Genomic DNA, 60,948 nt, shown 5'->3' on the forward strand with positions numbered 1-60,948 from the left:
TTATTAAACAACATATAACGTATTTGATCACTTGATCTGTTTTCAACATATATTGATAAATTAATTTTTTTTGTTAAAATAATGATATTCTAATAAGTTCTAGAGCTTGGGTAATTCTAATGTAATATTAAATGGTGGTTTCTAAATTGTTGTTAAAAAGGTATATTTGCGGTTTGGTCTAGTTCAGTTAGAATACAACTTAAATCTGATCCAATCAGATAAAAAGCAGTTTGGAAACCATTGGATTGTTGTTGCTGTATAATCTTAGGTGTCTAGAAGCTGCTATTCTAGTTCATAATGTGTTGCATTCAATTTAGGCCTAAGAATTGTATTTTATATGGAAACTCTAGTTTTTAAGGCCATGCTATGTTGCACTAATTAATGATCTAAATTTTGCAGCCATTGGAGGAACTGTAACTTTTGCTGGTTCTTATGGACTTGTTGGTTCTAATGGTCACCAAATAAATGGAGGACAAACTAATTATTAGATTCTACCATGTGACCATATATATTTCCTTATATATATATGTCAATGGATCGAGAAGCTGTTATAAGAGTAAAATACTAGTATTTCAAACATGAAACATAGAATATTTTTTCATATACTTGACATTTGTCTCGATGTAAATTGTTGTAATGTATAATAGATTGTATAAATGTTTAAATTAATCATATGGTTTTGGTTTCCATCAATGTGCAGTTTCCATTTGTTGCTTAAAAGATACAAGACAACAGAAAAAAATAAATCCATCCAAAAAAATTATCTAAAAAAGTATAATAAAAAAAGCAGAAAAAACCAATCTAAGACGGTTATTTAAATAACAGTCTTAGATAACTACCATAATGTTTTGGCAATCATTCTACGACGGTTATATAATAAATGTCTTAGATTTACAAAATATTATGTGAGTAATCTAAGATGGTTATTATATAACCGTCTTAGTATCTGTAACTTTCTAAGTCAGTTGTGTTCATGATTGTCTTAGAAAGGAAAGTATATTACGGTGGGTTGAGCCCGAAAACCGCCTTGAAAAATGTCAAATTCTAAGACGGTTATAAAATAATCGTCTTTGTATAGTCATCTTCTAAGATGGTTAATCAACCGTCGTTGTAAAAACCACCCTCTTTTATGACGTGCTTATCTAAGACAGTTGAAAACTGACTTAGAAGGAACAAATCAATCGACTTAGAAAAACATTATTCTAGTAGTGTCCGTAATGTGATGCCATTTACAATTATCATCAAGTTCAATATAACATGAATCATAATTTTGATAATTATTTTAACTATTTTGCTCATTTCAAATTTTTTGAATTAAGTCAAACATAAAACTTACTCATTAGACAAAAGGATTTAATTCCTTTAAATGAGGTAATGCAAAATAACAATCACTATTCAAAATTATATTGTAATTAAGTATTATCCTGAACTTGAAAAATTAATAAGCTAGGCTAACTCTTCTTCACTTAAGGATGACAACTAATATTGTCACTATAATTACTAATAAAACTTTAGGCGAAGTTGATATTTTTAAATAAGAACTAGCAAAACTACGACATTACTAAAAAAATGTTTTAAAGTCATTGAATTTAAGTTGGTTTTCGAAAACCCGATGTAAAAAAATAAGTGGTGACATTTTTAAAATTAAGTTCAATTTTTTAAGATGCTTTTATAAAAAAAACATCTTTGAAAATAAGTTTTCAAAAACTGTCTTTGAAAGGAGGATTCAAGGACATTTTTCAAAAAGCAATCTTTAAAAATCCTTCCCATTTATGTTTTAAATTTCATTTCCCTTTTGCTTTCCCTCTTAGTCTCTTGCAGCGTAACTGCTCGATCTCTCACTTTTACTTTTTCGCGTGCTCTCTTAGTGTCTTGCGGCACAATTCTCTTACCCTTCCCTTTCTTTCTCAAAGTCGAGCCCTAAAGCTTTCCCAGCCTCAAGGAGGTCGCATGTGAACTCTAAGCCCAAGAGGAAGAAGGGAACTTACGTGCAAGGTGATGGTTGTGCGACCATGACAACAGTTTCAACCAATGCCTCACGTGTCATGAGATGCTAGTGCGACTATGACAGCGGCAATGACGAAGGTTTGTGGGGCGGAGGAGGCAAAAGATCCTATGACGATATTCGATAAGGTGGTCCGCTACGTGAGGTTGACCAAACTGAGCCACCAAGACTAGTGTTGGATCTGCCGCGAGACGATCTGAAGGGCACAACCCAAATTGTGATATGAAACCTGCCATCAACGGAAACTCAAAAAGAAACTCTTGTTCTTTCTACACTCTTCACTCCTTCCTAACCTCGTTTCGTTGGATGACAAAACTTTGTATATTAACTCATCTCTATACTGTACAAAAATAACATTTATAGACACAAAAGTGTGAGAGCTGTATCCTTTCTCCACCTTTTTTCTGTTTTTAAAGTTTAAACATGTTTGTGGATCTAAATTTCTGTCCCAGAGGTTTCAAATCATGTGGCATTACTATGGTATGCTTATATTGGTTGAAGGTTTTTTTTTTTTTTTTCAAATTCTGGATTGATTCTAGGGATGTACCACGGTGGATACAAATTATCGCTTACTAGCTATTTCTTCTCGCTATATAATAGATCCATGACAACTAACTTCGCGTGCACCCAGGGATGCATATTCATGTGTGAGAAACCTGCAGTTTGGGCCACCATTTAGCCCCAACAACAAAAAAAGCACATGATGGCATCTTTGTAGCTGCTTGCTTCTGCTCCGCAATGCGATGACATTGTAGAATTGCTATTACATGCTATTAATAACTGATAGGAAATAGAAAGAACTACAATTTTGCTTGTCTGATTCCTTTCCTTGGGTAGCTTCACGTCCTGTGGCTTATTCAACAATTACTTTTTCTTAATTTTGTTATCATATTCAATTTGTCTCTTTATGTTAAGAATTTCATGTACTTACCTTGCTTTTTTTTGTAATGATGTATTTGGAGGCCATTGAATCACATCACTTGCCTGGGGATATTCTTAATGATATACCTGCCAAGTATGTTGATAGAGCAGTTATATGTGAGGTGAGCCTTTTTTATTTTTGGAATGCTTTACTTTTGAGGTTAACATTTAGATTTCAATTTATTATACAAATTTATTAAATGGTACACAAATTTTCTTACGTGCTTTAGTTAGTTTAATTAATTGGTTTGAAATATTTACTGTTCATTGAGGAATACCTGTGATTGATATTCCTTGTTCCAGAGGAGTTCTTTGGTATTATATTGATATCTCCTCTTCTACTTTTCTTTGTATTGATTGTAGACAATGTAGAGAGTTTCTTATGGACCAATATGCACTCTTTCAATTTTTTTACTCTTTGCAAGTTGCTTCTTCTTAACACTTTTCAAATTTTATTGTTATTTAATATCGACTTTGCATACTGTTATAAGATTGAGCTTTATATTGATCCTGTAGTTCATGATTATCGAAGATGCTCTTCTCGAAAAGGGGATAGTGTGTCTGCAGAAAGTTCTCCTACTGTTAGCAAATTATGCCTCAAGATGTCATTGGAAAATATTGTAAAGGACATCCCACGATTACTGACAAGTCTTAGACATATGGTGATCTAATGGCGAATATGATCTATCATTCATGAATGACCAATTCCTATATTTATCATTTTTTGGGTATTGATCTCACTTGGCTATTTTCACATTGATAATAGGAAGTTGAATCGAAGATACTGAAAGCATTACAACCAAAACTTCAACTAGACCCTACTCCAAAGTTAGATCGGCTGTGTGAAAGTCTGCTTCCAACGAAGGAATAAACATGTTATTCCCCCCCTTTATAAACATTATATTTGAGAAATCTGATGGTACTGTTGCTATGCATTGCGGGGAGATTTAAGAAGTTGATTATGTAGCTGCAGAGGATCATCTTCTCACATTACCCAATACCGTACGTTTCATTGTAGACTTATATATATATATATATATATATATATATATATATATATATATATATATATATATATATATATATACTGATAGATACTAAGGATTTACATCTGAAGTTAGTTGAGTGCATTCTGCTTAAATTATTTAATATTTTAATCTATTTTTCACTTTTTGTCATATTATCATCTGTTAAGCCTTTCAAATATTCATTTCTTATCTATATCATTTATCATAGTTTGATTACGTAGATGCACATGATCATCTCCTCACATTACCCAATACTATAAGTTTTATTGTAGACTTTTGTTTTTGTTATAATATATACACAATTACTAAAGTAATACGGAGACATGGACTTCGGTTCTGCGAAAAACTTTTTGGATGAGAAAATATATATCTGGATATGGTTTATAATTATATACTTAAGACATTTAAATCAGAGCTAAGGGAATCAAACTAAGATAAATTTAATTTTAGTTTACAATACACGCTCAGTTAAATTTTATTTTAGTGATTCTAATTTAATTTTTATAAATTATTTAGATATATTATCTCATATGTCACTTAAATAGTTATTAAAGTAATGTATACGATTGGTTATACATTACATTATTTTATGAATAAATTTATTTTATTATGCAGAAAAAGTAATGGATTTTTTATTTTTTATTTTTAAAAAAATCATCTTAAAATGTTTACATTTTAAAATGGTTTTTGAAAAATCTAGAATTCTTAAATTTTTATTTTTTTCAAAGAAAATCGTCTAAGATGGGTATTTGAGAAAATATCAAAATCCATCTTATAATTTTCAATTTTTTTAATTTGTTTTTTTTTAAAATACATTTTAAGACGGTTGTTTGAAAAATGATTTTAGAATTCTTATTTTTTTTAATTTTTTTTAAAAAAATATTGTATTCGATTGTAGACATTCTTAGATGATTTTTTAGTTTTTGACAAAAATTATATTAGAATTTTCATTTTTTTTTATTTTTAAAAAATTTTAAAATGATTCTTTTGTAAAAATCTTAACTTTTTTTTATTTTTTATTAGAATATCAATAACTTTTTAAACGGTTTTATAACAACCATCATAAAATATCTTAACTTTTCACAATGTTGATTTTAAAGAGGGTTCAAAATTATCTTTAAACATGTGAAAAAATCATGGTGAAAAGTTGTTTTTCCAGCACTGTGAGCATCAATATGGTTGTGGCTATATGGAATGAAGGTAGATGAGAATTTAATACTGGAGAATACGCTTGAGGATTTAGTATAACAGGGACAAAGGTGCGGGATCCCGTGGCTCAACGTTTTGTTGATATTTTTGGTTTGGTTTCAGCTATTCTCAAAATTAAAGAACATCAGGGCTTCACGATGACCTGTGTTTACTTTTTTTTAAATTTTTTTTTAAATATAAATTAAGCTTACAGATGATTAAATAATTAAAAAAAAAACTAAATTTGTCTCCGTCAACGTTAAATGAAACGATGATCGATGATTGGAATAAGGGACCATGGCTAAATTCATGAATGTTTTTTTATTTTAAAAAAAGAGACTTAAATTATAAATTTTAAAAATTCTTGAATCAAAATTATATTTTAACCATTAAAAGTTATTTACTTTTTTGTTTTAATTAAAACTTGATGAGGGTTTTAACAACATTCTTTGACTTGACAAAAGAAATACATGCATGCATGGGATCAACTCCACCTTTAGGTAAATCCACTTTGTCAAAATAAATGTTAAACATACTAAACAAATAATTTAACGTTTAGTAAACAAGTTATAATGGTATAGTAGAATATAAATTAATTTAAATAAATATATATTAGTTTTATTCTTAATAACAAAATCTTTCACATAGCCTTTCAATCTTTTATTTTGATCTTCTAATTTAAATAAATATATATTAGCCTTTCATATCTCAATTTAAATATTTTATCTTCTATTTTAATCTTTCAATCTTTTATCTTTTTCTTTCAAATCTTTATCTTATCTCCTATATTTTCTTATCTTTATTTTAAATTATTTATCTATTGCTTTTAAATTGGATTTGCATGAAGTATAAACAAAGTCTATGTGGATTCGACACTCGAACTTTCGAGTACTTTACTACTTGTGACAATTTGGTACACTTGTCAACGAGTTAACAAAAATCAAAATGGTTTCACAGATAATCTCATTCATTCAATTTAATATCATAGCTTATGACTAGCGAACATGACAATCTTAAAAGATGAATAAGGATAGGGATATACAATCACCCTAATTTGTCAAAGATGATGATCTTCTACAAGAAGGAAGAGTTAATTTCTTTTTAAAATAAAGAAGTTTATAAAATTTTTTCTACAAAATAATGTTAATTAAGGAGAAAAATATATAATATTTTTTTTATCTCAAACAAAAAATCTTCAATATTTTAATATCTACTTTGATTGAAAATTTACCATCTTTTTTTTTCTAAAAATTATCATTGGGTCTTTTTATTCCTGATTTTGTATGGCAAACTTTAAACTATTTAATGTCAATATGTTATCACTAGGATTTTATTATTTAACTTTTATTCTTATATTGCTTTCATAGCAAACTTTTTTTTAAAAATTAACTAATTATTGTGAATGAATAAATAATTTTATATCACTCTAAAAACAAAAAATCGACATGTCTTTATTTTGATGAAGAAAGTAGGAGAAAAGGAATGAGATATTAAATTTTTATTTATAAATAAAATAAATTCTTTTCTGAAAGAGAATTAGGACTAATAGGAAAGTTATCTAATATCTTTTTTTTTATAAAAAAAAATCAAATAATAGAATATTTACTTTAGTTTAAAATTTCACAATTCCTTTTCATCCAAAATTTTCAGTGGAATATTTACTTTTTATTCTGATGATTTTTATACATAGCATCTTTTAAAACTATTTTTTAACCATTAATGTTAATAAATAAATAAATTCCTAACAAGCTACAAACAAAAGGTTGAGGTGTCTTTTCATGATGAAATTAAGAGTAAAATAAAGTGTTGTTAAATTTTTATTTATAAATAAAATATATTATTTTCTACAAAAAAGAAAAAAGGGAAAAGTTATATAATATTTTTTTGGAAAAAATCTCAAACAATAGAATATTTTTTGTAAGCTAAATTATACCTTCATTTCTTATCCAAACTTATTACTAGAATCTTATTATTTAACTTTTGTTCCTATTCTTTTATGGCAAACTTTTGAATTATTAATTTTCACTAATTAATGTGAACAAATAAATTATTTTTTAACAATCTAAAAACAAGTATTCGAGGTATTTGTTCATGAAAAAAATTAATAAGAAAAAGAAAAGATAAGTTTTTAAAAAATAAAAAATAGTTTTTTCAAAAAGAAAATATGAAATAATTAAGGTAAAGCTAAGTATTTTTGGAAAAAAAATTCAAATAAGAAAATATTTACCTTAAATGAGAATGCCCACTAATTTTTATATTCTAAAATCACTTTTTCCACAACAGTTGTTTACTACTAAGGTTTGTTTTTGAGGGCTCTCAATCAAGGGAGCGATGTTGAGATAGTTGGATCTCTTTTTTTAACAATATCGCTCTCTTCTCCCAACTTTTACCAATAAATAACATAATAATCCAATATTTTATCCGGCATATGTTTAGATAATTATATTATATATTATGTTTTATTTATTATTTTATTATTTTATTAATTCTATTTAATTACTAGACTTATTTATTTATTTATGCATGTGCATTGTTTATTATGTTTATATACAATTATATGTTATATAGTTTATCTCTATTATATAATACTTCTCATACATAACTATGCTTTTTTATTTGTATTATACTAATTCTATTTAATTATACAATTTTTACTTATATGGAGAATGGCCCAATTATAACTATAGGCCCAATACCCACTAACCTAAAAAACCCTAATATATTCTCTCTTTTTTCATCCATCAGCCGTCACCTTCCTCCTCCTTTAAAAAGATGGTGCCCCATCAAATGGATTTGCAATTTAGAGGAGGAAGCAAATCACAAATGGATTCATGAATCAGAGGAAAAAAATAAACTGCAGTGGAAATGGTAGATTAAAATCACAATTTCCAGTTAGAAGAAGGTAACCCTCTATCAAAGAGAAAATAAGTGATTCAGTGAGAAGGAGCACAAGTTCAAAAACAATGAACAGATTAAAAGAGGTTCAACCACAAACGTACAAAATATGAACCAAATGAGTCTGCCCATTAACGAGTTTCTCTCCAATTTAACTTGTGTCTCTCATGTAGACTCAAACTTGGATGAGTAAGCAAGTTCATTTGTGAGTTTGATAACCTTGGTTGCCTCAGTTATAGTGTTGATCTGGATCTGCCTCTCCTTCACTCATTCTCCCTCGCTCTCGTTAAGGTTTAATTTCCTTACATCAAATCTTGATTGAACAACAACAATTCTCCATTGAGGTAACATTGTTTTGAAAAGTCCATCATGTAATCTTAATTCCCCTCTTTCATTCAATGTCTTGTCTTTTTCATTTGGTTAATCTATGAGAGATTGTTTAATTTTTGTTGTGTTTTGGCTTCAATGGATTCATTGATGTTTATTAGATTTGAAATTTTTTAGAGTGTGTTTGTTTTTGCGTTGATCTGATGTCTGTTGCAACACAAGATGGAACAATAATTGCAGACAATGTTTGGTATCTCAATGGCGGTGTGGATTTGGATCTGTCTCTCCTTTGCTCCCTCTCCCCAGAACTCATTGAGGTTTGCTTTTGTCACATCTTGATTCTGCAACTTCATTGCATAATTCTCCATGGAGGTAACATCATTTTCGTAACTCAATTATGTAATATAAATCTTCCCCTATAATTTTATTCCATGTCTTTGTCTTTTTTGTATTGGTAACATGTTGCTACTAGATGATTGTTTATTTTTGTTGTGTTTCCACTTCAGCAAATCCTTTTTGTGTTGATTCGATTGGGTTTTTTTAGTGTTGTTTTTCTTTCATTAATCTAGTGCCCATTGCAATCGTACAAGATGGAACCACAATTTAGGGTGCCATTTGGTGTCTCAATGGCGACATGGATCTATACCACCTGTGTAAAATCGATGTAAAAATTTATTACATAGGTTCTAACAAAATTGATTTTAAAAAAATTGGCATTTTACATCAGTTGATTCTAAAATGGATGTAGAAAACACCAAATAAGAAACATAATAATGGGGTTTTGTAGTAGTGTATATAAATACTTTGAGAATATTTAATGAGAGGGTGTTTTAATGTGAGGATAAAATAAACATTGATTGGTCATCAATAATTTTTGTCTTTATCATGATATCTGTTAATATTTTTAATGGACTTAATTGCAATGTAATTTTAAACAATGATTTGTTGTATTGCATTGTCTCACTTAAAGCAATTAAATCCTCTTGTCTAATTAGTAAGTTTTATGTTTGACTTAATTTAAAACTTTCTAAAATGTTGAGAAAAATAATATTTGTTAAAATATTAGTCAAAATTTATGCTTCACGTTACATTGAACTGGTTGATAGTTGTATATGACATTAAAAAACTTCGTACCCCATTGCCCGGAGGCTCTTCGCTATGCGAAGGTATGGGGGAGGGATGTTGTACGCAGCCTTACCTTTGCATATGCAAAGAGGCTGTTTCCGGATTCGAACCCATGACCAACAAGTCACCAAGGCACAACTTTACCGCTGCACCAGGGCTCGCCCTCATAATTGTATATGACATTACAAATAAAAAAAGACATGACGTTTTAAATGCTAAGAATCACTCAAAATTAATTTCATCATGGAAGTTTTTAGGTTTAAAAAGAGGTAGATGCGTGTTGTACTTTGAGTAATGGACAAAAGATTTTAGTTTAAAAGTGAGGTTCATTTTAGGATTTTGTAGTGAAGGAATCATTATGTTGCTTACACTATAATTTTGTGGAAGGGAGTTAGAGTAAGGATGACTAACAACCTGAACATTAGATTCGAGTTGTTCATTAAGCAGTGGAAATTTTGTGTGTCTTACGTTCATCCAAAGAGATGACTTCAACTTTCATTATCTAGGTAGGTTGATCTAGATTTATTATCATGGGTACGTATGTCTTCATCATTATTGTTTTTTTTTCTACACATCTTTTTGTGAGTGATATTGCAACTTGCAATTGCTCAATCTTCTTTTAACTACAATATTTGATTGCAAGTTGCAGTATCATTGAAAAAAAATATGTATAGAAAAAAAATAATGATGAAGAAGACATACATACCCATGACAAGAAGTTAGACCTACCCAAATAATGAAATTTAAAGTTTCCTCTTTCGATGAATGCAAGACACACGAAATTTCCATTGCCTAATGAACAACTCCAATCTACCTCTCTGATTGTTAATCATTTTAGCCTTACTCCCATCCATGCTCAATAGTAGTGTGAGTAATAGAATGACATCTTCACTATTGCACAACCCTAAAGTGGACCTCCCTTTTAAGCTAAAATATTTTGTCCACTGCTCAAAGAACAACTCACATCTGCCTCTATTAAAATCTAAAATCTTCTATGATTAAAATAATTAGAATGATTCTCAACATTTAAAATGTGATGTCATTTTTTTTATCTATAATGTGATGCCATTTACGATTATCATCAAGTTGAATGTAGTGTGAAACGTAAATTTGACACATAGTTTAACTATTTTTCTCATTTCAATTTTTTTTGAATTAAGTACAACATAAAACTTACTCATTAGACAAAAGAATTTAATTCTTTTAGATGAGGCAATGCAACACAACAATCACTAATCAAAATTATATTGTAATTAAGTATTATCCTAAACTAGAAAAATTAATAAGGCTAACTCTTCTTCACTTAAGGATGACAAAATTTAATACAGGAGAATACCCTTGAGGCGTTAGTGTTTGACGTTGATCTTCTCAAAATGCTTCTTGGAGGCACGAAGGGTGGTTTGGAATTCATCTTCTGATGATGGTAAGTGAATGATCCTCGTTGGAGTAAGAAGCCTGTAACACACAATAACAATAGTTACAAATCAAGTAGAGAAGGCGATAAAATATAAATACAAGTGTTTGATTGAACTGAGATTTTATTTACGGTGTTAGTTAATTAAGGAGTAAATCCAGTGCCAGAGCATATCTAATTATTATATATAAATCAATGAAATTTGTTAGTTGGACTCTGATTTTACTTTGTGGTGTTAGATTGAATAACATAAAATTATATGCAATAATATTGAGATAATAGATGCTATTTGGGAAGTGTTCGTATTCTGTCCCCAAAATGTTAATGAACTTATTAGACTACTTACAATTATTGATTTGATATTAATATTAATTAGTTGAAAACATTAATTTAAGTATTTGCTATATATATATACAACCTCGAGAATAAAAAGTAAAAAAGTATGACCTCAATGATAATTTTGGAAAAGAGAGGAAGGTAAAATTTGCATTTAAAGTAAATATTATATTATTGGATTTTTTTTGTGTAATAAAAAATATTATATATATTTTCCATTAATTCATATTCTTTTAGTTTAGAAAATAATTCATAAACTTCTTTATTTAAAACAAAATTTCAATTCTCTTTGATTTTCCTTTTAATTAATTCCCCGGTGAAAAGATACCTCAAAATTTTTTTTAAACTACTTAAAAGTAAAATTAAGTATCACACTAATTAATGAAATGCAAATATATAATATAGTATAGATGTCGTTTAGATAATCTATCATGGGGATAAAACTTATCATGTCTACTTGTCAAGTTTTCTTATGAATGGTCTTTTTATTAAATTCTCAAAATCACTACCAACCAACTATATTATGTTTTAGGTTTAAATATTATTTCAATTCCTTCTCTCTATATAATATTATGATATATATATATATATATATATATATATATATATATATATATATATATATATATATATATATATATATATTATCAATAAGAAAATTAGTGGTTTTCCAAGATTTTAAGATATATGGAGGAATTAGTATTTAATGGTGTGCTTCAAACTCCCAATACCTTTATTTATTTTCCTAGTTCCATACACTTAATTGCAATATATTTTTAAATAGTGATTTATTGTATTACATTGTCTCACTTAAAGGAATTAAATCCTCTTGTCTAATTTGACTTATTTAGAACTTTCTGAAATGTTACAAAAAATATTTTTTTATCAAAATATTAGTCAAAATTTAGGTTCACATTACATTGAACCATTGATAATTGTATGACATTGTAAATAAAAAAAAAAGACATAACATTTTAAATGCTAAAATTTACTCTAATTAATTTCATCATGGAAGATTTTAGGTTTAAATAGAGATAGATGCAAGTTGTACTTTGAGTAGTGGACGAAAGATTTTAGTTTAAAAGCGAGGTCCACTTTAGGATTTTGTAGTGAAGGTATCATTTTGTTGCTTACACTATAATTGAGCAGGGAGTTAGACTAAGGATGACTAATAACCCGAGTAGTAGATTCGAGTTGTTCACTACGTAGTGGAAATTTTGTGTATCTTGTGTTCATCGGAAGACACGACTTCAACTTTCATTATCTATATAGGTTGATCTAGATTCACTATCATGGGTATGTATATCTTCATCATCATTGTTTTTTATCTTCTATACATCCGTTTGTGAGTGCTATTGCAACTTGCAATTACTCAATCTTCTTTTAACTGCAAGATTTGATTGCAAGTTGTGGTATCATTGAAAAAAAAATATGTATAGAAAAAAAAACAATGATGAAGAAGACATACATACCCATGACAAGAAGCTAGATCAACCCAAATAATGGAAGTTGAAGTTTCCTCAGCTCTTTCGATGAATGCAAGACACGAAATTTCCATTACCTAATGAACAACTCGAATCTACCTCTCTAATTGTTAATTGTTTTAGCCTAACTCCCATCCATGCTCAAAAGTAGTGTGAGTAACGAAATGACACCTTCACTACAAAACCCTAAAGTGGACCTCCTTTTTAAACTAAAATCTTTTGCCCACTACTCAAAGAACAACTCACATGTGCCTCTATTTAAACCTAAAATCTTCTATGATTAAAATGATTAGAGTGATTCTCAACATTTAAAATGTGATGTCATTTTTTATATCCCATTACTACAAAAGGTTATTTTTACGACGTTGTTTCTAAGATGGTTATGAAGGACCTTTTTAGAAAAGAACGCGGTGGCATTTTTATAATTCGGGGAACAAATATTCATATTTATGTCGCACATTCTAAGGCGGTTACAAATAACCGTCTTAGAATGTAAAGGTCAAACAAGACAACGACGGGTAGCGCCTAAGACCGTTTTTGTATTTTGCTTAATATTTCATCCCGCCCCTTGACCTATACGAACATTTTCAAAGCCCAAACAGTCTACCCTACAGTGCCCTAGGTGAAACCCCAAACACTCTACCTCACCCTAAAAAGCACTAACCCGTGAAGATTTTGGAGGTCGCGCCATGAAGATTGTTGGTGTGGAGCTCGTGCCGTGAGATTGTTTCCCTCATACTGAGCTGGTGCCGTTTGCTCGTGGAAAGCGCGACTGTGCAAGTTGTACAAGTAAGTCATTAAACAACGACATTCATCTATTGATATTTATTTATTTGCTTCATAATCATGGACAGAGGTTCTTTGTGTTCAGGATATAATGCCTTCCCTCATCTGAAAAAGTAATTTAGTTGTGAAAACGTGCACCTCAGACTTTACAAGTATTATTTTGTTATTTATGTTACGTTCCACATGGATATCGAGATTTGCTTTTTGCTTAGATGTCGAATATGTTTAGTTTGATGCTGAATATGTCTTTACTCTTTAGTATTTCAATTATACATGTATTCAAACATGAGTATGTAAAGAAATATTGGTAATTTTATATATAGACTTGAATGGCAATAAGTACATCTTTCCCTGTGTGTGCGAATTACTTTAGAGAATTTATCATTTGTGGCACTTTGTCGTGGCCAATATATGTAGCGTAAAAGACACACAAACAATATGTTGTCATCCTTAATTTTTAGCAGTATATGTTTGCTTAGTTTTCATTTATTTAATGGCATTTTCTGCGCATAGTGACTCTTCTTGTTCTATTCTTTACAGCTGTTGCTTTGGACTTGAAAGGTGCTAAGCTATTATGATTCTTCTCTTTTGCAAGTTTACATCTGTTCTGCAAATAATTTCATGGACCATGCATTTGAGAAATGTTGCTGGAGCTTCTTGATCCTGATTGCAAAATTCCTTTGATTACTGGATGTATTATCTGGTTGCTTGCATCACAAAGAAACTTTCAATGTCAATAGATTTTACTTTTCAAATTGGTTTAAGATGTCAGAAATTGACATGGCGGTTATTAAACCCGAGGTATGATACATTTTTGTATTACAAGTTGCTTAAAAGATACAAGACAGCAGGAAAAAATAAATCCATCCAAAAAAATTATCTAAAAAAGTATAATAAAAAAGCAGAAAAAAAACCAATCGAAGACGATTATTTAAATAATAGTCTTAGATAACTAACATAATATTTTGACAATCATAATAACCCTCTTAGTATCTGTAACTTTCTAAGTCGGTTGTGTTCATAATCGTCTTAGAAAGGGGAGTATACTATGACGGGTTGGGCCTAAAAACCGCATTGGAAAACGTCAAATTCTAAGACTGTTATAAATTAATCGTCTTTGTATAGTCATCTTCTAAGACGGTTCATCAACCGTCGTTGTAAAAACCACCCCCTTTTACGACGTGCTTATCTAAGACGGTTGAAAACCGACTTAGAAGGAACAAATCAACCGACTTAGAAAAGCATTATTCTAGTAGTGTCCGTAATTTGATGCCATTTACAATTATCATCAAGTTCAATATAGCATGAAACATAATTTTGATAATTATTTTAACTATTTTTCTCATTTCAAATTTTTTGAATTAAGTCAAACATAAAACTTACTCATTAGACAAAAGGATTTAATTCCTTTAAATGAGGTAATGCAAAACAACAGTCACTATTCAAAATTATATTGTAATTAAGTATTATCATGAATTGAAAAAATTAATAAGTTAGGCTAACTCTTCTTCACTTAAGGATGACAACTAATATTGTCACTATAATTACTAATAAAGCTTTAGGCGAGGTTGATATTTTTAAATAAGCACTAGCAAAACTATGACATTACTAAAAAAAAGCATGTTTTAAAGTCATTGAATTTAAGTTGGTTTTCGAAAAATCGATGTATAAAAATAAGTGGCGACATTTTTTAAATTAAGTTCAATTTTTTAAGATGCTTTTATAAAAAAAATCTTTGAAAGCAAGTTTTCAAAGACGGTTTTAAAAAATCGTCTTTGAAAGCAAGATTCAAGGACATTTTTCAAAAAATGGTCTTTTAAAACCCTTCCCATTTATGTTTTAAATTTCATTTCCCTTTCGCTTTCCCTCTCAGTCTCTTACAGTGTAACTACTCAATCTCTCACTGTTACTTTTCGCGTGCTCTCTTAGTGTCTTGCGACACAGTTCTCTTACCCTTTCCTTTCTTTCTCACAGTCGAGCCCTAAAACTTTCCTAGCCTCAAGGAAGTCGAACGTGAACTCCAAATCCAAGCCCACGTGAACTTACGTGCAAGGAGATGGTTGTGCGACTGTGACAACAGTATCAACCAAGGTCTCACGTGTGACGAGATGCTAGTGTGACTACGACGAAGGTTTGTGGGGCGGAGGAGGCAGAAGATCCTACGACGGATATTCGACAAGGCGGTCCGCTACATGAGGTTGACGGGACCGAGCCACCAAGACTAGTGTTGGATCTGCTGCGAGACGATCTGAAGGGCACAACCCAAATTGTGATATGAAACCCACCATCAACGAAACTCAAAAAGAAACCCTTGTTCTTTCTACACTCTGCACTCCTTCCTAACCTCATTTTGCTGGATGACAAAACTTTGTATATTAACTCATCTCTGTACTGTACAAAAATAACATTTACAGACACGAGAGTGTGAGAGTTGTATCCTTTCTCCACCTTTTTTCTGTTTTTAAAGTTTAAACATGTTTGTGGATCTAAATTTCTGTCCCAGAGGTTTCAAATCATGTGGCATTACTATGGAATGCTTATATTGGTTGAAGGATTTTTTTTTTTTCAAATTCTGGATTGATTCTAGGGATGTACGTAGCTGCACATGATCATCTCCTCACATTACCCAATACTATAAGTTTTATTGTAGACTTTTGTTTTTGTTATAATATATACACAATTACTAAAGTAATACGGAGACATGGACTTCGGTTCTGCGAAAAACTTTTTGGATGAGAAAATATATATCTGGATATGGTTTATAATTATATACTTAAGACATTTAAATCAGAGCTAAGGGAATCAAACTAAGAAATTTAATTTTAGTTTACAATACACGCTCAGTTAAATTTTATTTTAGTGATTCTAATTTAATTTTTATAAATAATTTAGATATATTATCTCATATGTCACTTAAATAGTTATTAAAGTAATGTATACGATTGGTTATATATTACATTATTTTATGAATAAATTTATTTTATTATGCAGAAAAAGTAATGGATTTTTATTTTTTATTTTTAAAAAAATCATCTTAGAATGTTTATATTTTCAAAATGATCTTAGAATTTTTAAATTTTTATTTTTTTTCAAAGAAAATCGTCTAAGATGGGTATTTGAGAAAATATCAAAATCCATCTTATAATTTTCAATTTTTTTTTAATTTTTGTTTTTTTTAAAATACATTTTAAGGGTTGTTTGAAAAATGATTTTAGAATTCTAATTTTTTTAATTTTTTTTTTAAAACTATTGTATTCGATTGTAGACATTCTTAGATGATTTTTTGGTTTTTGACAAAATCATATTAGAATTCTCATTTTTTTATTTTTAAAAAATTCTAAAATGATTTTTTTTGTAAAAATCTTAACTTTTTTTATTTTTTATTATAATATCAATAACTTTTTAAATGGTTTTATAAGAACCGTCATAAAATATCTTAACTTTTCACAATGTTGATTTTAAAGAGGGTTCAAAATTATCTTTAAACATGTGAAAAAATCATGGTGAAAAGTTGTTATTCCAGCACTGTGAGCATCAATATGGTTGTGGCTATGGAATGAAGGGAAATGAGAATTTAATACTGGAGAATACGCTCGAGGATTTAGTATAACAGGGACAAAGGTGGGGGATCCCGTGGCTCAACAACGTTTTGTTGATATTTTTGGTTTGGTTTCAGCTATTCTCAAAATTCAAGATGAAAGAACATCAGGGCTTCACGATTACCTGTGTTTACTTTTTTTTTTATAATTTTTTTAATATAAATTAAGCTTACAGATGATTAAATAATTAAAAAAAAAACTAAATTTGTCTCCGTCAACGTTAAATGAAACGATGATCGATGATTGGAATAAGGGACCATGGCTAAATTCATGAATGTTTTTTTTTTTAAAAAAAAGACTTAAATTATAAATTTTAAAAATTCTTGAATCAAAATTATATTTTAACCATTAAAAGTTATTTACTTTTTTGTTTTAATTAAAACTTGATGAGGGTTTTAACAACATTCTTTGACTTGACAAAAGAAATACATGCATGCATGGGATCAACTCCACCTTTAGGTAAATCCACTTTGTCAAAATAAATGTTGAACATACTAAACAAATAATTTAACGTTTAGTAAACAAGTTATAATGATATAGTAAAATATAAATTAATTTAAATAAATTTATATTAGTTTTATTCTTAATAAGAAAATCTTTCACATAGCCTTTTTATTAAATTTTTTCCCATAACCTAAAATTAACTTTTAATAAGTTAATATGAAAAAATTCTTTTATATTAGCTTCTCCAAAATCTTACTTTTAACCTATGTATACTTTAATTTTAACTTACGGGTAAATTATTTTTTTATATTTTCTTCTCTATATATATTTTTAGAGAAGTTTATCCAATAGATACAAATATATTACAGTTGTATATCATAGATACAAATATATTAAACACGATTTGGACTCCAAAAAAAAAAATTATCCTGAAAATAAGAGTTACCTAGCCTGACCAATTTAATGGCAAGATCGAACAATTACTAAATGGTTTTTTTTTTTTTCCTTTATATACAAACCATATAACTATCCATCCATTACAATAAAATCAGATAGAACTATTATGATAACGAAAAATTTTAATTTCCTCCAAATATTTAATACATGAATCGAAACACTATTCGAATCACATATCCACCTGCATGTATTATTCATGATCCGGATGACTATTAAGGTCTATTTGTCCTGTACCGAGTTCATCCATTCTGTTGAGGCTTCCCTCATTCTCCAAGTTACTTGCAATTGCACCCTCTCTTGATGCACCATGGGTATCTCCCTCATCACTGTGATGAATCTGATCATTTTGAGTAGCATCTGATTCGCGTTGCTTCTTACGCTTCATAAGGGTCTTGAATTGGCGCCTCACGGTCGTGCATGTTGGCTTATGTCTTCCTTTTCCACTTGGGGGCTGAATGCACAGAATGCAAGTGCATCCAGAACAGTGCCTTGGATGCTTGGTTGTGGCACCAGCTGATGAATCAAGTTTTTCCATAATTCTTCGCTTTTTAGAATCTGTGGAAGATCACATGCAGCCAGAGAATTCAAGAAATATTAATCTACTAATTAAGAAGGACAAATAGAATATAGAAATTGAGTTAAATCAACTGGACAAGGGAATGGATTAAAAGCATTGGAAGGACTCAATTCAGGAAGCAAATTTTCAGTCTGAACATCGCATTTCTACCACCAAAGGATTACATGGTATGATAAAAGAAGACTTGTTATTTCAATACCCACAAACATGTAGAAGCCATACAACTTTGAAATCTAAATATAAACACCAAACATAGAATTTAACTAAGATATCAATCCATCTACCCCAATAAACTTTAGGAATGTAAAAACTAGCATGTGCCTCCTACACTATGAGCATTGAATCGATTGTACTGCAGCAACAACCCCCAAACCCCGTTGCCAGAAACAAGACAATTTGTCAAATGCAGAGCATATATAAAAAATAGAGAGTAGGATCATCACCTTTGCTGGTTACTGGAATATTTTCTAAGTCCATTGAACTCATTTTCTCTGATGCAGAGCTCAAAGACCTGAAAAGCCATTGTTTGTAATAAGAACAGTAGACCATATATTTACTACCATCAAGGTCTAAAAACACAAAACAAAGTTCACCTGCTAGCACCCCAAACATTTGAGTTGCTTGATGAAAAATATCATCTACAATTGAATATACTAGCTTGATGCCTATTTGTTTCTAAACCCATATCCAAATACTAGTACCTCTCACAATAGCTTTAAAGTAAACATGGAAATTCATCAACCCCTAAATCCTCAACCTTAATTGCCTCAGAGGCCATTTTATTAATATAGATGGAAACCAGAAACATGTCCAACTATTACCTTGAAAAACTATCATATTAGCAACTAAGGAAGTTGCTGTATTTATCCTCTCAACTAACCTGGTTTGTGAACAAAGAAAATTCCAATTTTCTTTCAACAATAAAAATTCAGTTTGGTTCCTAATCACATTATGTAAAAGAGTAAACAAAATGAGTTACAAATAAAAGGTCAAATTTTATCAAAAAATTCTTCACCACAATAAAGAGCATTGTATGACTGCTCTTTTAAATTAATTTTCAATCCTTTTAAGTTGCAACAATGATAAAGTATCAATTACCTAAGAGTTCCAGGGAAAATTAATAAGAGCAAATAATTTAAGGATAATAGTTTATATGTCACATACAACTAAAGCAGTGATTCTTAAGGAGGTTTTCCAAGATTGCACTATGGTTTTACAGCTAAAGAAGAGGTTATGAATTTATTAAACAGAAGCTGGGACATCAATGGATAAAATAAATGGATCCAGAAAGGTACAAACACCATTATCATCTGTTTGGAAAAATTTGAAGGCAAGATCGAGCTACAAAGAACATATAGAACTGCTAATACCCAATCAAGATTTTCTACTGAATCAAATACGAATATGATGCTAAATATGCAATGTATTTAATCTTACCCAGATGGGGGGTCATTGATTGTAGTCCCCTTTCCAAAAACCGGGGGTTCCTAAATAAATTGAAATAAAAAAGATTAGGAAGCTAACAGAAATTTGAATATAACGCTCCAAAGTTCACACCATATCAGTCCATATTCCCCTTGAAATAGAAAACTAATACAATAGAAAGTGTCACACTACCTCAAATTCCTCAAATTCTTTGTCCTCAATTGTTTCAACACTTGGCATGGTACTAGGTGGTGGATGAAGCAAGTCTTGTGCTTCTTCCCATGTAATTCTCAACTCCACAGCATCTTCATTATGTGTCAGCAACCTCTTACTCTTTGGTGCAATATTTAGAGTCTTCTCAGAAACTGAAATTGTTTGCTGCAGCAAATCATTGTTTACCATCTCACAATTTTCAGTTTGTAGACAATCAGCAGTTCCAGTACCAAAACGCAAATGTTCTGAACATCCATTTAAGTAAGGTTCGCCATTTCCATTCCTTGTCTGGAGAAGATCAGGATAACTTTTTCCTGAGTGCAGATTTGCAGTTGCACCAGAAAAGGTTGCTTCCTTTGTTGCAAAACCATTGGAGTGAGCAAAAGTAGAGGCATCCTGTGTCAATAATGATCATTTATCGCATTCACCTAAAGAAGAGAATAATATAGATGTATTATCTAATGAAGAGGCAACATATAGTAAAATGGAAAATAATCTCACAACTTGTGTATCCATAGAATCTGATGCCCTTCTGTAACCCATGACAAATTTGCCTCCAGGATCTATCCGACTAAATGTTACTGTAGCAAAAAGATCATATAAATCCATGATAACTTCAAATGTGCAATATATTGGTTGCCCCATATATATATGCACTTAAACCAAATAGTGCACAACAAATAAGTACAAGGGAACAATTCTAAAATTCTATAACGATCTGCCTATGTATGACTATGAGTATAAAACTCAAGTAATTTAGATAACATTTTCAAGATGGATGTATACCAATATCACCAGCATTTAATTGCATGGCCTGTATGCAAGGGGTTACTCCCTCCAATACATACATCCTACTATTGTTATTAGGCCAAAATCTGAACTGAAATGTCCAGTCATTTCCCTTCACATCTTTGAACTGCAAAGGAAGACCTTCTGACTGTGAAATAGGAGGAAAGTAAGCCTGAAATTCAGGTACAAATTGTCATATTAAATGTGCTGCAATTACAGGGTGATGATATTTTTCTTTAATAAAAAGTTATTGAAAAGAACTGCATATACATGTGTACTAAAAGATTGAGATAAATATTTCATTAATAGAGGCATACCTCAGCACAAGATTTTGGGAGAACAAGTCGACCAATTCGACCTGCATCACTGGCACTCAATACCTTCTCAAACAATGGCACTATAGTAGACTTCAAACTGTAATGATAACATCAAGGGAAACTGGTGATGAATCAAATTTATATATAACATAGACGATGTGTAACAGGCAAAACCTATGCCTATATTATAAATTATAATACATAACTAATGAGACTCTCTTAATCAGACATTTTCAATATTCTTTCTCTTCTCTCCTTTGGAAGTGTATTTCACACACTACCCCTGCAACTAGTCAAAAAAATTATTCTCAACCATCTCCAGAACTCATCTGTATTTGTATACTGAATCTTCTTAACTATCTATCCATTACAATCAACTCTATTTTGTCTATATTTCTAAAAAATTATTATAGTTTTGTTTAAAAGAAATTCTCAATGGTTAAAAGTAACCTCCAATCACAATTTAAATTGTTAATTGTAAATTTAAAATATAATATATATATTAAAAAAAATTGTTTACTGATTGAGATGATATAAAAATAAACATTTACTCATGTACAAAGCATGGGATAAAGAACTAGTTAATAATTATAAAGGATACTCTCCCGACAATTTCTCCAGCTCTTGACCTGTAATCCTAGGCCAGTATCGAAAATGTAACAGATTCTTGGGTTTCCCATTAGCAGGTGGCCGGGCAACGCGTTCCTGAGAAATCACACCTTTGCTATCTTCCAGATTCATGGTTATCCCATCCATCAATGATTTAGATATGGAGAGAGATCTTTGCCCTTGAGGAAAGGGACAAAAGGATGCTTTATCCTCAAGTCTCCTTTCTGCAATGTCCAAAGCAGAAGGCTGGACAGAATTTCCTGATGAGGTTCCAAGAGACATATTCAGTGAACTTGATTTGTGCATAGTTTGTGTCTCCCATGTTGGTCTGTTATGATCCAATGTTGTAAAATTTAATGAATGACCAGACAGTTTCACCACATTTGAAAATCTTCTATCCTCTTGCCTGTTTGGACCAATACATGAATCTATGCCATCTCTCTCTGCTCGAGGCCAACGGATGGATTCACTAGCTTCAACATCTCTACGCAACAGCATAAGGTTTCCTTTGCCAGCACTGTCCACCAATAATCTACCATCGATATGTTCAGTATGACGATTGCGTGCATTGTTTTTTATTGATCTAACAGACCCAATAGTGTTTTTAGTATCCCGTATCTGCAGCAAAACATTAAATGATACGAGTCTTGAACTTTCCATGTCACAGCAGCAAGGAATCAAATAACATAATATGTCTAAGTGGAGCCTCTTGAAAAATATTGCTAACTACATCTCACGCAATGTCAAATAAATGATGAAATCATGGCAGTAACAGGAAATCAAGGAACATCACTAACAGAAACAATTTTCTAAACATAATTAGAAAAAATAACTATATGGCAGGTGCAGAGACAGAGACACAAATTAACTAGGAATGAAGCAAATTATAATAAATATGGATTTTAGTCTTGCAAATACATAATAGAAATTACAATTGTCTTCTTTTTATAGACAACATCGTGTATTCTACTTCACTAGTACTTGGCAAAAGTTATTAGTATTAACAGGCATTATGTTTTCTGTTTTATAACACATTACAATTATTTGAAGGCTATCAGTGGCATGCTTGCATTCTATCCTTATTATTTCAACAATAGTATTCTACTATTTTTCATCCCTCTTACAGTGAGTAACTTCAAAGAAAATTTAGACATCCATGCACAAAAATTGCGAATCTAGAAGTACAACTTTACTTCAACATGAGACAAACTAAAAGTAGCAAGCTACCATCAATTACAAAGGAAATACAGTTTAGGCTTGGAAATCATTCTTCAAAAATGAATATTCAGATTAGCCTTACCAAATTAAGTTGTGAAGTCTTCACACAGGTAGCACAACCTATTCCTCCATAATCAAGGTACTCAAACATAGAGCTTGATACTATACATCCACAGTGGACAGTCTGCAAACCAAGTCAAATACTACACTTCAAAGTCTAAAGAGAGAAAGACAAGGCTTGAATAGAATTCATATAGAAAAGAAAAACAAAAAGAAATTATGCTATCAATTTACCTTATTGCAAAAGGAACACTCTCTCCACCCTGTTTGATATAGGTGAAATTTCTGACAGAAAATTAAATTTTCATAGGCAGATCTGAAGCATACAAAGTGACACATTAAGGATTTCCAAGCAGAAATTAGAACCAATATAGGAATTATTACTAGAAAAAACGCATTGCAAGATTTAATATGTAAGAAAGAAGAGAAAGGCAAAGGTAGATCAATAATGCTTGTTTTAGAGACAACATGAGTACTTGACTACAAAAACCAAACATCTAGAATCGGTGCATCACATAAGCTGACAGTTTTTTTTTTCTCTAAATCCAGGATACTTATTTCATAATCCATATTCCATATATCATAAACTAACTACCCCAAAAGCTCAAGCTACTAGGTTAAGGTTCATAAATGGTTTTATATTTAACATGCCCCTTCATGCATCTTTGGACTTTGAGGCATGGAATTATGGACAATGCACAATGCCAACTGACCTTGTGTTGTACTGCTTCGCCTTAGAGGCTCAAACGTAATGTTAACTAACTGTCCCCGGAGCTTAAGTTATTAGGCAAAGGTTCATGAATGGTTTTACATCTAAGTAAACACAACATTCTTTTGTTTGTTTTATCTTTAGAAACAGGATTTTGTTGACATCAACACTTTAGGGATGATTTTAAGCAACTAAGAGTGTAATGTTTTTCTTAGAAAATAAAACACTTTTTATATCAGACACAAAAAACTATAATAAACATCTCCTTTTCCAATAAAAACTTTACAGTTTTAGTCACTTAAAATACACAAATCAGCTACATTCATCCCATTCCCGATGCATCCCCAGAAAAACTATTTCATTGTTACCGTATACCCTGGCATACATAATACACCACCAAACAAATTAAAAAATGTTTTGAATGTTCAGAATGTAACATATAAAGGCTGAAAAAGCGCTCCCATTAGACTTTTGAACATAGTATCTCACGCTATAATCAGTGAAGCGAGAATTGTTTTTAAAAGAAAATAAAAAAGAAAAAGAATCTGCTTTGACCCAACATTAGCAAGCAGTAGCTCACTAGCTCCCTTTCTTACATTAACGAAGAAGAACTACAATTGTTCATGAATTATGCAATTATTGTTATTAGAGGACAATGCAATCAGGCCAGTTTCTTTATATCAGTCACACCCACATAAAACCAGAAAATCTAGGAAAGAAAATGCCTTGAACCTTACTTATCCAATTTGAAGTCATAAGAAGACCTAAGTCAAAGCCCAAAATTATCCAAAAAAACAAGTCATGTCAAAACCCAAAGTTATGATATTGTAAAATCAGGATCTAGCTCCTCTAGAGTAAGAGGGTAAAATAACAAATCTCAAATGATGACAAAATCAATGTTTGATATTCCTTGCACATGCATAACAAATCATAAATTTGTTAAAATATCATCACTTGATTTTCTTATCGATGACCAAGATTTTAAATTGGGGTCACAATTTCATCGTGTGACTTAATATCATTAGAAGTTGTGAACAAATATAACCCATGCGGCCACAATTGTGATTATGTTACTTGATATCGTGGGATTATGAACAAATATGATCCATTCGGATCCATGCAAACCATGCGTCCACAATTATCATTATGTTACTTGATATCAAGGGAAATTGTGAACAAATGTGACCCATGCGGCCATAATAATTGTTATTGTGTTACTTAATACTGTGAGAAATTTTGAACAAATATGACACATGCAACTCCATGTTGCAGACACCCCAAAAAACATAGACATTTTGGCCAAAATCGCAGTCATAGACCATGTTTTAAAACCTTACCGAAAACTTTGCTTATATTCACTTTAGAGAAGTCAAATTCGCGAAATAACCCCAACAATGAAAAAAACTATGGAATTTCAGCAATAAAAAAAATTTTAAAAAAAAGAGGTAGACGAATCAAATTTACCCGCACTTGTGGCAGAGTCTAGCGAATCCACCCGATCGCAGAGGCCACCCCTTCTTCCATTCTCTCGCATAGCCATTCTTGCACGAAACGTTCATGCAAACCTCAACCTCCATCGCACACAAATCAACCCCTCACTCCCACTGCAAAGTCAAAACCCTAAAAACAAAAACACAGCAAATTGTTCGAGATTTTTTTTACGATAAAGGGATAGCAAAACCAATTACCTCAAAGAGAAAACAACTATATATGCAGTGCTTTCTGTGTGCTGCAACAGAACAACCATGCACACACAGTGACACAGAGAAAAAGAGATGTCAATTAATGTTGTGTTTTTGGGAAGAAAGAGAGAGAGAGAGTAGAGGGTGTGAGTTTATTTTAGAGAGAGAAAGTGCATGCAAAGCAAAGCACCGTTACATAAACGCTACAGAGAAGTGGGAAAAAATGCATGCACGAGACTGCTTATCTTAGTGACAAATCTTATATTATGACTCCCTTTTGTTGCCTTCGCTTCACAATAAGCCTACTGCTTTTCCAGGTTGACTTTCCACTCTAACGCCCCTTGTTTAAGGTATCATAAAAATCAATTTAATTTATTAAAACGTAAGAAATAAAATAAAATAAAAAGTTTGTCAAATTGAGAATTAGACCAAATTATAGATTTTTTAAAATAAAAGATAAAATATTTTTATTTTAAAATAAAAAGATGAAAATTATAACAGCAAAATAAGAGATAAAAATTATATTGAATTTATATATATATATATATATATATATATATATATATATATATATATATATATATAATCCCAGTAATTTACTTTTTTGAATACAATAATTCATACGTATTATCTAACCAATTAAGATATACCCCCTCGCGGTTCGTTTATTATTACAACTTAATGATGATAAAAAAATTGATTAATTAATAATTAAATATATGTATATATATATATATATATATATATATATATATATATATATATATATATATATATATATTATAAAATAAAATGCACAGCATTGAAACTGATATGTGGTAAGTGATGAAAGCAATAAATATAAAATTAATAATAATAATAATAATACTTTAAAAATGATAAATATTAAATACACATTAAATTATAATATTAAATGCATAATAAATTTTCCTTTACGTCATTCACGTTGTTCCTTTATGTTATTGAATTTATCAATGATAGAATTTATATGAAACTTTTCATTAGAATTAAATAATCACTCGTCAGTTATAAATTCATCATTTATCATATTTTTAACCTATATTTCATAATTCTGATAGTTAAAAATATCTTACAATTACTCCTTCTGATCCTTCATTTAAATAGGAAAAAAGAATTAATAATCCTTTTAGAAGGTATTTTATAATTCCTATGAAATATTTTTTTACTAAAGTTCCTTATCAATTAAATACTCTAACTATTTATACTTTTTATTAATTTAATAATTTATAATACTTTTAGTCTTTAATATTTTTACATCACACATAACAAATTAATAATTATTAAAAGAGATAAAATTGGTATATTAAATTTTAAAAAAAAATTAAGAAAATCAACTTAATTAACTATTTTTATTGGTCTGCCTGCTTATATTCAAAGTGTTTATATCAAGAACCGGAAAGAGTTAATACCAAATCAATTAAGTATAAATAGATAAGTCAAATATTTTCTTGATAAAATTATATATCGTATTATGATGAATTCCAAGGGAAAAAATAAAGTAAAACTCAAACAATTATATATATATATATATATATATATATATATATATATATATATATATATATATATATATATATATATTAGTGGTCATTTTTGTTTGAAACTAAAAGGAGACCCAATGTTGATATACATGGAATTACTATGGCACTCTCCATAGTTCTTTACTTGTCTCAGTTTTAGAGCACTTCCAGCTTTTGTAGTATGTATATTTATTTTTGAACTTTATGTATGGTTCAAGTATTAAATTTCATATGTTCATAATAAACCGATTGATGGGTTGGTGTGCATCGAATACCTTGGGTCAACATGTACTCTATCTCATTAAAATTGAGGACATGGTTACGACCCATCATTAAATATTAGCAAATGTTAACTATTCCTTTAAAGATATTGGTAAAAGAATTTAAAATATAAATATTTTTTACTGATTGACAAAAAATTATCTTATTTATGATCTTTTTTATATTCTTCTATTATTTACATAATAAATATTTTTTTTTCAGTTTCTTAATCAATATTCTAAAAATACTTACCACTAACATACTTAAATATTTTCTATCTTCAAGATCATGATGTAATTAAGTAGTCTCTAATTTTCATTTGTCACAGTGAAGTGAAAAATGTTAAATCTCAGAGCATGGTTTTGAATATAAGAATGTTCTATCCATAAAAATAAAAATAAAACAATTACGTTACGTGCTTCATAAGGAAATTAAAATATTTCAGTTGATGTATTTTATGTATTGATACTATGATGATTACTGTATTTTATTTATTGATATAATGAATTAGCACACATGATAAAGGATTAATTTACATCTAGAAAATAAAAAGGAATAATTTACTCATTTCACTTCATTTTTCAAACAAGTCTTCATTATTTTTTCGTTATTTAATGTTTTACTCTAATTATTTGGTCTTTGCATGCTGTCTCGGTTATTTTGATATATTCTTCACAATAAGTAATTGATTTATATGGATATTTTTCTTTACTGTAAATATTAGTGATCGATCAGGAAAGAATTGTTCGATGTAAGCTAGTATCTTTTTCATTCTTTTTTCAATTTGCTTACAGAAGTCAGGTATAGGAATCAAATCTTTTATCCTTGTTTATTGTATATATTTCTCACATGATAACGGGTGAGTGCCGGGCCCGAAGCACAAATGTAACAAAGTTGAAAAAGAATTCATTCTTATTCATGAACCCCCATAAAATTAAAGAATAACCTGGATCTTTATCAATTCCTTACTTGTGAACTATGGAAAGATAAACTTCGTCTTTAAGTTTTATTCTTTCATTTGGCGATACATATTTAAATACTTCTTCTCTCATCTAACTTTGATTTTTCCTATCTCTCATCAACATTTTCATTCTTTAAAATTGCAACTCCACATTATTCCATTAATATTGTGATTCGCAGCAATGAGGCTGTATCTAAATTCTGGACCTTCTTGACATCATATCTGCACATATCTTGAGGTATGCATCTCAATTCAAATCTTCAGTTTAATTAGTTTAGATTTTGTTTAACTTCTACAATTCATATATGTTTTGCATCCATGTTAATAATGTAAGTTGTTGATCTTATGAAGTTATAACAATAAAAATTTTCTTTTGACGACTATATAACAACAAAGTCACACCGTTAAATATAGGCCAAATAATTTATTTGGTCTCCTATCTTTTTTTTTTAATCTAATACTTTATTTTTAAGATTTTTTACTTTAATTATTTATCTTAATTAAAAATTTTAAATTAGTCATTCCATTAGATAAACTTAACACAATTAATAATATAAAATTATTAAATGGTAACTAAAAATTATCACAAAATACAATTTTTCTTCTTCTTTCAAAACATCTCCTTTCTATAAACACAAGAACAAAAAACATCAAGAAGCTAAGATAATTCAAGAACCACAAATCAAGAAACCAAATAACAAATAACAAATCACAAATCCATCTCATGTTATGATGGTTCCAAAAAGGGAGAGGCTCTTGCAGGCGCCAACTCTGTGAGATCGGAGTCGATGGTGGTGGAGGATAGACATGACAATGGAGCGGGGCACAGACGGGTATTGTCTCCCCCAATCTCCGATCCTGACTTCCTAACATGTCCTCGTACCCGTATCCGATACCCGACGGATTAAAATTTATTTTCTCATCCCCGTACCCATTGGGTATTGGGTATCCCCGAGCCCGTCCCGTACCCGATTCAAATTAGAAAAATATTTTTTTTATAAAAAAATATTAAAATTTTGATTTTAGAAAATATAAATTGATTGTTAAACATTTATTTTTAACTACATATATGTCAATAAATTTATTATAATGCACGTGTCTACAAAAATCGTTAAAACTAAGTAAATATTCTAAAATAAAATTAAGAAGTAATAAAAATTCTAGGTCTTTTGATTAAATTATGCAAAAATTTTAAGTGGCCGGGAGGGTCCAGGTTCAGGATCGGGACAAATGTAATAATCCTATACCCGTACCCGACTTTTGGTTATCGAGAAAAATCCAAACCCAAACCCGATCAACTTGGATATTACCCGTCAATATCAGAACGGATTCAGATGGATATCCACAGATACAGGTTTTATTGCCCTGTCTAGTGGAGGAAGGTCGAGCATCTCACCATGAACTTATCGGCGTTAGTGATGATGAGAAGGAGATCGCAGGCGCGATGGTCCTTCCCATGTTGCTGGCTTGGTCCCAAAATGAAGGTTGTCTTTGTTCACCAAAACACATGTTTGACACTATTTCATAGGCATGGCTTCGTCGAAAAGTAAATATGCTGGAAAACTCATTCTTCCTCATGGGTTTGGGTCTTGGATTAAAATTTGGGGGAAAAGACTTGGAATGTTTGATTTGAGAAAAAAAAAGTATATAATGGTAGGTACACAACAGACAAAATGAAGAAAAGAGTGGATGAGTGGATGGTAATAGTGTTAACCTTAAAGATAAAAGCTTAAACTGAACATTTTAGAAGATAAAATACCTTCCTTTTTTTGAAAAAAGAAACTATTAAATTAAATGAAAAAATAAGATAAGGAAACAAATAAATTATTACCTTAAATATATTATCAACTATTATGTAATGGAGATACTTTGTGAAAATATATTTAATTTTAAATTTAAATGGTTAATGTCATTTTTCAATTACATTAAATTGTATTATTTATTTTCATGAGTATAGTATTATCTTTAAATTCAAATTAAATAATATTTTATGTTAAGTTTTAACAAATCCTATTATCTTTAAAATATTACTGATATCATTTTTTAAATAAAAAATATTATTGATATCACTATAGTATTATCTTTAAGTCTAAGAACACGATTATATGTGAGAATATGAGAACAACTAATAACAATCATTAGATCAAGATTCAAAATAGTATATGGTTGAAATTAAAATATTATAAAATTCAAATTAAATTCTAATATAACTATCAAATATCTAAAATATTTATGAAGCAAAAAACTAAATCTATAAAAGATCTCAATTATCAATTTTTAAAATATCTCAATTAACCCATCATGATCACTATGACCATCACTACTACCATTACAACCACCACCATGATTGTCATTGTTGTTGTCGTCGCCTTGATCATTTACACATGCCACCACCAATATGACCAGCATCACCTTACCGTCATGATTATTGTCATTGTCACTACCATGATTGCTGCAACAATTATCGCTGCCGTCATAACCATTTTTGCACATTGGCGATGATGGCGGTGACAACAACCATGACGATCAAGATGGTGGAGGTGGTGACAATCATAGTGGTTATGGTGGTGATGAATTGTAATCTTGAAGAAGAGTGATATGATAATTGAGATATTTTAATACATGATAATTGATATTTTTTATAGATTTGATTTTTGTTTGGTGAATATTTTAAAGATTTGATAATTATACAAGATTTTAATTTGAATCTTTAAGTATTTTAATCTCAATCACCTATTTTCTTAAAAGACAAGTAGCATATTTATATTACTTGTCTATATTTTTTGTACATACAGTAAACAAATATTAAAATAATAAATGTTAGGCTAAGTAATACATTTGGTTATTTATCTTATTGTTTTATATTCAGTTTTGTCTTTTATCCTTTTAAAAAATTAATTTAATCCTTTATCTTTTAAGTTTGGTCCAATTAGGTCCATCTATTAGGTTAGAATTAAAACTGTTAACAATTTTAATATAATGATGGTTAAAAACTATCACAAAATAATACTTATGCCCCTCAACATTTTTATGCACACAAAATTGAAAAAGTGGCACTTATTAGTCACCACAATAATATTTGAAATGCTACTACATTGAATACTCGGAGGGAGAACTTTGTTGTTGATAGTAGTTGTATGTGGCTCATAGCTAGAAATTCCTTCATTGGAGGGTACCTATGGTCTAGACAAAAAATTATGCTAAATTACAATTTTTGATTCTCTTTTAATTCTTGATCCGTAATTTTGATCCTCCTATTTTTTTTCCACTATTTTATTAACCACATTTTAGAAAACCTATAATTTAGGTTCAATCCTAAATTTTGTATATGTTCAATTTCTTTTATTTTGTTTCTATTCAACCCGCCTAGATCTAACTATTTATTTAATATACCATAAAAATTAATTTCATTAATTAAAACATAAAAGAGAAATAAACATTTTTAAAAACTAAGATTAAATCAAAATTATAAATTTTTAAAAAATGTGAGGACTAAAATTGTGGATCAAAACTTAAATGGGACCTCAAATTCCAATGTACCCTTCAAATTATAAAATTAAACCCCTTTGTGAAGAACTTTAAAATTTTCATGCTCAATTTCTGTAATATAATTTCTTTAATCTTAAAATTGATTAAGATTTTTGTAGATCAACGTATTTTGATCTAAATACCTAAATTTTGTATAAAAAAAATGGATATCTAGATCGAAAAAGTTGAATAAATAATGTTAAACATGTGCATCAGAAAATAAGTTTCTCTAACCTAGAAACTTGACCCAATTTGTTCTTTCGTTGTTCATTGGAATGATTTTTGTTTACTATATTTCTTGGAAGAGAGGCGGCCTGATTCCTCAATCAATTGCATAAAACATGGACTTAAAGCATAGAGTGAAACAAATTGGATTTCATAAAATCCACTATAGCAATTGTTTTCATCGGTCACTGAACTTGTTTTAGAATTGATTCTCACACATGATTCAACAAAATAATTTCTTTTTTCAACTATATTGATGGAAACACATACGATAACAAAACCCCCTTAATTAATTTTAAGATTCATGTGAGATCATTCCAGAGAGAAGTAAGTACAAAAATTTTAATCGTTTTCACAAAGGTATTTTCATTTTTTTAATTTTCAAATATTATTGTGACAACTAAATAATGTCACTTTTTGATCATGTGAAAATACTTCTAGACATGTGAGTATTGTTGTGTGATGATTTTAACCATGGTTATGTTAAAAATATTAATAACATTAAATTCTAAACAAATGAAAAAACTAAATGGAACCAATTTTAAAAGATAAAAGATGAAATAGATTTTAAAAAAAACAGATCAAACTGAATTTTAAAAATCCAAATGTGTAATTTAACCTAAATGTTATTATATAAATATTTTCACATACCATATGCTATTGTAGTTCTATGTTTATAGTGCTAATACTACTTTTTTGCCCATAGTTCGAGAAACTTATCCAATCTGCAACGTCAACTACTTTCACTTCCGTTTTTAAGTACAACATCCATCAAAGGTATGTAAGAGATATTATTACGTTATTCTTTCCTTAAATTGCATCACTACTCCCTAGTTTGCTTAACATAATATTAAGCTAAAATATGATGTACTCATTCATGATTAGGACTCTGCAATTACAAATGGGGGATATCGTTGTTTCCATCGTAGCAAAGTTAGCAGAATATACAGTGGGCCCAATTTTACACCATGCTCAATACTTGTGTTGTTTCAACAACATTGCTGGGAATCTTCCAAATGCCAAGGAAGAATTGGAATTAACCCGAAACAGTGTGAAGGAACGAGTTGAAGAAGCTATTATGAGGACGGAAATAATTGAACCAGCAGTTGAGAAGTGGCTGAAAGATGTTGAGAAAGTCTTAGAAGAAGTGCATATGCTTCAAGAAAGAATTTCGGAAGTAAGCAAGAGCTATTTCAGAAGGCAATTCCAATATTTTCTTACAAAAAAAATAGCAAGAAAAATTGAGAAAATGGCTCAACTCAACCACAACAGCAAGTTTGATCCATTTTCTAAGATTGCCGAACTTCCAGGAATGAAGTACTATTCATCCAAAGATTTTGTTCTTTTCAAATCAAGAGAATCGACTTATGAGAACCTTTTGGAAGCTTTAAAGGATAAAAGTGTTTCCATGATTGGACTAGTTGGACTAGGAGGCTCAGGAAAAACTACTTTGGCGAAAGAAGTTGGTAAGAAAGCTGAGGAGTTAAAACTTTTTGAGAAGGTTGTCATGGCAACAGTCTCTCAAACTCCAAATATTAGAAGCATCCAATTGCAAATTGTTGATAACTTGGGTTTGAAATTTGTGGAAGAATCAGAGGAAGGCAGAGCACAAAGACTATCAGAGAGATTAAGGACAGGCACAACTCTACTAATCTTGGATGATGTATGGGAAAACCTAGACTTTGAAGCTATAGGTATTCCATACAATGAAAATAATAAGGGGTGTGGAGTACTCTTAACCACTCGGAGTAGAGAAGTATGCATTTCCATGCAATGCCAAACAATAATTGAGCTCAATCTCTTAACTGGTGAGGAAGCTTGGGATTTGTTCAAATTGAATGCAAACATAACTGGTGAGTCCCCATATGTATTGAAAGGCGTTGCAACAAAAATTGTTGATGAATGTAAAGGATTGCCTATTGCAATTGTGACGGTGGGAAGCACATTAAAGGGCAAAACTTTTGAAGAGTGGGAGTCCGCACTGTCAAGACTAGAAGATTCCAAACCACTGGATATTCCAAAAGGCTTAAGAAGTCCTTATGCTTGTCTGCAATTAAGTTATGATAATTTGACAAATCAACTAGCCAAGTCCTTGTTCTTGTTGTGCTCTATATTTCCAGAGGATCATGAAATTGATTTGGAAGATTTATTTCGATTTGGAAAGGGAATGGGCCTAACTGGGACTTTTGGAACAATGGTGAAAGCAAGGAGGGAGATGCAGACAGCTGTTAGCATCCTCATTGATTCTTTTTTGTTGTTGCAGGCCAGTAAAAAAGAAAGAGTGAAAATGCATGACATGGTTCGTGATGTAGCCTTGTGGATAGCATCTGAAAGGGGTCAAGCAATTTTGGCAAGTACTGGAATGGATCCAAGAATGTTGATAGAGGATGAAACCATAAAAGATAAGAGGGCAATATCCTTATGGGATTTGAAAAATGGCCAGCTTCTTGATGATGATCAATTGAATTGTCCATCACTTGAAATTCTCTTGTTTCATTCTCCCAAGGTTGCCTTTGAAGTATCAAATGCTTGTTTTGAAAGGCTAAAAATGATTAAAATCCTGGCATTCTTGACATCTAGCTATAAGTGGGGATCCTGGTGGACAAAAATTCCATCATATCGCAACTTGTCACTGCCACAGTCAATCGAGTCATTAAAATATCTTCATACTCTATGCTTGAGAGGCTATCAATTAGGTGACATCTCCATTTTGGAAAGCCTAAAAGCACTTGAGATTCTTGACTTGCGTGGTTCTTCTTTCATAGAATTGCCTAATGGAATCGCGTCATTAAAGAAATTGAAGCTTCTGGATTTGTTCCATTGTTTCCTTCAGACAAAAAATGCTTACGAGGTTATAGGAAGATGTTTGCAGCTGAATGAATTGTATTTGTATATAAATTCATATGCATATGAGGAATCTCCGCATAATATCTCTTTCTCAAGATTAGAGAGGTATGTTTTAATTTATAAAATGTACCCCTGGCACCTGCCGACTGACATGTTGGAAGAACATAGACCAACTAGAGCTTTATGCATAGATGGTTTTAATGCCTCAGTTCAAAGTTTTATATCATTACCAATTAAGGATTTCTTTCAAAAAGCAGAGTACCTTGAATTGAGGTACCTTAAGGGAGGTTACAAAAATGTAATCCCATCCATGGATCCACAAGGCATGAATCACTTGATTTTCCTAAAGTTAGAATATTGTCCAGAGATAGAATGCCTCTTTGATAGTACCAATGTTGATCCGCTGCAAACTGAAGATGCGTTCTTCAGCCTAGTCATTTTAAGGTTGTCTCAATTGGATAACCTTGAAGAAGTGTTTCATGACCCCTCTTCCAGATGCTCTCTCAAAAGTTTAGAAATTCTAAACATAGACTATTGCAGACAATTGTACAATATTTCCTTTCCCAAGAACTCAAAGCTATGCCATCTCAAGGTCTTGAGAATATATAATTGCCCGATGCTAACTTTTATCTTCAAGCCATCCATTGTCCAAACTCTAGAGCTGCTAGAAGAAGTGAGAATATCTGAATGCTATGAATTGAAGCACATAATAGAAGAAGTGGAAGAAGGGAGTGTTGATTATGTTAGCAGCCAAAGTCATACCTCTTTGATGCTCCCAAAATTAGGGACACTTACTATTCGTCGATGTCAGGGGTTGGAATATATATTCCCTATGTGTTGTGCTCATGGGCTAGCAAGTTTGGAAGAACTGGACATTGAAGAATGTAATGAGTTGAAGTATGTATTTGGCAATGAAAAGGAACATGATCTTAGAGTGTACCAGCACCAGAGTCACCGTCAAACTAAAGTTGACATCAATTTGCTCTATTTGGGTGAGCTCCATTTAAAGTCATTACCGAATCTGGTTGAAATTTGGCCTAAATATTGTCATCCACGTTTACCAAATTTGGAAAAGTTAATCTGCCAAAATTGTCCAAGATTGTCAAATTTTTTTCTGCATATGGCGGTGATTGATTCAAATCTGCAGCCAGACACAACTCCAATGGTAATATATTATTTAATTTGAATATGAAGGTTTCTATAATAGCACATAAATAAATGAGTTTGGTTAATTAAAAAAATAGTTATTGTTTGTTAATTCATTAATGCATTTTGAGGGGTTTAGCTGAACCGTGACTTATGGACATTTATTAACCTTTCATGGCTAGAACACAAATTTTTTAATTTTAATTTTAGTATAAACTACTTGATCTATTCCAGCTTTAATATTTTTTTTAATCATTTTAAGATTATTTTTTTTTCATATTTCGTAATGAAAGAAGTGGGCAATAAACTAGAGATATGAGCTATGGTCGTTCTCTTGTTGGAGTTTAAACTGAGATATCAACGCTATAATCCATGCTTCAACTTTTATTTAAACTGAGTTACAGCTAGCTGTGGATCTCATAACAGCTGGAATTTCTCCCTTTCATACGTATGCTCCCTTAATGAAAGATATTGTAAATTATAAATAGATTGATAAAATAATAGATAACTTAGGTCTTTATTAAATATAGTAATATAATTGAACATGCATGTGTATTGTGAAGGATAGGTATATAATTTTTTATTAGAAGTGTTTGAATTTTATTTAACAATATTACCTACTTATTCCTGTAAACGAACACTTATTGACTCAATTTGTACCTCACAACTAGCGCTTTTTATTTTAAGAAAAATTACTACACACAGTTAGTACATTTTACAATTGTTTTTAAAAATTCTGATAGCTACTTTCGTTTTAAACAAGTTGTGCCCTTATACTAAAAAGGTGCTCTTTTTACTGGTGTGTTCTATCTTTGGTTTAATTTGGAAATTCCAACAAATTGAATTATCAAATGTAGTAGACTAACAATGAAATGTCTTAATTTGTATATAGGAGAAGGATATACTATGGTTGGTTGCCACCATGTTCCACCAATTGAACGATCAAACGATTGCCCCCGAACTTAAAGATGTCCTCAAACTTAAATACCTTAATTTGAATGATATTGTTGGAGTAAAAGGTCTTTTCAAATTCCAAATCAGCGAACCTGGAAGCATTAGAGAATTAGTTCCATTGAACATGGGTCTAGTTGATCTCACCTTATTTGATCTACCTGAGCTCAAGTTCATATGGAAGGGCCCCACAAATTTTCTAAGCCTCCAGATGCTTGACATGATTTATGTGAATGGATGTCCAAAATTGAAAACCATCTTCTCCCCTACCATTGTTAGAAGCTTACCAATGCTGAAAACATTGAGAATAAGTAATTGTGAGGAATTAGAGCACATATTTGATTCAGGTGATTCAGAAGAATTCAAATGCCTATATACTTGTTCCCAACAAGTGTGCTTCCCAAATTTGGAGTGGATTGAAGTTGAAAACTGCAACAAGTTGAAATGTCTTTTTTATAATTTTGTGGCTGGTCATTTCCCCAGTCTGGCTGATTTGGATATAGCAGACTGCTCTCAATTAGAGAAGATTTTTGCTTTTGAACATGAAGCTGGTGATGATGGTCAAGAAGGAACTGCTAAGGATGGAGAACAAGTACTGTTGCGCAACCTAACACATATAAATTTCACAAGTTTGCCAAATTTCAAAGAGATTCACCATGGATTTAAGTTAACAAATAATTTTGAACAGACTATAACAGATTGTCCTAAATATGCTCCAAGTTTATATCTATACCCAGGTAAAACTCTCATGTCCTTTTTCCAGGCACAATTTTTATGCCTTGGATCACATTGTTAAGTTAAATATTATTTTATCATGAAGTTTTATGTTAAACTTTGCTCGATGAGAAAGTCCTCTCATAAGGCTTTAAGAATAGAAATAGTTGCTCTAATTTTATACTCTTGCTTTTATCATTCTGCAACATATGTAATTGCATTCATATATACTAGAGGAAGTTCTTTCTAGATACAACTAATGGTGGACTTGTTCTTAATTTGTTAACACATTTAAAAAGAAGAAGAAATGGAATGGAGTGGAGAATGCAGCTCTGATTAGACAATGGTATTACGTACTGTCAAAAGTGCTTGAAGTTGTCGCCCAACTGATTTACATACGTAGGAAGAGGTTATCAGGTACGTAACATTTTTCTTTTCATTTAATTATGTTTTAATTCCTGATAAATATATAATTTTAAAATTTTTCTTTTAATAAATTTTTACTATACATTGAATTCTTAATAAATTAATAATTTTATTTTTATCCTTCACATTTTTATTATTTGATTTTAGTCTCAATTAATATAAATGATTTTTTTTCAAGGAAAAAAAAGTTAAGAATAAAAATAAAAATATTATTTTATTAGAAACTCAATACAAAATAAAAAATTATTAAAAAATAAATGCAGAAATTATATATTTGTTAAGAAACAAACATATTTAAGTCTTTTCTTTATAATTCTTTAGCAATACACAACAGGATTATGTCGATAATATTTCAGTCTATTAAAATAAGTATTGTAGAAAGAGATATATAATACTAGTCATAGTCCCATTTGAAATTGATATAAGTCATTTTTTAAATTGAAGAAAATTACCATTATCATGGTCACTGTGACTTTTTTTAAGTCTAATAATAAAAATGTGTTGCTATAAGCAAAAGTTAGTTTGATAAATTTTTTTAAAATATTATTGGGAAGATTCGAGCATGGGACCTCTTCCCACTTCCTTCTTCATCTACCCTTAAGTTTCCCTTTCCCAGTCACGGGTCCCTTCTAATAATAAAAATGTTAGAAAATGTAAGCTTTGTATGGTACACCATAATAATTCTCAAACTATTTTTTCACTTAACTCATGCACACATGAAAGCAGAATGGGAGGGTTAATAACTCAATTCTTTTTCACTTATTTATACAAATCATCCTACAACCCATGGCCTCTTATAGTCATGAACATGTAATATAATAATATTATTAAACTAATACTTTTTTATCAAGAAATATTCGACAGTGGCTGCATACAAGAGACGTTTGTGGCCAACTTGTGCTTCTTAATTTGCAAATATGCTTTGTCAAGCATTGCAACATCTTTTCTTTCTGATAAAAAACTATTTTAGAACTTTTGTTCCCTAAGCAGTTTGTCTCCTTGATTGTAATTGTGTGCATTAATTCTTATATTTTGCGAATTATTCTACAAACTAAGTCTCTTATTTCAAAATTTCATCTGATAATTAACAAAAATGTATCAAAGGTGCGACACGTAATTGATTTGTAAGCACAAAACAGAGATTTCAGGTCATGCATGCATCTGATGAGTTAATTTAGTGACTTCAAATGTGCAACTTACTCCCTGTCTTGTTGATGCTAGGACTTCTTGATCCAGAAAACAACTTCAATTTGTCTTTCGTTTCATGCTCTTGAAAGCTCAAGGATTGTTCAAGTTTGTTGCCATGTACATATCAAGTTGTGTGTTAATTAATGTAAACCAGTTACTTTCACGTGAGTGTTGTGTTAAGATTTAAGGTTAAGCTTGAATTATTTGCTTTATTCATTGTAAAAATATTTCTAGCAGCGTTGTTATAAACTCTGAACTTGCTTTTGGTACTTGAAACAGTAAAACCATAATGTAAATTTAATCAATTTGTAGCATTTACAGATGAAAGTACCAATATTACACTTTAACAATGCATTGTTTGCGACTTAAAGATCAACCTGAAAGTTTGATTGTTAAGATATTTATGTTATGAAACCATATAGGTCTTTATGAAAAGCAAGTCACCTTGGCAAACAATCTATTAGCGGCTTTCCAACTTGTGATTTAGCCAATTTTTTTGAAATCCTTTAAATCCTCCCAAATCCTGAGAGCCTAATGTGGAACCAAGTAAATTGAGCAGTACGTTGTCAGAGTCCAAAACAGAACAGAACACCTTATGTACCAACATGGGTAGAAAAAGTTAGGCATTTTAATTTGAACAACATGACAGTCTTTACACAAAAATATATGCCACTTACAAATGATAAGATCGCATAAAGAAAGGAAAAAAATGGTGATTAATATTATATAATATGTAACAAAATGCTGATTACATCCCACCTCTTCTTGTTTAATTTCTTCAGGTTCATGTTTTCTAAAAACTTTTGTATCAGACAAGTTAAGCACTAGATAATGCAACATTGAAAGCACTATAGACATCACAAAGGATAAAATTATACTATATAATTTTAATAATTATTATATCATCATAACTTTTAATTGAATAATGTATTGTTAAAATTATTGTTAGATTTAAAGTCTCTTTCTGATAAATCATATATAATAAGTTTTAAATTAATAAAAAATCATTTACTACTTTATTTATATAAATTAAAATTAATATAATATAAATATTTCAAAATATGAATCATTGGTTATTTTCTTGTTGTTCAATTTAACAAAAAGGATCCTGGTATGTGTGTGCGCATGTCTTCAATTTAATATAAACAATCTTGGTGTGTGTCTGTGTGCATATGAGTGTGTGCATGTGTGCGTGAGTGTGTGTGCATAATTAATAATACACATTATTATTGGCTGGTTACATTGTTTATGCAAAAGTAAGCGCGAATGGGCTTAGATTTGAATTTTTCCTCGGTTGAGTTGTATCTGAAATGAGATACACAAAAGTCAAGTTTATTTAATTTGGAGTCTATGAGGCATTTTCTCCGAGAAATAATCATCAGAATGAAGAATAAGGAAGTAGAGTTCATGAATGCAAATATTTATGTATAAGCCGTTTTTATAGTGGTCGAGAAAATAAGGTTAAACATTTTCACATAATTTGTAGGGTGTTTACATAAGTAATCTTGAACACCTTATTGAAATAAAGTGTTTAAGTTACAATATCAATTTAACTAAACTGTAAATAAATTCTTCCAAACGTTTGAAAGGAAAAAAAAAAAAAGTGGGAAAAATGAGTACTAATTAACTTTCCTCACTGTCGTACGTGGTTAGGTAAAAAGAGGAAAAATGTCTCCAAAGAAAAGCAAACAAGGAAGCTGCTAATTTTGCCCCTCATCGTTATTCCTTAGTGATCAAATTAAGGACACTTTGCTTGACTACATTTTGTTAGGGAATTCTTGCTCTGGAGGAGGTTGAATTGATATATTTTAGAGCAACAAAACCTTATTGAGATCAAAACTAAGAAAAATGTTGTTATTTTCAGCGCGTAAGATGAGAATATGGTATCAAACATCAAGCACAAAAGATCAAAATGAGAGTTAATTTGATTGTTAAGCTATTAATACTATGAAATGGAAAGTTCATTTTAAATATCAATACAAATGAAGGATATCTTGACACATCAGCCGTAGGCTCTTGCATTTTATAGAACTCAGCTAGCCTTGATGGAGGAGAATATCAAGGGATTTTCTCCCTCAATTATGTGACGCAAGTCACTTCAGCAAACATTCTTAGATGCTTTCCTAAAGAAGCCAATTCAAGAAAAATGAAGCCTCTCCAACTTGTTCATACTTGGCATTGAAGAGAGGAAGGGAATTAAACTTCCATTATTGATTGCAAGATACTATTTTAACTTGCCATGGAATTAGTGTGAATATATAAGTGACCCACTAGGACTAATTACTTATAGGGCACATATGCATGCAGTTACAAGGTCGCTATTCCTGATTGAGGTAACAAACTAACTAAGGCCCCTTACTTATCTATATTGAAGTACCTGTTTCCCAGTAGGACAAACTAATAAATTCAAATGTTGTTCAAATTAATAGCATATGAAAAGATACTATATATTAGAGAAATAGCTCTGTTTATTAATGACCAAATATCTTTGTTTAGTCAAACAAATTTATAAATTTATCAAATAACGTATAACTAATTAAAATGATTGGCCAAACACAATCTTAAATCTTCTTAATTAAGAAGTGGGCCTAAGTCCTTTTTTTTTCAATAGATAAAAAGGGTGAAACAGAAGCAAATTCATTCTGCCTTGAGCTTGATAGTCGTTATTTAAGAGTCACTCTCTATCAAAATATTCTTGAAGTCCCTGGGAAGTCTTGTTTTTCTTTTCGTCGGCAAAAAGCAATATATATTAATTAAAGGGCACCAGAGATGCCAAAATCAGAACTTAAAAAGTTTAGGCAAGTATACCCCATACCACACACTTCTCTCTCATGTCTGACCAGTTTTTGTTTGTGTAAATCTTGTCAAGATGTATTTTTTTTCCTTGAGAACATCTCGGACTCATTTATATGATACTTTATTTTTTTACTTTTGTCCAATGTGAAACTTTATCTCATATTTATAATCCAACAAATACCGGTATTAATTTTAACCCAAAAATCTGAGGGAAAATACATACTAACCAAAACACCAAGTTCACAAAAACTAACTAAATCCATCCCATATTCCTTACAGCCCCACAACATTTAATTAAACGACAACAATAACACTGACATTTTTGTTATTTAACGTTTTACTCTAATTATCTGATCCTTGCATTTGGTCTTATTGGTTATTCTGATATATTCTTCACAATAATTAATTGATTTATATGGAGACTTTTTTTACTGTAAATATTAGAGGTCGACCAGGAAAGAATTGTTCGATGTATATAAGCTAGTATTTTTTTTTTTTCAATTTGCTTACCATAAAATTTCATCTGATTTATTAATATATATGAAGTCATGTATAGGAATCAAACCTTTTGTCCTCGTTTCTTTACTTGTATCTATTTTTTTGTGCAAAGCACAAACATAACAAAGTTTAAAAAGTATTTATTCCTATTCATGAACCCCCAAAAAAATAAGGAATAACCTGCATCTTTATTAATTCCTTACTTTGCTAACTATGGAAGGATGAACTTCCAAGTTTTATTCTTTCATTTAACAACAATACATATTTTTATACTTCTTCACTCATCAATCTTTGATTTTTCCTATCTCGCATCAACATTTTCATTCTTTAAAATTGCAACTCCAACTCATTCAATTAATATTGTGATTCGCAGCAATAAAGGCTGTTTCTAAATTCTTTACCTTCTCGCCATCATATCTGCACATATCTTAAGGTACGCATCCCAATTCAAATCTTCAATTTAGTTTAGATTTTGTTTAACTTCGACAATTCATATTTTACGTCCATTTTAATAATATAAGTTGCTGATCTTTTGAAGTTATAAATAGAGTTGCACCTTTAATATATTAACAGCATATTTGAATGGTGAAAAGTATATTAAATATTTTATAATAAATACTATCTTCGTTTTTTCCCCCAAAAAAATACTAATAATCACATAATATTAATGTATAGAGTTGCATTTGTATATTTGCCATGTCAATTACAATTTGTGGAAAGGCCTAATAATCTGCTACATGTCATGTTTTTTTTCTAAGACTGGCATTTTTTTAAGTTTAATTTGACATGTTCATCCCACTTAAAAGTTTATTTTATTTAAAAAAAATTAGATAGATTAATATTACCCTAAATAGGTTAATCCATTAATGAGTCAAAATGCAAAACTCTATGTACAAGAAGATATAAAACTATGAAAATTGAAATCACTATTACTTATAAAGGCATGAAATTGGTAGAAAAAGGTAAGTTAAACTTTATAATAGTTAAATCTAATAACTTGTTTATTATATGATATTAGTTCATTTCCTTTACTTTTCCTATTTTATTTGATGCAATGCTTTTTTATTTTTTACTAAAGATCTTTTTGATTCCTTTGTGCTTTAATTTTAAATAATCTCCTTGGTCCTTTATGTTTTAAAATTTTTGTTTTTATCCTTTATATTTTAAAAATAAATCAATTTCGTCCTTTCATACTAACATGGTTAAGATTTTATGTTTTAAAATAATTAAGTTAAACATTGTGATAATGGATATTTATCTGTTACTACAATCATTTTATTTATAAAGAATCTCCTCCCTTGCGGAACAACAAAGCTTGAAACACCAATAGCGAGTAAGATGCTCCAGAATCTTTTTCCGTTTTTGTATTTCACCAACAAATCTGGATTCAACGAGAAAATTTAAGCACAACCCAGAAACCAAACAAGTGAAGAACCTTAAAAAAACCAAACAGATATCGGCAAATGGAGCTACCAGCCAGCAGCAAAGGTTATCGTCGAATCTAAACCAAAGCCTGAAAAAAAAAGTGCAAAATGTAGTTGGGAATCAGCACAAGCAGTGATTCCCTCTACAACACGTTCTCCACCATGAAATCTAAGGTTGGCTTGTCTTGGAATAACACTCTGTTGCTCGTTGACCAAGACTCATGGTGGCCTCCACGTGAACATGCAGTGACTTTGGTTTTCATCGATCTTCTTCTCCCTCTCCCTCTTCTCGATCCACCTACTTCCCCCGTGTCACTCAGCACCGCTGCCTCTCTCCATAGTGGCAGCCATCACTGCCAACAGCCTGGCCGCACCACCTCACCCCATTCATCTTCTTTGACTCGTCGTCTTCTTCCTTCTCCTCACTCATCTGTTTTCGACCACCACAGTAGGTCAAACCCACAAATTAAATTAAGTTTTAATTGTACTAAATATCATCATGAGTATTATATAATCTTTGAATTCAAATTAAATTCTATTTTATCATAATTTCTAACAAATCCTATTATCTTTAAGTTTAAATCTTATTTAATATTTATTTTTATAATAATTTGAATCATCGGAAGAATTAATAAAACATATTAATTTATATAATTAAGTAATTAAGTAATTAATATATAATTTATTTGACATTTGAAAGGGTTAATAGCTTGATTGCCTTTGAAAATGGAGGCAAGTAATTACAATAAACAAACATGAATATAAAAAATGTTAGGCTAATTAAAACATATTTGTTTTTTATTATCTTATTTTTTTTACATTTAATTTGATTTTTTATCTTTTAAAAATTTAATTCTTTATATTTTAATTTTAATTTTCAATTTAGTCAGTCTATCAGTTTAGAATTAACGTTGTTAATAATTTTCACATAATGACAATTAAAAAAAAAACACAAAACAATACTTATGTGTTTGGACATGTCTATGCACACATAATCAACAGAGGTACAGTTTTTAGTCACCAGAATAATATTTAAAATGCAACTTAAATATTAGGAGAAATAGTTTTGTTCCTTATGATGATTTTACTTGGCGTGAACAGAATTATTTTTAAAGAAAAATACATATGATCTAAACCAAATATTATGTTAAAATGCTATTTTGATTCTCTTTTAATTCTTGATATGTGATTTTTGTTCCCTTTTTTTTGTTGCAATTTTACTAACTGCATTCTTAAAAAAAAAATTTGCGTGATTTTTTTTACTTTATTTCAATTATATTCTAGTTCTAACATATTTATTTAATATACCATAAAAATAATTTAATTAATTAAAACATAGAAATAGAATTTTTGTAAAAATTGAAATTTAACCTAAATTGTGGATTTTTAAAAAATGGACTAAAATTACTAGAATAAAAATCAGGACAAAATTTCAAATCAAAACTTAAAAGGGGACTACAAATCAAAATTCACCCTCAGAGTATAAAATTAGAACTCCCTTTGTGAAGAACTTCAAAATTTCGCGCACAATTTCTCTAATACGATTCCATGAATCTTAAAATTGATTAAGGTTTTGTAGATCAATGCATTCCAATCTAAATGCCTAAATTTTTAAAATAAATGAATGTCTAGATTGAAAGAAGTGAGTAGATCATGTTAAACCTATGCATCAAAAAATGAGCTTTCCCAATCTAGAAACTTGACCTAATTTAGTTTTTTTCATTATTGATCGAAATGAAACAATTTTTTAACATCTTGCTTGGAAGAGTGAAGCCACCTAACTTCATAGTTGTGAAATCTGTTTCATCTCAGACGGTCGGATTGTTTCAACCAGGGTCCGGTGGTTTAACCAAACCAATTCTACTATTGGATCGATCACGCAACTAAACCGAGATGATCTGACCAAACTCGACCGATTAGGTACCAGATTCCAATTGGACCGGTCCGACTTGACCGATTTTACAAAAAAAAAAATGGAGCCCCTCTACGATCAAATTTTAATGTATCACTATTATCAATTATTATTTTAAATTTGGAGTATAGATAAAAAATTTTACTCAAATAATGTTAGTTATATACTTATGAATGATAGATACATATATAATTTTAAATTTTTAATATATATTAAGTTAAACCAAAATAATTACTGACCAACCGATTAGACCACTGACTCAATACCTCCCTAACAATCATGGGGTCAGATCTCACGACAATGCCTAAATTCCTTAATCGATTTTAGAAAACATGGAATTAAGCATAGATCAAAACATATTAGACTTCGTAAAATCTACTACATAAAAATATTCAATTCTTACATATGTTTCAAAGAAATAATTATATTTTCAACTATATTGATTAAAACATATAAGGTAAAAAAATACCTCAATCGATTTCAAGATTCATACAACCGTACAAGAGAAATTGGATATGAAAATTTTAATCATCTTTTCAAAGGGTTTTTTTCAATTTTTAAATATATATATATGTGTGTGTGTGTTTTATTGCCGTTTCTCTGTTCACATTGCTAATACTATTTTTTTTTTCCTCACAGTTCAAGGTATCTAATCTGTAGCATCAACTACTTTCATTTCCGTTTGTAAATACAACAACATCCATCAAAGGTATGTAAGATATATTATTAAGTTATTCTTTCCTTTAATTGCATCATTATCCCTAGTCCCTAGTTTGCATAACATAATATTTAGCTAAAAAGTTATGTACTCATTCATGATTAGGACCGTGTCATTACAAATTGAGGATATCTTTCTTTCCATTGTAGCAAAGTTAGTAGAACTTATTTTAATTTATATAGAGAAAAATAATACAACTCAACATTATTTTGTGAGAATATGAGAAATAATAACAATTATCATATCAAGACTAAAAATAGTAGACAGTTGAAATTAAAATATTTAAAAATTTAAATTAAAATTTAATATAATAATCAAATTTTTAAGATATTAATATAAAAAAATCTATAAAAGATATCAATTATTAATTTTTAAAATATCTCAATTTATCCATCATTACCATTATGACTATCACTGTCACTATTTTAATCACTATCGTGATTATCATTGTTCTTGTAATTGTCATGACCATTGTCGCAGACCGTCATCACCATGTCATGACTACCATCACCTTGCCGTCATGATTGTACGTTGTTGTTATCACTACATGATTGTCGTCACAATTATCATTGTTGCCATGATCATTGTCGCACATCAACAACAATGACGACAACAATGACGATCAAGACAGAGGCTGTGGTGGTCATAATGATTGCAATGATGATGAATTAATTATAATTTTGAAAAAGAGTGATGTGGTAATTGAGATATTTTAGTATGTGGTAATTGATATCTTTTATAAATTTAATTTTTGTCCGATAAATGTTTTAAAGATTTTATATTTATATTAGATTTGAATTTGAATCTTTAAATATTTTAATCTCAATTATCTATTATTTTTTAAAGACAAGTAGTGTATTTATATCACTTGTCTTCATTTAAGAAATGAAAGACAAGTGTACTTACCGTAAACATATATTAAAATAAGAAATATTAGGCTAGGTAACACATTTGACTCTTTGTCTTATTTTTTTTATATTCAATTTTATCTTTTATCCTTTCAAAAAAATTAATTTAATCCTTTATCTTTTAAATTTGGTCAAATTAGGAAATTCTATGGAGTTAGAATTAAAATTGTTAATGATTTTAACATAATGATGGTTAAAAACGGCCATAAAATAATACTTGCACATCTCAACATTTTACACACGCAAACTTGAAAAAGTGGCAGATTTTAGTCACGCCAATAATAATATTTGAAATGCAACTGCATTGAATAATCATAGGGAGAACTTTGTTGCGACAATAGTTGTATATGGCTTAAACAAAATTGCCTCCTTGGGAGGATACTTATGATCTAGACAAAAAATTATGCTAAAATCCAATTTTGGTATCTTTTAACTCTTATTTGTAATTTTGGTCATCCTATTTTTTCACTATTTTACTAATCACATTTTAGAAAACTTGTAATTTATGTTCAATCCTTAAGGATTAATTACACATTAGAGTTGGGATTACGGCCTAGGAGATACAAAATCCACATTTGAGGGTTCAGTTACGTTTTGGGAGATAATAGACGGATTGAGAATGAAAAATAGGCATTGTTGAGATGTGTTAGTTGAAAAAAATAGTACGACTCTTCCTATAATAGCATTATCTTATGACTCTTATAAGAACACAATCTTATGTGAGAATATGAGAACAACTAATAACAATCATCTTATCAAGATTAAAAATAGTAGATGGTTGAGATGAAAATATTTAAAAATTCTATTTAAAATCTAATATAACTATCAAGTATATCAAATATTTATCAAACAAAAATAAATCTATATAAGATCTCAATTATCAATTTCTAAAATATCTCAATTAACTCATCTTCACCACTATGACCATCGCTGCAATCATTACGGTCACCACTGTGATTGTCATTGTTGTTGTTGTCACCATAGTAGTTGTTGTTGTTGTTACTACCATGATAGCTACAACATTCATTGCTTTCGCCATGGCTGATGTTGCACATTAACGATGATGACGATGGTAACTACAATGACAATCAAGGTGGTGGAAGTGATGGTGATCATAGTGATTAAGATGGTGATGAATTAACAATAATCTTGAAGAAGGATGATGTAATAATTGAGATATTTTAGTATGTGGTAATTGATGTCTTTTATAGGTTTGATTTTCATTTGGTGAATATTTTAGAGATTTTATAGTTATATTATATTTTAATTTAAATTTTTAAATATTTTAATCTCAATTAGCTATTATTTTTAAAAGGCAAGTAGCATATTTGTATCACTTGTCTTTATTTTATGTACTTACAGTAAACAAATATTAGCATAATAAATGTTAGGTTAAGTAATACATTTGGTTCTTTATCTTATTGTTTTATATTTACTTTTGTCTTTTATCCTTTTAAAAAATTAATTTAATTCTTTACCTTTTAAATTTGGTCTGATTAGGTCATTCTATCAGGTTAAAATTAAAATTGTTAATAACTTTAACATAATGGCAGTTTAAAACTACCACCACAAAATAATACTTATGTGCCTCAACATTTTTATTCACACAAAGTTGAAAAGTGGTAGTGATTAGTCACCACAATTTAGACAAAAAAATATGCTAAATTCTAATTCCAGTTCTCCTTTAATTCTTGATCCGCAATTTAGGTCATCCTCTTTTTTCTCACTATTTAACTAACCATGTTTTAGAAAACATGTAATTTAGGTTCAATCCTTAATTTTGTATATGTTTGATTTCTTTTATTCAATTGAATCTTAGATCTAACATATTTATTTAATCAATCATAAAAAAATTAATTTCATTAGTTAAAACATAAAAAATAAGCGTATTTAAAGTTGAAGGGTAAACCAAAATTATGAATTTCTAAAAAATATGAGAACTAAAGTTATACAAAAATTGTCGTTCAAAACTTAAAGGGGGGTCTCAAATTACAATTTACCCTCAAAATTATAAAATTAAACCCCCTTTGTGAAGAACTTTAAAATTTTCGTACTCAATTTCTCTAATATGATTCCTTGAATCTTAAAATTGATTAAGGTTTTTGTAGATGGATGCATTCTGATCTAAATGACTAAATTTTGTATAAAAAAATGAATATCTAGATTGAAAGAATTGTGTAGATAATGTCAAACATGTGCCTCAGAAAATAAGTTTCTCTAACCTAGAAACTCAACCCAATTTGTTCTCTTCCGTTCTTGATTGGAACGATTTTTAAATATGTTTCTTGGAAGAGAGGTGACCTGGATTCCTCAATCAATTACATAAAACATGGACTTAAAGCATAGACTGATCCAAACAAATTGGATTTCATAAAATCCACTTTGGCAACCCATTTCGTCGGTGGTTAAACATGTTTTAGAATTGATTCTAACACGTGTCCAACAAAACATTTGATTTTCAACTATATTGATTGAAACACATAGGATAACAAAACTCTTTAATCAATTTTAAGATTCATGAGATCCTACAAGAGAAATCTGTAATGTTTGTTCATGAGATCCTACATGTATGTAAGTATTGTTGTGTGATGATTTTAACCATCGTTATATGTTAAAATTATAAACAACATTAAATTCTAAGTAGATGAAAGGATTAAATTGAACCAAATTGAAAAGATAGAAGATGAAATTAAATTTAAAAAAAAAACATGAAAATCAAACTGAATTTTAAAAATCCAAATGTGTAATTTAGCTTAATTAAATGCTATCATATACATATTTTCATGTACACATACCATATGCTATTGTAGTTCTCTGTTTACAGTTCTAATACTACTTTTTTGCCCATATTTAGAGAAAGGTATCCCATCTGCAGCATCAACTACCTTCACTTCACTTCCGTTTTTAAATACAACAACATCCATCAAAGGTATGTAAGAGATATTATTACGTTATTTTTTCCTTTAATTGCATCACTACTCCCTAGTTTGCATAACATAATATTAAACTAAAATGTGATGTACTCATTCATCATTAGGACTCTGCAATTACAAATGGGGGATATCGTTTTTTCCATCGTAGCAAAGTTAGCAGAATATACAGTGGGCCCAATTTTACACCATGCTCGATACTTGTGTTGTTTCAACAACATTGCAGGGAATCTTCCAAATGCCAAGGAAGAATTGGAATTAACCCGAAACAGTGTGAAGGAACGAGTTGAAGAAGCTATTAAGAGGACTGAAAAAATTGAACCAGCAGTTGAGAAGTGGCTGAAAGATGTTGAGAAAGTCTTAGAAGAAGTGCATATGCTTCAAGGAAGAATTTCGGAAGTAAGCAAGAGCTATTTCAGAAGGCAATGCCAATATTTTCTTACAAAAAAAATAGAAAGAAAAATTCAGAAAATGACTCAACTCAACCATGACAGCAAGTTTGAGCCATTTTCTAAGATTGCTGAACTTCCAGGCATGAAGTACTATTCATCCAAAGATTTTGTTCTTTTCAAATCAACAGAATCAACTTATAAGAAGCTTTTGGAAGCATTAAAGGATAAAAGCGCTTGCACAATTGGACTAGTTGGACTAGGAGGCTCAGGAAAAACTACTTTGGCAAAAGAGGTTGGTAAGAAAGCTGAGGAGTTAAAACTTTTTGAGAAGGTTGTCATGGTAACAGTCTCTCAAACTCCAAATATTAGAAGCATCCAAGTGCAAATTGCTGATAAGTTGGGTTTGAAATTTGAGGAAGAATCAGAGGAAGCTAGAGCACAAAGACTATCTGAGACATTAATCAAACACACAACCCTTCTAATCTTGGATGATATATGGGAAATCCTAGACTTTGAAGCTATAGGTATTCCATACAATGAAAATAATAAGGGGTGTAGAGTACTCTTAACCACTCGGAGCAGAGACGTATGCATTTCTATGCAATGCCAAAAAATAATTGAGCTTAATCTCTTAGCTGGCAATGAAGCTTGGGATTTGTTCAAATTGAATACAAACATAACTGATGAGTCCCCATATGCATTGAAAGGCGTTGCAAGAAAAATTGTAGATGAATGCAAAGGATTGCCTATTGCAATTGTGACGGTGGGAAGCACACTGAAGGGCAAAACTGTTAAAGAGTGGGAATTAGCATTTTCAAGACTAAAAGATTCTGAACCACTAGACATTCCAAAAGGCTTAAGAAGTCCTTATGTCTGTCTTGGATTGAGTTATGATAATTTGACCAATGAATTAGCCAAGTCCTTGTTCTTGTTGTGTTCTATATTTCCAGAGGATCATGAAATTGATTTGGAAGATTTGTTTCGATTTGGAAAGGGAATGGGCCTACCTGAGACTTTTGGAACAATGGAGAAAGCAAGGAGGGAGATGCAGATAGCTGTTAGCATCCTCATTGATTCTTATTTGTTGTTGCAGGCCAGTAAAAAAGAAAGGGTGAAAATGCATGACATGGTTCGTGATGTAGCCTTGTGGAAAGCATCTAAAAGTGGTCAAGCAATTTTGGCAAGCACTGGAATGGATCCAAAAATGTTGGACGAGAATGAAACCATAAAAGATAAGAGAGCAATATCCTTGTGGGATTTGAAAGTGGACAAGCTTCTTATTGATGATGATCAACTAAATTGTCCAACACTTGAAATTCTCTTGTTTCATTCTTCCAAGGTTGACTTTAAAGTATCAAATGCTTGTTTTGAAAGGCTAAAAATGATTAAAATCCTGGCATTCTTAACATCTAGCTATAATTTGAGGTCAGGGATGACATATGGTACCTTGTCACTGCCACAATCAATCGAGTCATTACAAAATCTTCGTACTCTATGCTTGAGAGGTTATAAATTAGGTGACATTTCAATTTTGGAAAGCCTAAAAGCTCTTGAGATTCTTGACTTGCGTGGTTCTACTTTTAAAGAATTGCCTAATGGAATCGCGTTATTAAAGAAATTGAAGCTTCTGGATTTGTTCCGTTGTATAATTCAGGAAGAAAATGCTTACGAGGTTATAGGAAGATGTTTGCAGCTGAATGAATTGTATTTGTATATAGGTTCATATGCATATCAGGAATTTCCACATAATTTGTCTTTCTCAAGATTGCAGAGGTATGTTTTAATTTTTGAAATGCACCCAAGCTTTGTGGATAGATGGAATTTGCATAGATGGATTTGGCATAGAGAATTTAGTGACTATCAGACTTACATATTTGAAGAACATAGACCAACTAGAGTTTTACGCATAGATGGTTTTAATGCCTCAGTTCAAAGTTTTATATCATTACCAATCAAGGATTTCTTTCAAAAAGCAGAGTACCTTCATTTGAGGCACCTTGAGGGAGGTTACGAAGATGTACTCCCATCCATGGATCCAAAAGGCATGAATCACTTGATTTTCCTATTCCTCAAATATTGTCCAGAGATAAAATGCCTCTCTGATAGTACCAATATTGATCTGCTGCAAACTGAAGATGCTTTCTCCAGCCTAGTCATTTTAATGTTGTCTGAATTGGATAGCCTTCAAGAAGTGTTTCATGATCCCTCTTCAAGATGCTCTCTCAAAAATTTGGAAAAGGTAATCATAGACGGTTGTAGACAATTGTACAATATTTCCTTTCCCAAGAACTCAAAGCTATGCCATCTCAAGGACTTGAGAATATATAATTGCCCGATGCTAACTTGTATCTTCAAGCCATCCATTGTCCAAACTCTAGAGCTGCTAGAGGTTTTGAAAATATCTGACTGCTATGAATTGAAGCAGATAATAGAAGAAGTGGAAGAAGGGAGTGTTGATTATGTTAGCAGTCAAAGTCATAATAATACCTCTTTGATGCTCCCAAAATTAAGGAAACTTACTATTTCTGGCTGTCACAGCTTGGAATATATATTCCCCATTTGTTTTGCTCAAGGGCTAGTAAGTTTGGAAGAGCTGAGCATTGAATACTGTGATAAGTTGAAGTATGTATTTGGCAGTGAAAAGGAGCATGATCTTACAGTGTACCAGCACCAGAATATTCACATCAACTTCCTTAATTTGGAAACTCTACGGTTGATTCGGTTACCAAATTTGAAAGAGTTACATTGCAATTATTGTCCAAGACTTCCTGACTCTTGTGTGCGTAGGGTGATGATTATTGATTCAGATCTGCAACAAGACTCGACTGCAACGGTAATATATTATTCCAAAATGATTATTTCTTTAATATCACGTAATTAAATGAGTTTTTTTAAATAGTTATTATTTGTTAATTCATTTTTGGGGTGTAGTTGAACCGTGAGTTGTGAACATGATTTGACTTTTTATGGATATGAATTATGAATAGATGGATGATTAAATGAAATTGAATAACACTATAATTTATGCGTGGACTGTTAATTCATTTTAGGGGTGTAGTTGAACCGTTAGTTTCTCAAAAGATATGAAAAAGGTAGATTAAAGAGAATTGTACGTGTATGAAGACAGCTCATAATATCATACATTATCATGCTTCATGCTTTGTATAAATTATAAATATTTTTATCAGAACAACGAATAGGTATTTATTAAACATAATATTATAATTGAACATATAAATTGAATTATCACAAGTAAAAAACTAACAATGAATTTTGTTATGTATATAGGAGAAGGAATTACTATGCTTGGTTGCCACCACTTTTAACCAATTATCCGATCAAGTGCTTTCCTCTAAACTTGGACATGTACTTAAATTTAGATACCTTCGTCTCCATGGTCTTGGAGTAAAAGGTCTTTTCCAATTCCAAATCAGAGAAAATAAGAGCAACAGAGAACTTGCTCCTTTAAACTTGGATCTAACTCATGCTGACTTGTGGGATCTACTTGAGCTCGAGTTCATATGGAAGGGCCCCACAAATTTTCTAAGCCTCCAGAGTCTTGACATGATTTATGTGAATAGATGTCCAAAATTGAAAGTCATCTTCTCCCCTACCATTGTTAGAAGCTTACCAATGCTGAAACAATTGAGTATAATTGATTGTGAGGAATTGGAGCATATATTTGATTCAGGTGATGCACAAAGCCTATATACTTGTTCACAACAAGTGTGCTTCCCAAATCTCAGGACTATTCGTGTCCTAAAGTGCAACAAGTTGCAATACCTTTTTCATAATTTCGTGGCTGGTCACTTTCACCGACTGAACTACTTGGAAATAGAACATTGTTCTCAGTTACAGAAGGTTTTTGCTTTTGAATGTGAAACTGATGCCGATGGTCAAGAAGGGATTGTTAAGGATGGAGAAAAAGTACTACTACATAACCTGCTATGTATAACACTCAGAAGTTTGCCAAACTTCAAAGAGATTCACCATGGATTCAAGTTAAAAGATGATGTTATGCGACATGACATAACTGATTGTCCTAAATATTCTCCAAGTTTATATCTACACACAGGTACAATTTTCATGTCCTTTTACTAGTAACAATTCCTATGTCTTGGATATTACAATGTCAAGTGAAATATTATGTCATTATAAAGATGTTGGTTAAACATTGGTCGATGATGCAGTCCTAATTTACACAAGAATATATGCTGCTCACAAAGGATAAGATCTTATGAAGAAAGGAAAAAGAATGGTGATTAATATTATATCATTGGTAACAAAATGCTGATTACATCAAATTAAACCTCCTCTTGTATGTTTTCCTCGGCATATGTTTTCTAGACTCTTTGTAGCTAGAAACAAAAAATGTGAAATGCTTTTCACTGCCATGCAAGTCTTAAAAAGACAAAAGTTGAAAGATTTATCAGTTATCTCACTTTTTTTTTTATGAAAACAAAAAATTCGTTAATCCAAAGCACTAGAGAAGGCAACAATGAATGCCCCTTGATGGTCCCAAATAACACCTCTTCATGCTTCATTTTTTGGACAAAGAAAAATAAGCTTCCGCACAATACTTCTTGTCAATTGGATATTTGAAACCATATATATAGTTAAGAACTTTTTGCTTTATCCCAAACACAGGTGCATGCATACGTTGTTGAACAGGAAACCATTTCTTCTCCGAATTTGGTCAAAGAGTTGTTGCAAAAGTGATATTCCAGTTAGGAGGGAGGTCAGAAATTTCTTGGAGAATATGCAAAAATGAACTTTTTTTCCTTTCTATTTTCTTATTCGCTCTCCCTTTACATATTAGAAATTTCAAGAATTTTAATTAAGACATTTGAAATTCTTTAAATTTTAAATTCTTTAGAATTGTCTAATAATTGAAACACACACCAAAAAAATACCGAAAAGAATGACTCATTGTAAGAAATCTAACAAAATAATTAATAAATTATTTAAAATTTTAAAGAAAATTACACGGTCGATGAAAAGATAATTTTAACTAATTTTTTTAAGTTTTTTTATTAAATTAAAGATATTTAGTAAAATAAACAATTATGCTAATTGGTAAATAAAAATAACATAAAAACGTTTTATAACATTTTTCTAATTTTTATTTGGATTTTAAAACAAAAAAATCATTATTTTTATTTAAATATTAAATATTTACTAATGTTAAGTAATATAAATAATATAATGTTAAAAACAACATTTTGTTATAATTACATGCTCTGAGTTTTTTTTCGACAAAAGCTACATGTTCTTAGTTATAAATCAGCACTAAGTTATGATACTAAGATAATAAGCATGTAATATAAATTCAAATGTTATACCAAATATATTCTAAAAAATACTATAAATCAGAAAAACTTTTGTGTTTGTGTTATGTCGTATGACTGTGATGATCATGTTTGACAGGTAGCATATGATGCAGGAGATCACACTGTTTCTCGAAGGCATAGAGCTGAAGTTTTGGTGGACAATATTTAAATAGTGTAGTTGTATTATTGTACGTGGAGAAGAAAAAAGATCTTATATAATTCTAGTTTATACATGAAAAGAGTATAATAGAACTGGGTATGCTATAATAATATTTGATTCTAGTTTATTTTGCACTCATGACATTAGTGTGAATACCATGACTTGTCGCTAATTATTTAAATTCTTTATGAAAATTGAAATAATTAATTTAATTTTTATGCTTTTTGTTTAACTTTTTAGTTTGATTTGTATTTAATGGAATCGATTAATAAACTGAAAAATAATTCTACCGTAATCAAATCTACCACCAATAACTTTTTCCCCCATTATATACAACTTTCATCTTTATCATTTTTTTGTATCCACGTTAAATTAAAGTCACCATTAATTTACCGCGTTTGTTTGAAAATTTACAAACCTATGACAGTAGCTTACACTGCTTCTCTTTACCTCTAATTAAGACTATGCATACCAATCTAAGTAATAATATATTCTCTTACCAATTCTTCTGCAAATAGTCCTACAAATCTTTCTCTTACTTTATAAAAAATAAAGTATTTAATATGTTGAAAACATAAAACAAATTTAATAATTATTATATAAAAATAAGAAAGTTAATTATTAAAAGAAACATTATAGGAAAATTTAAATTATTCATCATTGTAATCTAACTTTCTTGTTCCATTTTCGAATAATTGTAAAATTCAGTAATAATGGTAGGTAGCTCAAAGATGATTTAAGCTCACTTGTAATGGAACAATGGTGGCAGCTTCAAGATTCATTCAACGGAAAGTCCATTTTGCCCCATGGAATAGTTTAGAAAAATGAATTTGAAAAAAAGCCGAAATGGACGGCAAACTGACATTTGCAGTATTCACGTCCTTAAACTTACATTTTCTTAACGTGTGTTGTAAAGATTATTTTAAAGCAATATAATTTTTAGACTTAAATATATAATTTTGATTCTTTTATTTATCAAAATTTATAATTATGTTTCCTCTATTTTAAAATAAAATTATTAAATTCTTATATTTTTTAGAATTCATAATTTTAATTTTTTATAATATAAACATTTAATCCTTCAATTTTATAAAATTTATAATTTTAGTTCTTTCATTAAATTAAAAAAAAATATTTGAAGGACAAAAGTTACAAATTATATGTTTAACCTAATGTAATTCATATTAAGTGAGACAGACTTATTTGTTTAATCTACATTAATATTTCATAGTCAATACTCTTAATTTAATGGAAATATTAAAATTACAAATTTTACATAAATGAAAAATGAAAAAATTCTATTTTAAAACATGATAACTAAAATTAGAGATTTTAAGAAATAAGGAATTAAATGTTTTTATTTTAAATAAAAAATAAAAATTATGAATTTAAAAAGATAAAAAGAATCAAAATTACATTTAAGTTTAAGTTTTATTATAAAAATAAGTTAATTATAAAATTTATTATAATTGTTTTCAATTCAACGTAAAGATAATTTTAAATTACTTGAATTAATTTTAAAAAAAATAAAAAATATAAAAATTTACTTACAATCACATTAACTAATGTTAAAGGTGAAACCAAACATCTCTTTAGATTAATTAATTGAAGGTTTAACGTGGCAAGATATAAACAATAATAATAATTAATGATTGAAATATGTATTAAGAGGCAACAAATCTTAAATAATAATAGTAATAATAATAATAATTAACAAAGCGTTTTGAATTGATCAAGAAGAAATAGGTGCATGTGAAAGTATAATAAACAACAATAAAATAAAAATGTGCTTAAGAATAAAGAAGTGTTTTGAGAAAAAAAAGAGAAAAAGAGATAGAGTTTGTAGGATAGGACAATGCATACAGTGTGCAGATTCAAAACTAGTAATTCAAATCTCGTGAATATTCTAACACGGTCTTTTTCAAGGGTGTATCGCAATAATTTAGAGACACTGTCTTTTTCACTCGGTCCCATCTTTTCTGCATGGTCGCATTCTCTTTCAAGGGTCTATCATAATAATTTAGAGACACTATCTTTTTCACCACATGCAACGCATTCATTTAGTAAGGACCACAATTATAATTGTCGTTTTGTAACTATTTTTCTATTATTTTTTTTAATGTTCCAATTCTTTCATTCTTTATCTCTATGAGCTATCTCTTTAGGTCTATGAATTAGAAAACCAATCACAAGTCAATCTCATTTTGAAAAATACAAGTAAACTTTAATAACATTATTTTAACAATAACACTATTTAAACAATACTTTATTTTTAAAAAAATATATTGTAAGAAATATATATATATATATATATATATATATATATATTAAAGAATAAATCTATTACAAATCTTGAATAATCATTCTAACTTTATTTATAAAACATAATAACAATTTTTTTTTGTTTTTTATTATAAGACTAAATAAATGGAAAAGCCCTTCCTTTCCCTGCACTTTCTTTTGCTTTGAGTCCCCACTTCCCTTTTTATTAACAAATCTCTCACATCCTCTTATAGATATATAGATATTTTTATCAGAACAACGGATAACTTATAGATATTTATTAAACATAATATTATAATTGAACATATAAATTGAATTATCACAAGTAAGAAACTAACAATGAATTTTGTTATGTATATAGGAGAAGGAATTACTATGCTTGGTTGCCACCACTTTTAACCAATTATCCGATCAAGTGCTTTCCTCTAAACTTGGACATGTACTTAAATTTAGATACCTTCGTCTGCATGGTCTTGGAGTAAAAGGTCTTTTCCAATTCCAAATCAGAGAAAATAAGAGCAACAGAGAACTTGCTCCTTTAAACTTGGATCTAACTCATGCTGACTTGTGGGATCTACTTGAGCTCGAGTTCATATGGAAGGGCCCCACAAATTTTCTAAGCCTCCAGAGTCTTGACATGATTTATGTGAATAGATGTCCAAAATTGAAAGTCATCTTCTCCCCTACCATTGTTAGAAGCTTACCAATGCTGAAACAATTGAGTATAATTGATTGTGAGGAATTGGAGCATATATTTGATTCAGGTGATGCACAAAGCCTATATACTTGTTCACAACAAGTGTGCTTCCCAAATCTCAGGACTATTCGTGTCCTAAAGTGCAACAAGTTGCAATACCTTTTTCATAATTTCGTGGCTGGTCACTTTCACCGACTGAACTACTTGGAAATAGAACATTGTTCTCAGTTACAGAAGGTTTTTGCTTTTGAATGTGAAACTGATGACGATGGTCAAGAAGGGATTGTTAAGGATGGAGAAAAAGTACTACTACATATTAGAAGGGAGGTCAGAAATTTCTCCGAATTTGGTCAAAGAGTTGTTGCAAAAGTGATATTCCAGTTAGGAGGGAGGTCAGAAATTTCTTGGAGAATATGCAAAAATGAACTTTTTTTCCTTTCTATTTTCTTATTCGCTCTCCTTTTACATATTAGAAATTTCAAGAATTTTAATTAACACATTTGAAATTCTTTAAATTTTAAATTCTTTAGAATTGTCTAATAATTGAAACATACACAAAAAAATACCGAAAAGAATGACTCATTGTAAGAAATCTAACAAAATAATTAATAAATTATTTTAAAAAATTACACGGTCGATGAAAAGATAATTTTAACTAATTTTTTTTAAGTTTTTTTATTAAATTAAAGATATTTAGTAAAATAAACTATTATGCTAATTGGTAAATAAAAATAACATAAAAACGTTTTATAACATTTTTCTAATTTTTTCAAACAAAAAATCATTATTTTTATTTAAATATTAAATATTTACTAATGTTAAGTAATATAAATAATATAATGTTAAAAATAACATTTTGTTATAATTACATGCTCTTAGTTTTTTTTCGATAAAGACTGCATGTTCTTAGTTATAAATCAGCATTAAGTTATGATATTAAAATAATAAATATATAGTATTAAAAAATAAAATTTTAATGAAATAAATATTTTGTTAAAATACTAAGAACGAGAAAGGGAAAAGTAATATAAATTCAAATGTTATACCAAATATATTCTAAAAAATACTATAAATCAGAAAAACTTTTGTGTTTGTTATGTTGTATGACGTGATGATCATGTTTGATAGACAGCATATGATACTAATGATGTTGTATCACTGTTTCTCGTAGGCACAGAGCTGAAGGAGGATAAAGTAGAAATAAGTCCTCTTTTTTGTTAGTTATGTATATACTTTTAGAAGGGACTAGCTTAGGGCCTTAGTAACGTTTTGGATTATGTATATATATTTCCTTTGAAGGAGACTTTTGTTTGAAACTTGTAACATGATATTAGAGTCATGTTTGAGTTAGTGGCCGGTTTAAATGAGTATGTAAGTATTGCAGGTGGTTAGAATGGTTAGCGGCACGCTGGTGGATGATAAAAGACTTTCGCTAAAGGAAAAGACTATCATGTGAAAGAGACTCACACTTAAGATATGTTGGGTTACAAGTGTGCGGTAAAGTC

At 29.9% G+C, this 60,948-nt stretch overlaps 3 protein-coding genes across 4 annotated transcripts; 2 read left to right on the plus strand and 1 right to left on the minus strand.

Moving 5' to 3' along the window:
* Positions 1-18,033: 18,033 nt before the first annotated feature.
* On the minus strand, positions 18,034-25,917 carry LOC100799429 (B3 domain-containing transcription repressor VAL1). The gene is made up of 12 exons (XM_006596404.4): positions 25,614-25,917; positions 25,390-25,545; positions 23,451-23,532; positions 23,239-23,340; positions 21,931-22,556; positions 21,330-21,426; positions 21,010-21,184; positions 20,725-20,804; positions 20,203-20,619; positions 20,023-20,072; positions 19,029-19,096; positions 18,034-18,563 (listed from the first exon to the last, which is right to left on the minus strand). The coding sequence occupies exons 2-12, from the start codon at positions 25,500-25,502 to the stop codon at positions 18,199-18,201; spliced, it is 2,175 nt and encodes a 724-aa protein (XP_006596467.1). The 5' UTR covers positions 25,503-25,545; positions 25,614-25,917; the 3' UTR covers positions 18,034-18,198.
* A 2,566-nt stretch (positions 25,918-28,483) lies between these two features.
* Positions 28,484-39,715, plus strand: LOC102662074 (probable disease resistance protein At4g27220). 2 transcript variants are annotated; one of them, XM_006596405.4, is made up of 6 exons: positions 28,484-28,608; positions 32,830-32,900; positions 33,009-36,135; positions 37,009-37,804; positions 38,081-38,198; positions 39,429-39,715. In XM_006596405.4, the coding sequence occupies exons 3-5, from the start codon at positions 33,025-33,027 to the stop codon at positions 38,119-38,121; spliced, it is 3,948 nt and encodes a 1,315-aa protein (XP_006596468.1). In that variant the 5' UTR covers positions 28,484-28,608; positions 32,830-32,900; positions 33,009-33,024; the 3' UTR covers positions 38,122-38,198; positions 39,429-39,715. The 2 variants fall into 2 exon arrangements, with proteins under 2 accessions (XP_006596468.1, XP_040864785.1); XM_041008851.1 differs by having other exon boundaries at positions 38,084-38,198.
* A 10,989-nt stretch (positions 39,716-50,704) lies between these two features.
* On the plus strand, positions 50,705-56,675 carry LOC102670086 (disease resistance protein At4g27190). Its single transcript, XM_014766604.2, has 4 exons — positions 50,705-53,806; positions 54,262-55,048; positions 55,621-55,711; positions 56,401-56,675. The coding sequence occupies exons 1-3, from the start codon at positions 50,705-50,707 to the stop codon at positions 55,638-55,640; spliced, it is 3,909 nt and encodes a 1,302-aa protein (XP_014622090.2). The 3' UTR covers positions 55,641-55,711; positions 56,401-56,675.
* The last annotated feature ends 4,273 nt before the right edge of the window (positions 56,676-60,948 follow it).

This window comes from Glycine max, chromosome 14 (genome assembly GCF_000004515.6).
Source record: "Glycine max cultivar Williams 82 chromosome 14, Glycine_max_v4.0, whole genome shotgun sequence".
Taxonomy (NCBI): domain Eukaryota; kingdom Viridiplantae; phylum Streptophyta; class Magnoliopsida; order Fabales; family Fabaceae; genus Glycine; species Glycine max.

Bases quoted from the DNA above. Each gene is read 5' to 3' on its own strand.
- LOC102662074 (XM_006596405.4), top strand. From the start codon at position 33,025: ATGGGGGATATCGTTGTTTCCATCGTAGCAAAGTTAGCAGAATATACA. The intron at 36,136-37,008 runs GTAATATATTAT...ATTTGTATATAG, and splicing joins AGCCAGACACAACTCCAATG to GAGAAGGATATACTATGGTT. The intron at 37,805-38,080 runs GTAAAACTCTCA...ACATTTAAAAAG, and splicing joins AAGTTTATATCTATACCCAG to AAGAAGAAATGGAATGGAGT.
- LOC102670086 (XM_014766604.2), top strand. From the start codon at position 50,705: ATGGGGGATATCGTTTTTTCCATCGTAGCAAAGTTAGCAGAATATACA. The intron at 53,807-54,261 runs GTAATATATTAT...TTATGTATATAG, and splicing joins AACAAGACTCGACTGCAACG to GAGAAGGAATTACTATGCTT. The intron at 55,049-55,620 runs GTACAATTTTCA...TCCCAAACACAG, and splicing joins AAGTTTATATCTACACACAG to GTGCATGCATACGTTGTTGA.
- LOC100799429 (XM_006596404.4), bottom strand. From the start codon at position 25,502: ATGGAGGTTGAGGTTTGCATGAACGTTTCGTGCAAGAATGGCTATGCG. The intron at 23,341-23,450 runs GTAAATTGATAG...CTTGGTTTGCAG, and splicing joins AGTGTTCCTTTTGCAATAAG to ACTGTCCACTGTGGATGTAT. The intron at 20,805-21,009 runs GTATACATCCAT...TTTTTGCTACAG, and splicing joins ATTAAATGCTGGTGATATTG to TAACATTTAGTCGGATAGAT.